Raw genomic sequence first — 72,089 nt, 5'->3', positions numbered from 1 at the left:
ACAAATAAAAATCCCCTATTTTCCCCTCACCCAGAGAGTCGTACAGTCCTGTGTTCCAAAAACACATCCTCCGCGTATGACTCCCTCCCTTAGGCCACCGGATTGCCCAAACGTATAATATTGATCATCTAGCGTTTATTTGAAAACGATTCATAAATAGGCCGACAAATATCAACGTTGTGGAATATTCCAGTAAAAGACGATTATCATAGAATGGCCCAGAATGGGCTGTTTTTTACCTCGAAACGGGTGCTTTTCAAAATGCTCTCAAACGGAAATGAAGCGATAAAAAACCAATCTGCCTTGACAGCACTGACTGGAAAAGGATTCTTTGATAAGCGACGGGCAGATTAGACACATAGCCATAATTTAAAACATAGATTAGGCGATATTAACGATAACATTAAAGTGGATGGTGGCATTCAAGCGCTAACTCTGGCGCCACCTGGTGGCACTGAAAGTGTTATGGCCTGCCTCTTTTATAAGGGCTCGCGTCCACCTGCCTCATATTTATGACCGCACGCGTCTTTTTTCAATGTATCCCAATGGGGAAAGAGCGTATGCGGCCGCATGCGCCGCCTATAGGAAGTGCGCTGCAGTCGGCTTCTTTTTTCAGCTTTTTTGTGCGGCCGAAAGTTGAAACTTTCTGAACTTTCAGAGCGATGCGCTGAGCTCATTTTCAGACAACCAATCACAGCCATTCATATCTACCACTCTGTTTGTAACCCGACACCGGAGCTGCCTGCCTGTCTTGGCTGTCTCCCACAGTAGACGGGCCATTGAGATTCGCTACAAAACACAAATACACTAATAATAATAACTACACGAATACACTACTAAAAAGCTAATAAAAAGCAAAGGGCGAACTGTGGTGTCAGGCAATAACTATATATATAATTAATATACAATAAAGTTATTAAAATATGCTATAATATGTGCAAAACCGCGGCATGAAAAAACAATAAAAGGATGGCTGTAGATTTCTTTCTGTCATCTACAAGATGCGCTTCATGCCAGCGCTGCCGGCGCACTATCAGTGTTTTTGTGAGATTGGTGGACGCGGGCCCTTAGGCTCTCTCTAATAAAGGCCTGGTGCTCTTTGCAGCTGAGGTAAATAGAAGACCCGTCCTATATTTGAGGATTTACGGTATTTTAAGAAAATAAATCAATAAAGAGGTATTATAGAAACACTGAAATAAGCCCTAATAGAGTTCATACAAATAATCTAAATAACAATAAACCTCCACTAAGGGAGTTTATGTGTGGTAGTGGACTAATGGCAGTTCAAAAGGAAACAAAAGAAACGCACTACAATAAAAGGCTCATACGAGAAAATAAAGTGCTAAATAAGCCAGTAGCCTAAACCCAGAGAAAGGCTAAATGCTGAATATGGCACTACCCTTTAATATAACAAAGCCTGACTGGAAGGATAGTGAACACAAAGGGAAATGAGAAAGCAGCTAACCCTGCGAGATTCAAACTTAAATAGACTCAGATACCATTAGACGCAGCTGCACTGAATCAGGTGCAATCAAGCCCACACACCTGCCCTCCTATTGCCATGAGGCAATTAACCACAGAGGCCAGTGATCTCTCTCTCTCTCTCTCTCTCTCTCTCTCTCTCTCTCTCTCTCTCTCTCTCTCTCTCTCTCTCTCTCTCTCTCTCTCTCTCTATCTCTCACACACACACAGAAATGATTGAGTCACTGAAAGAGCAAACAAATCTGTACAGTGTACAAAAATATGCACAATACATAAATGTTAACACCACTGTTAAGGAGCTGGACATATTGATCGGTATCTACCTGCGCATGGGTCTTTAAGATAAGATAAGATATACCTTTATTGATCCCCTTGGGGAAATTCAGGCATCATAGCAGCATGGGGGAGGGGGGGGGAGGTACAGGTAGTAAAAGCAGTCTAACAATATAACAAATCAATATACTTAACATAACATAATTAACTCTGGACATGTGCATAATGGTCAACAAGGTGCGAGATGAGGGTATGTATGCCCTCTCAGTTATGTTTGTTATGTTTGCCCTACAACATGCCGGGAAATCGTGCTTACTGGGAAAATGACAACATGTCACGCAACCGTTTTCAGGCTCTGCTGACCCCGCTGACATCTCTACACTTCACTGATAATAATAATAATATACAATTAATTAGCTGTCTATTTTTGCTTTATTTCACCTCTCTGTGAGGGACAGCTGTCAATCACTGGTCTCTGTGGTTAATTGCCTCATGGGTCGGCAGGTGTGTGGGCTTGATTGCACCTGATGCAGTGCAGCTGTGCCTATGGCCATGTGGAGTCTATTTAAGTTTGGAGATTGCAGTGTCAACTGCTTTTTCATTTTCCTTGTGCTGGCTATGCTTTTGGTCAGGCTTCTTATATTTAAGTGTAGTGCTGCCTTATTCAGCATTTAGCCTTCTTTTGTAGCTATACTCGTTTTCGTCTACTGGCTTAGTTTACACTTTATTTTATAAAGGCTGACTCCTTTATGGTAGTGTTTTCTTTTGTTCTTTTGGAACTGCCCTTTGCACATAAACTCCCTTGGTGGAGGTTTATTGTTTTATGTTTGCAATATAAACTCTGTTATTAGGAGTTGCCTTTGTGGCTTATTTATTTTCTCTACAATACCTCTTTAACACTTTGAGCGCCACGCCGGGTTTTCCTTTTTACCGGCTGAATGCCACCATCGGCGCCAATGTTAACGTTAATATCGCCTAATCTATGTTTTAAATTATGGCTATGTGTCTAATCTGCCCATCGCATTATCAAAGACTATTTTCCAGTCAGTGCTGTCAAGGCAGATTGTTTTTTTATCGCGGCATTTCCGTTTCAGAGCATTTAGAAAAGCACCCGTTTTCAGATAAAAAACAGCCCATTCTGGAGCATTCTATGAAAATCGCCTTTTACTGGAATATTCCACAACGTTGATATTCGTCGGCCTTTTTATGAATCGTTTTCAAATAAACGCTAGATGATCAATATTATACGTGCACGCAAACACATTCGAGCCGCGCACGGATAATCGCCCCGTTGATTTCCTCATGGACTTTTACAGTGAAACCGAAAGAAGACATTTCACAAAACAGCTTATAACTAGGGATGCACGATAATTATCGGGCCGATATCAGCAATTATGACGTCATCCCGATAAACTCGATAACGTTATTGATAGCTCCGATAACATATAATACATTTTTTGGTTAAAAGAAATCCGGTGTGGGTGGATTTGGATGAAGGGCGCTTGTTTTTATTATAGCCTCCTCCCGTTTTGCCAGTACTGTGGTAAAACTGATAGCGTGTGGTTTAGGAACAGGGAGTTTTTCACAAATCGAGCGCTCCCTTTCTTGGCTGTGACGTAGTCACGTTACATTCGGAGACAGACAGTCGATCTGCCAATTACGTCCCACGGCTTGCACCCACCTCTTCTTCTTACCACCAATCAGAAGCTCTCGTTCGTTTATTTACCTCCGGATTGTCAGCCATTACTCTACTCGGAGCTAACGTTATCTCCCCGCCAGCCACATTGACAAGTACCAGCGCTTATACATTACTGGCAAATGTCTTGTTGCACTTGGCAACGAGCGTTGTCAGCATCGACTTTAGTAAAATAGACCCAGACTTTTGAACATTTCGTTCTCTCCGCCATTATGAGAGCAGAGCTGTCTGTACTGAGTCGGCAGCGCAGCACCCGTGTGAGTGATTGTGTGTGTGTGTGTGTGTGTGGGAGGGAGCCCGCTCGCAGGCAGAGACAGAGGCAGGAGAGATAATAGACAACGGCCAACAAGATTAGTTTGCGACGTTTAAATTCCTAAAAAAAAATCTCCATAATTTCTCGAGTACCGATAGCAGCACCGATGACGTCGGAGCTTATAAATACTAAAAAAAAAATATATATATATACAGTTAAAAAAAATACAATAAATATTGGTTATCGGTATCGGCTTGAGGAGCATAAAGTTATCGGTATCGGTGTCAAAAAATCAATATCGTGCATCCCTACTTATAACTTCATCAAACTTACTCTGATTATCCTAACACTGATAACATAGAGTCCTTACCTGACATCAGATGGTATCCAACTGGTATATTCCAATTCCTGATCACCATTCGAAAAAATCTATATGTGTATGGATCCAACGCGATACAGTAGAACTCCATGATCAGCAGGGATCTGAGGTTCCAGAATGAACTGTGGTAACCCCGGCTGGATCAGTGGACTGGAAAATGTGGAGTACCGGATTTTTTCCCCCATTCATTTTCATTGAGTCCATTCCAAAATCCCTTATGTCATCTGGGAGACGACAGCGGGGCGCTTTTTTCCACAATGATCGCCGGCGCCGCTCGGCTATACTCGGGTAGGCTCGGGTGATGCAATATGATTTCAGATCGCTAAAAAAAAAAATCTGAGAAATCTCGTGAGTGGCTTTCAACCACCTATAAAAAAACACGAGAAATCTCGTGAGTGGCACGGAAAGAGTTAATGAGTGTCGTCCTGTTTTTTTGGACATTACTTATTTTCTTGAATACTCACTTTGAGGCTTCCACCTGTAAAGGTTGTTTTGTGTTGTTTATTTTTCCCCTTCTCCTAAAATGTCTTACGTATAACTTTAACACTTTGATCGCCATGGGTTAAATTTATAATTTACCATCCCTCGCCAGCTCTATTTGTCTATGGAGAAGTTCCCCTTCTTTGCAGGGCTATAACTTTTTAAATTATATTGCTACATTGCCATTATTATGGCCCATTCAATGTCCTATATGTATTGTTCAGGGTGTAGCAACGTTCAACTTTTTCATTCACATATTCATACTAAAATATGGTCTAAAGTATAAGTATGTTATCGTTTTCTGCAGCTTTCTTCAGAATGTGATTTATAGCCCTAAATGCATTATATTGATGATGAAATACAGTTTGGTAGCGATCGGCACGAGATGAAAAATTTCAACTGGACGTACTTCTGGAATGATCTACGTATGATCTGATGATGACCGGATGGGCGGGGGATCGTTTATAATTCCGTGGGCAACGTTAGATGATTCATCCAGAGTGGGTCATATGTTCATCATAGCAGTTTATATTGAACACGTTAGAATATAACGCTGAATCTTACCGTATGTTCCTCGCGCCATTGGACGATCAGCGTGGAGTAGACCGTTTTCGATTATGCCCGATCCATTTCCAGGTTGTATAATAGTATATACGTCCAAATAACGTTGTTTATTGAGTTAGGGCGAGCGATCTATTATCCAGTGTTTTAAGATGGAGTCGCGGGAGCTATAGAGAGTGGCCGGACCACATTTGCATGAGTACTACTGGTTCAAAGGTTAATATCCGGTTGGCGATCTGCCGATCGGCCACCAGATGGCGCTCTTGAACCGCTAGAGAGTTGAGCGGAGATCACACTTGTGTCTCAGGGCCCCGGAAAGGAAATATGATTTCGATGACAGATTTTTGAAATATTGACATCAAAGACGAGTTAAGGCATCCTCGGCGGAATGAGCATGGCGGGGAATGACGAGTTCCGGCGTTTTCGGCGGTTAAAGTGTTAAGAATCCCTATTATCTTCTCATGACCCACACACACACCCACAGCCCTCACAATTAATAATATACAATTAATATAATAACTGATTTGTCAAGCAGGCAAGAAGGGGATGAAAGATCCGTCCATGACTTGAGATGTTTTTCCAACAATGCCTTGATCACCCCAGAAGAGTACAACTCTATTGATTTCAAGATTTCAAGAGGTTTATTTGTCACATACACACCAGGGCATACAGTGAAATGTGGGTGGCCATGCCCGCTTTGATTGTGCAATAATACTAAATAATAAAATAGACATAATAAATGTCTAATAAATATTGATATTGATGAGCAAATTATGTCTTTCAGAGGGACTCACAGCCCAATAAGGCGGTGTGTCTGCTCCCGGCTGCCCTTGGGGGGGGGGGGGGGGAGGATGACGGGGTCAAACGCAGGGAGGAACATCTCATCGGCGACCCAAAAAGAAAAAATTGCATGTGTGTGTATCTGTGTGTGCCACTGTGTGTGTCACTGCATGACAACAAGCGCTACCGGAGTCTCATGGCCGGTACAGAGAGACTCAGAAGGAGCTTCTATCCCCAGGCCATCAGGATGCTCAATGACTCTATGTAACAACCCATCATCTATCTACATTCTACAGTCATTGCACACACATCCACACACTCACTTTTTAAACAAACACAACCTTACCTCGTCGTCCCCCGGACCAAACTAAAAACCAAGGGTGACCGGGCTTTTTCAGTCGTAGCACCCAAGCTATGGAATCAGCTACCTTGTGAAATCAGGTCTGCTGTTAGTGTGGAGTCTTTTAAACAAGGTCTAAAAACCTTTTTATACAGTCAGGCTTTTAATTGATCATGTATGTGGTATAACATGTGTGTATGTGTGATTATATTTTAATTAATTTATTTTGAAGTATTCTACAATCTTGTATGTGATGTAACATGTGTGGTTATTCTATTCTGATTAACCTTTTACTGCCTGTAAAGCACTTTGTGATTTTAATCTGGAAAAGCGCTATACAAATAAAATGTACCTTACCTTACCTTAACTCTTTGACTGCCACCGACTTTCCCCAACTCTACCGCCTGAAGCCAGCATTATTGACCATTTTAGCGATGTTCTGTATTCTGTATTATAGCTGTATTATAGCTATGGAGACAATAGTATGGCTCATTTGACAGGCATTGTTCATAGTCCATTACTGACTAATTAGTTCATTTCTACACACTGTAGTTTGTTAAACGCTACACGCTAAACATCGGCCCTTTTCCAAAATAATCTAGTCTTTTTCCATAGATCACGAGATATGACGCGTTATATGCAATCAGCCCAAATCGTCCTGGTTGATCGCCTGAAACCCCAAAGACTCCGAAATCAAAGGTAAATACCATGTACTGTACACATGTGCCTTCACAAAATCATCAAGGGGGGGGGGGGGGGGGGTTGTGAAAATGCGATCGTTACAAAAAGCTTGGTTTAGGTTTGGTAAAATACGACACTGTGATTGTTACAGAAACATGTTTCAGGTTCGGTAAAATAGACATTGAATATACCTTACCTTAGCCAGAAGGTACTCCAAAAAGAATAATTCCAATGATCCCATCGGCTATCGCGGTTACTCGTTTATATGTAATTACACGTGTTTACGGGAAACTATAGGTTTTGAGGCAAGCATATCTCCTAGCGATTGCTCTGCAAGAGCTCCTCCCCCTCAGAGCGAGTCAGGACAGAAAGGGATCAGGACAGAAACTGTCTGAACTAGACTATCAGAGTTCAAAAGGTAGGCAATACTGCCACTTGGTGAGATTCGATCGTCATTGCAATTCCAATGTAGGAAGATGAATCAGAGACACCTAGAGCGCTCCGGCTGACCGTATAGAACGGGGATCAAAGGAAAAGATCAAAGGATATACTCTGGTTTCTGGCGATCAAAGGTTGGCGAGATAACCAGACTATACTCGGGCATGGCGCAGAAAGAGTTAACACTCACTTTAGACTCTTTAACACTACATTATATTTATCTATTATTAAAGAGATTCGCACTACATTCATACCTCATTTGCAATTGCACCTTACCTCAAAGTTTTGTACCTCATTTTCTGCATTATACCTCACTGTTTACTCAGTTTTACTCACTGTACTTAGACTGTACCTAGGTTGTACTTTAGATTGTATATTGTACTGTATATTGTATATATGTATATTGTATATTCCTCTTTACTTACTTTTTTTTACTGTATGAAGCACACTCTCAGGGGCTAATAATACAGAACCAAGAATGTCACCGTAAAGTATGTGTATTTTATTGTGATATTTAATAAACAAACTTGAAACTTGAACTTGTCAATGTGTGCAATGAATAAAGACTTCTTCATATTCCAGTTTAATGTCAAGGGCAAGCCCCACCCCTGGGGAGTGAAGATTTGGGCCCGTTGCACTTCCTCTGGAATCCTGAAGGTGGCACTGGGGAGGTGCTGGTGAAACTCTCCCATCAAACCACAACTACAAAGTGTTTGCAGACGACTTGTTCTTCTGTTTGTTTGTTTGTTTGTTTGTTTGTTTGTTTGTTTGTTTGTTTATTAACACAGTTAAACAGAAGTAAAAACAATACATAATAAGTTATAACGATTGTGAAGGAGAAGTTAGAAGCCTAGAGGCTTATCAAGAACGTCCCCTGTTTTATAAAATCAAACATACAAAAATACAAAAATATGCATATTATAAAATACCAGAATACATTAAAAGATTTGTGTTAATACAAACATACATACACACAGTACATACATGCATATACTGTGTACATAATAATATATAACAACCCACCCACCTGCCTACAAACCTACCCACCCACATAACCAAATACATACCTACATGTATGACCTGTTATCTATCTATCTACTTTTGGATGAGAATTTTTTTGTAGTTTGCTTTAAAAATAAGCAGAGATGGAGATTTCCTCAGCATAGGATCAGCTGCATTCCAAAGATTGGACCCTCTATACCTCACTGAGAACTGCCTAAGTGAAGTACCACAATAAGGTATATGCAGGTCCCTGGACTGACGTGTAGCATATGAATGAACATCTGAATTAACTATTAAAACCATTTGGTAGATTGTGATCATGAATGCATTTGTACACAAATATACATATCTGTAAAGAATTAACCTCAGACACAGTCAGAATGTTTAGTTTCTTGAAAAGAGGAGCAGATGGTTCAAATCGATCTGAGAGGGTTGCCAGTCTAACAAATCTTTTTTGAAGTAAAATAATTTTTTGAAGATGAAATGAATGAGTGCTAGCCCATATTATGTTACAATAAGATATGTAAGGAAAGATAAGACTATAATACAGGATTAAAAAACAACTTCTATTTATCAATGAACACACCTTCCTAATTATACCTACTGACTTCATTGCTTTTTTACAAACATGATCAATGTGTTTTTTCCAATTGAGTTTATCATCAACTAGGATCCCTAAAAACGTTGTTGAAGTTACTTGTTTGATTTCGGTGTTACTGATTAATAGCTTTGCCTCCTTTTTCAAATAACTTTTATTACAAAATACAATAAAATTCGATTTTTCTACATTTAACGATAGCTTATTAGTCTGGAACCAATTTGAGACACAAGATAAACCATCATTTGCTTCCCTAATTAATACTGCAAATTTCTCATGTGACATTATAATGTTGGTGTCATCAGCAAACAAGATCGAGAATACTCTAGGAGATACCCAAGCAAAATCATTTATATAAATCAAAAATAAAAGGGGATTGATTGATTGATTGAAAAGTTTATTAACAGATTGCAGGGGGCCATGTATAGAGCCCTGAGGAACCCCACAGACTAGCTTTGCCCTGTCAGAGTCATCGCCATTTATGGAAACAAACTGTTCCCTATTATAAAGATAGTCACTGAGCCATTTAATCACGTCGCCAGCCAAACCATTACCTCTGAAGCTTTGATATAAGTAATTTATGGTCCACAGTATCAAATGCTTTGGATAGATCCAGAAATATACCAATTGAAAATTGCTTATTGTCTAGTGCATCTGTGATTCTATCTATAAACTGTAAGAGAGCCATGTACGTAGAGTGTTTTTGTCTGAAACCGTATTGATGTTCATATAATATATTATTGTCATTAAGATGTTTCAAAATTCTGGTATAAACCAGCTTCTCCAATATTTTAGATATGGACGGTAATAACGAAATCGGACGGTAATTGGAAAATAAGGATGAGTCACCAGATTTAAACAGAGGTATAACTTTTGCCACTTTCAAGTCTCCTGGAACAACACCTGTTTCCAGGGAGAGTGAAAAAACGTGGTTCAATGGCTCAATTATTGAAGGTAATACCTCTTTAAGCAGACTACTTTTAATATTATCATAACCTGCTGCTGAGTTTTTTAAATTTAAAATAATATTTTGCTTTTCTTCCGAGGTAGGTGGTTCAAATGTAGACATAGATGGGTACTGACCTTGAATCTTGTCAAATGGACAGTTATTTGTGCTCTTAATATTTCTAGCCAAGGAAATTCCAATGTTTACAAAATAATTATTGAACCCATTTGCAATCTCTGATGACAAAATTAGATGGAAATGAAACAGCATGCCTTTTTTTATTAAGTAATTGATTTATGACGTTCCATGTGGATTTTATGTTGCTGGCAGCTTCTTTAAATGTATCGGAATAATATGTCTTTTTTGCTGCACGAAGCAAGTATGTAAACTTATTTTTGAATTTTTTGTAAACATCTGAATTTAAAGGGGTCGGGCTAGTCACAAACTTTTTGTATAATTTGTTTTTCTTCTTTGCAGATTTCAGCAAGCCAGAAGTAAACCATGGTTTGCATTCCTTTTTGACTGATGTCCCTTTATTATATGTAATGTAAGGAAAGCATTTTTCAAATGAGGAATTCAATATTTGTGAAAATGTTTGATATGCCAATTCTGCATCATTTTGATTATACACAGCATCCCATGGAACATCATTAATACAACTCCCAAAATGAGCAATGTTACCTCTACTGAAACTACGGTGACTTCCTCTCACTTCAGACCCCACTCGTTCACTTCTATTAGAAATGGTCAATTGGAAAATTGGAAAGTGATCAGAAATATCAGTTAACAGCAGTCCTGATTTGCTTGTATATTCAAAATTATTAGTAAAAATATTGTCAATAAGAGTGGCAGATTGCTTAGTTACTCTTGTTGGTTTATGAATGAGAGGCAGAAAATAAGTAGAATACAAGATGTTTAGGAAGTCAGCTGTCAAAGAATGACTATTGTTTTCTAACAAGTTGATATTGAAGTCCCCTAACAGAGTACACATTTTACCTTCCAAGTTAATTCCATCTAAAGTAGAAGCAAAAGCATCATTACAAACTTTGATGTCAGTATTTGGCGGCCTATATATGCATCCAACAATAATATTTTTTCCTCCAAACATGGTACATGAAAGTATTTCTATAAACACTGACTCTGCATCAAGTGTCACCAAGATCTTTTCTTTCAATAAATTGAAAGTTTTGATGTATATAAATTGACACTCCCCCTCCTTATTTATTCTGTCTGCAGGAATGAATTGAGTTATATTGTGACATATCATAGGATGCAGCGATATCCTCACAGAGCCAGGTTTCAGAGAGGGCAATTACAGAAAAATTATGCTCTAGTGATGATAAGTATTGGTTTAAAATATGATCGTAATTTTTCTGCAAACTACGTATGTTTAGATGGAAACTTGAGAATATGTTACTCTGTACCTTCTGTCCTAGAAGTGTATTGTACTTCTTAAACTCCTCTTCATCATAATAATCACTAGTACCAAGTTCATTCTTAGTGTTGTTAAAAAACATAGTCAGGATCAAACTCATTATCATATTCCATATGTTTGTTATTTTCATTAAGTTCAAATGGATTAAGAATCAAGTTATTGAAGTCAGACCAAGGAACTAACTCAGACTCAAAAACAATATTGCTAAAATCTGTGTCATTTAAACTGTGATAAGGAAATATAGTAGAACAGCCATCACAAATCCATGATGACCATTCAGCTGAATTCAATCTATCTAAAGGTGTACACCTTGTATGAAGTAGTCTATTACAACATGTACAAACAGTACCACATTTAACTTTAGCATTGCACTTTACACAAAGTGTGGTAACTGTCATTGAAAGAAAGTATGTGCATAAAGGCCTAAAACTTTAAAAACTGGAATATTATCCATTATGAATGATCACTGCTTGTGTTGGTGTTGGTGTTGGTACCAGGTCCGTGGACTATGAGTCAGTCAAACTTCAGGTAGGCTATGTTCCCTTTATCTCTCTCTTCTCTCATTTTTGGCAGCAATTCTTTTCGTTTTGCACGGACACTCTCAGTGTAGTCCTCATTGATAAAGATTGTTGTGCCTTTAAGTGATTTTGCACATCTCATAATCTCATCCTTGTCCCTAGAACGAAGAAGTTTAACAACAACAGGCCGATCCCGACCCGATGCGTCATACCTCCCCGTTCTTTTTTGTATTTTATTTTTTTATTCTTTTTTAAACAAACATATAAACAAACATGACAACACACGATAAGATATACAAGCATTAATTGTCAGGGCACATCCAATGGGATCACCTTTTGGTTAGTTGTTTTATATAAGATATACCCATAATACCTGTTATCTAAAAAAAAAACCTACATACATATGCTCAGCTCGAACCCCCCCCTCCCGGACCCCACCTTGAGAAGTACCTCCACTATCCCTCGCACCTAACCAGACACTACCATTATAAGCTAGCTTTTATTCTCTCCACCACTTCTAACCACATTGACATTTTGGATTCATTGAGACCCAGAATTCTTGCTGTAGATATTTCATGGTAAATTACATCGAGATATGTCAGAAACCAAACTTTACGGCAAATTTTTTCCGGTTGAAACCAGCGTGATGCGATCAGCTTTTTGGCTACTGTGATACCCGATAAAACCAATCTCTTTAGCTGTGGATTCACTGCAAACTCAAAAACATCATTCAACAGCAATACCGAGGGGTGTACAGGTATATTCCAAGATACGAGTTTTGATATTTGTTGGGTCACATCTTTCCAGAATGCCTTAACTGGTGAGCAGTCCCAATACATGTGCATAAATGTCCCTTCGTCCCCATTTGTACATTGGGTGCATTTGGAATCTTGTTTGAGCCCCATTCGGCACAGTCTTATAGGAGTCAAGTATGTCCTGTGAATATAGTTAAGATTGATTTGTTGATGATCCGGGTTCCTTGATGTAAGTCGGACATTTGCCCAGGCTCCTTGCCAATCAAAGTCATTTTCCAGGTCTGGTATATCCCTCCTCCAGACAGAGTCAAGTTGGAGGGTTTCATACGAGGACGTTAGTAATTGATGATAAAATTCTGAAACAAAACCTCTCGATGTCTCTCTTGAGTAGAAGAATTTGTGGTATCTGTGGTGTTCAATTGGTCTGTCTAATGGAACACCGTGAGACTTCAAACATAGCTCTAACTGTTTGTGAAAAAGCCATGTGGACTTGGTGAGATTAAATTTTTTGCGTATTTCTTTATCACTACAAAAACCCTGTTTGTTAAAAATATCCCCTAATGAGTGTATGCCTTGCTCTTCCCATATAGGGAATCTTATAGGTCGTTTTCCAATTAAGAGAGCATTGTTATTGAATAAGGGAGTATGATTGTGCCATTCTTGTGGGTTAGGATTTTTTTTTGTGATTCACGCCATATCCGGATCGCATGAGTAATTATGGGGCCAAATTTTCGTTCACAGTGCTTGATTGGTAGTTTAGTGTATGCTATGTCCTTCAGTCTATGTGGGGCTACTATGTTTTCTTCTATTTTTCTCCAAGATGCTAATGCTTGGGAGTCAAACCATGTTGTCAATGGACTTAATGAGTACGCCTTAAAATATAGGAAAAAATCTGGAAATGCCATGCCACCATCTGCTTTATTTCTCTGTGCGGTGGATCTTTTTATACGTGGTGGTTTGTTATTCCAAATAAATTTGTATGTGGAGGAGTGTAATCTTTTCCAGTAACCCTCTGGAGGGGGTAACGGTAGCATTGAACAGAAGAAGTTGATTTTAGGTAGTACATCCATCTTAACTATTGATATCCGTGCTTGTACTGTGTTCTTAAGTTTTGCCCATCTATCAAGGTCGTCTTTGATTTTGTTTTGGATTTTTGTGTAGTTGTGCTTCACCGTTTGTCTTATGGTAGGGAATATTTCCACTCCCAAGCATCTGAAATGTTTTACCATCGGTATCTGTCCTGGGAGGGTTGTATCTTTTTTTGCAGGGGTGTTAAGTGGAAGGAAAGCCGACTTCGGCCAATTTATCTTAAATCCCGATAAATCACCAAAGTCCTCAATCAACTTGAGCAGATGAGGCAATGTGGTGTTGGGGTTTTTCATGAACAATATTACATCGTCCGCATATAAACAAATTTTTTGTTGTGTGCCCTTGATTACGATAGGTTCTATGGATTGGGATTGTCTTATATATTGTGCTAACGGCTCTAATGATAGATTGAACAGACCGGGACTAAGAGGACAACCCTGTCTGGCAGAGCGTGATACCGGAAATATTTCAGAGATGATTGTGCCTGTTATAATCATGGCCGATGGGTCTTTGTATAATACTTTAATCATATCGATGAATCCTTTTCCTAACCCCATCCTTTCTAGCACTGCCCACAGATACGACCATTCCAGCCTGTCAAAGGCCTTCATAGCATCCAGGGACAGCATCGCCTTAGGTATGGTGTCCTCTTTGTCGGCATCAAGTACGTGCAGTATACGTCTTATGTTCTCAGTGATCAGGCGGCCTCCTATGAAGCCAGTTTGGTCCGGGTGAACTAAAGACGTCATATGCTTTTGTAATCTGATGGCTAATACCTTAGAGTACAGTTTGATATCTGTTCCGAGGAGGCTTACAGGTCTATAACTACCACACTCGTTGGGGTCTTTGTCTTTTTTAAGGAGGACTGTTATGAGTGCAATATTGTCGGTTTTATGGAAGTTCCCCTCCTTGACTGAGTATAAGATCATATTTAGTAATAAGGGGCCAATTATGTCCCAACAAGAAAGGTACATTTCTGATGGGAAACCGTCTCTTCCTGGAGCCTTACCACTTTTCATTGCGGTTATGGCCATCTTGAGTTCCTCTAGTGTGATCGGTATTTCTAACTGTTTAGCGTCATCCTCTGAAAGTTTAGGGAGAATAATTTGATTAAGAAATGTGTCCATTTTGTTTTGATCAAAGGTCATTTCTGATTTATATAAATCGGAGTAGAATACTTTGAATGTATCGTTTATTTTTACCGGATCTGTTACAAGTACTTGTTGTGCTCTAATGGTAGTTATATCTGCAAATGTTGCATTAATTCTTAATCGCATGGCTAATAGGTGGCTGGGTTTGGAACCATGGGAGTACTGCTGTTGTCTTGTGCTGCGTATTTGTATTTCCGATTGTTGTCTGTATATGTCATTGATCTCTATTTTTAGTACGTTAACTTGATTTTCTAGTCGAGTTGAGTTGTTGTATTTCAGAGAATTAAATAACGTTGAGTAAAGCGTTTCCAGCTCATCCAGTTTTGTGTTTTGATTCTTGCGCATTTTTGAGGAAAAGCTATCCGTGAAGTCTTTGATCATTCCCTTTACCGACATCCATAATATTCTGGGGTCCTGCACCGAGTTTGCATTCTCCCGTTGGAATACTATAAGAGCTTCTTTGAGTTGTGTAATGAATTCCTTGTTGTTAAGCAGCAACGAGTTAAATCGCCATCTTGGGGCTCGGGAGGATAGTATACCAAATGTACCTTTAAGGAGTAAATAACAGTGATCTGATAGTGCGTTGGGTATCATTTCCACTTCATAATTATCAAATAGTCTCTGTGATGCAAAGACATAATCTATTCTGGATAGTGTCTTATGTCTCGCAGATCGACAAGAGTACTTTCGGGTCGTGGGATTAAGTAACCGCCATAAGTCCTTTACACCTGTAATCTTTGACCAATCCTTTAATGCCTTCGATGAATTCTTTTGTTCGCTGGAAAAGGCGAGGTAAGATTTGTCTATCCTTGGGTTCCAGATGGCATTAAAATCCGCTCCTATTATAAATGAGTAATCGGGAATGTCTAACATTGCATTGGTTAGTGTAGTGAAGAAATCTTCTTCGTACAAATTTGGGGCGTATACCGCTATCAACGCTATTTTCCTGTTCTTATGTTCAATCTTAGCTATAGTTATCCGACCTTCTACATCAGACCATACTCCCTTTAGTACAATATTCAACTTACGTTTAACGACTATTGCTACACCCCGAGTTCTCGTACCAATAGAGGAGTGACTGATATTATGGTATATGTTGTCCGCTAATTTACCTATGTCTTTCCCTAGAATGTGTGTTTCGCTTAGCAGAGCAATGTCCACATGTTCTTTTTTCATCAGTGTGAGCACGCTTTTGCGTTTAAGTTGGTTATTTATTCCCCCGGTGTTCCATATCATTATATTCAAACTAGCCATAGTCTATACATGTTGCATTGTAATTTTTGGTAATGCTTCTAGAGTGCGAGGCAATACTAGATATACATCCCACTAGTGAGGTCCCGTTGAGAGCCGAGCTTAAAAACATACATATATACAAATAAAAATCCCCTACCCTTCCCTCCCACCGAGAGTCGTACAGGATTGTGTTCCATGAACACAACCTTTGCGTATGACTCTCTCCCTTGCACCACCGGATATCCCAGAATGATCCAATTATCCTTAACATTCGTATGTATACCATAGGATCTAACACTCTAAATTCTACCATAAGTAGAATGTCGACTGTGGCTTGGCCACTTACCCGTAAAAAATAAATAAATAAAAATTTAAATGAGATAAACTAAAAATAAAGACCAAAAATAAGCTTCAATTGTCATGCCTTAATCACTTACATTTTATATGAACTTGTAATTTATAGTAATTTATAGTAACCCATGAATAATATGAAGGTATTGAACTGAAGAGAGAGCCTCAATAAATCAGAGAGAGCGGATGAAAAAAAAAAAATAAAATAAAAACAAGTAAAAGGAAGAGAACATTAACTTAGATCTTAAAAGAGCATTGCTATGCTTAAACATCTAAAGTATTAATTGGAGAAGTAGTGAAATTATTTCCCATTAATAAAAAAACAATTTTTAAATACGTATATGCAGCATTTCCCCCGACCGGGGTGGGCGATGATCGTTGTGTAGAGTGATCTTTCAGCCGGCCGGCTATGATGGCTCTGTGGTTTTGCATCTAGATAGCTGTTGATTATTCCCCCGAGGGGCTTCTGGTAGAATGAATGACCACGTATTGCTGATATTCCAGAATGCTCCATATATCAAAGAATGCTTCGATGTTCTAGATTATTCCAATATGTCATTTTTACATTGTCTGAATGTTCCAGTATGTTCTGGAGTGTTCCAATCTTAAATCCAATATGTCCGCAATAATATACACGTCGGGGAAAGCATTCAAAAACTCTGAGCACGTAGGTCTCTCTGTCCCAAATCCTCGATTATTAAAGGTTGTAATATATGGTGACCTTGCATAACTGAAATTTAAAAGGCCATTTATACACTATTCTGCTCCTGTTCAGACAGGAATTTGGCTGCCTCTTCAGGCGATTTGAGGAGAACTTTTGCTCCTTGTTTGTCGACGACGCGAAGTATTGCAGGGTATATTAGTAGGGGTCTGTATTTCCCCAGGTATAGTTGAGACATCACCGTCTTGAACTTGGCACGCAGTTCCACTACCTCACGACAATAATCTTCAAAGCAGTGTATTGGTACCTCCATGTGTTTCAGATTGCCTTTCATCCTGCGAATTTCACGCATAATCATTTCTTTTATTCTGACTTGGCGCAGTACAACTAATATCACTCTGGGCTTAGCGTTGTTGTCACTGGAGCGGGGTCCCAATCTGAAGCACTCATCCACCTCCGGTATTTTAGGAAGGATTCCTGTTCCCAAGATTTTCTGTAATTCTGTGGCAAACTCTTCAGGGTTTTCACATCTCACTGATTCGTCCAGACCGACAATGCGAATATTCAGCCTGCGTTTTTGATATTCCATCTCGAATATTTTGGCTTTCTGTTCTTTATTGATTCGCGTGAGCTCCTCCGTTATTTCGCTGAGCTCCGTCTTGATTTCATTGTAGTTCCCCTTCATCTCAGCAGTTAGGTTAACTGTGTTAGCCTCTACTTCCTTGTAGATGTGAGTGAATTTGATTTCGTGGGCTTCCACTACTTTCTCCAGAGCCTCGGTGCGTTTATTCTGTGCGTCGGCGTCCGCTCTCAGCGCATCAATTTTGCCTTCAATAGATTCTTTAATAGCATCTACTTTTTGAGTTATTATCTTCTGTGATTCTTTGATCATTTCCTCCATTTTCCGGATGATATATTCGGTATCTGCGGAGGTCTTTGATGGGGTTGAACTTGAAGCGGCCTCTGTCAAGTCAATACTTTCTGCTGTCCGCTGTACGTATCCTGGGTCCCGCGGCGGGACCTCTTCGACTGGTTTTTGGTCTTTCTTTGGGTCTTTCCTTGATGGCATCTCGATTCTTTTGGTCAATATAGTTAGTTGATAGTCTCAGTTGATATATGCGTCAAGTTTTAAACGCATTAATGGTATATAAATATGATTTTAAAACGAAAAAAAAATAACGGGTGAGCAGCTGTGTCACATGCGACCTACTCCATTCTAAAGCTAAACCGGAGCCATACCTCCCCGTTCTATGGGCACGTTCAAATTCAACCTGAGTAGCATTTATCTTGAGATGGTCAGTAAGTACTTTCCTGACCTTTTTTTCTGAGTCATTCCAAGTTTCAGATTTCTCATCTGGTAAGCCATCAAAAACAAGATTGTTGCGTCTAGACTGATTGTCAAGGTAGTCTGTTTTTGAGGAAAGACTGACCATTTCAGATTGCATTGTGGCGATGTTTTTTGATATCTGTTGCAATTTATTCAAATCATCCTGTTTAGCAGACTTCAAATCATCCACATCTGCCTGGGAGAACTGCAGACTAGATTTTAGGTCTTGAACATCTTTGGAAACATTGAGTAGATCTTTCATCAAGTTGTCAACTCGTACGTTTGTGGAGTCAACAATCAATTGTAGGAATGATTTGTAATTATTTTCTTGCAGCTGAATAAGATCTTTGTAAAACAGTTTTTGTTGTTCAAGCAGTTCATGAACCATTGAAATAGTAACAGCGTCTTCATCACTTCTATTTCCTCTACGTGACATATTTACAGTGACTACAGTGATTCAGTGAAGCAGAAAGCAAGAGGTCTCACCAACAAAACACAATGATGCTTAAGCATATGGATCCCAGTCTAGAGACGATAGTGTTGCCTGGCTGGTGGAGCCAGGGTGGCTGCTGCTAGCCTGGTGGTGCCCGGTTGCTGATGGTGGTAGCTGGGCTGTTGAAGCCTGGCCTGGTAGTCTGGCTGATGGTGGGGCCTGTGTTCAGCCTGGCAGCCTGGTTGATGGTGGGGCCTGTGTTCAGCCTGGTTGATGGTGGGGCCTGTGTTCAGCCTGGTTGATGGTGGGGCCTGTGTTCAGCCTGGTTGATGGTGGGTCCTGTGTTCAGCCTGGTTGATGGTGGGTCCTGTGTTCAGCCTGGTTGATGGTGGGGCCTGTGTTCAGCCTGGTTGATGGTGGGGCCTGTGTTCAGCCTGGTTGATGGTGGGGTCTGTGTTCAGCCTGGTTGATGGTGGGGCCTGTGTTCAGCCTGGTTGATGGTGGGGCCTGTGTTCAGCCTGGTTGATGGTGGGGCCTGTGTTCAGCCTGGTTGATGGTGGGGCCTGTGTTCAGCCTGGTTGATGGTGGGGCCTGTGTTCAGCCTGGTTGATGGTGGGGCCTGTGTTCAGCCTGGTTGATGGTGGGGCCTGTGTTCAGCCTGGTTGATGGTGGGGCCTGTGTTCAGTCTGGTTGACGGTGGGGCCTGTGTTCAGCCTGGTTGACGGTGGGGCCTGTGTTCAGCCTGGTTGATGGTGGGGCCTGTGTTCAGCCTGGTTGATGGTGGGGCCTGTGTTCAGCCTGGTTGATGGTGGGGTCTGTGTTCAGCCTGGCAGCCTGGTTGATGGTGGGGCCTGTGTTCAGCCTGGTTGATGGTGGGGTCTGTGTTCAGCCTGGTTGATGGTGGGGTCTGTGTTCAGCCTGGTTGATGGTGGGGCCTGTGTTCAGCCTGGTTGATGGTGGGGCCTGTGTTCAGCCTGGTTGATGGTGGGGCCTGTGTTCAGCCTGGTTGATGGTGGGCAGGGCCGGATCAACGACCGGGCCGCTCGGGCCGCGGCCCGTGGGCCTCTAGTGATGAGGGGCCTCCAAAAAAAATCATCACTACAGGCCCCAATTTTTTTTTTTTTTTTTTTTACTTTAATTTTTTTTGAAGGCCCCTCATCACTAGAGGGCCCAAATATATTTTTTATTTTTTTTTACTTTTATTTAAAAAAAAATTGGAGGCCCCTCGTCACTACATTTTATTTATTTATGTTTTCTTATTTTGGAGATCGATGTCATACTGTGACACTGAAATGAAAACATATTTCATCAACTAAAATATTTAGTCAACTAAAATATTTCATCAACTAAATACTTTTACCAACGGATTTCCAGGTCCGCGTTTGCGTTCTGCGCTCTGATTGGCCACTGACGTTTCTGGTAGCGTCAATCGTGTGACGCCTCTTTCTTTCACCGGTTAAGCTTAGGCACTCTTTCGAAGTTAGGAGTCTAACCTAAAGAGCTCCTCCTCCTGAGAATTTCCCCTTTTTTTTTGTTACATAATATAAAATTACAGATTCATACCTTCAAAATAAGCCATCAATTGTCAAATTTGAGACGATAGTTTTCAATCAATGTCCTATCAAACATTCTGGTAAAATCCTAACACCTTTTCAGTATAGGACTTGAAGTAGATCCAAGTTCATTCAGCTATCTGATGAGAGAACTACACTCCCAGAATTCAATGTGATCATTGTCACTAGAACCATTTCACACCTGGAGCAAAGGCCCAGTCATTCCTTTGTTATTCCAGTGAATGGACCCAGCAGGAGGCCTAGCCTGTGTGTGTGTGTGTTTCTGTGTGTGTCTGTGTCTGTATTTACAGTACTGTACCATATCAAAAAAAAATAAGCAAACTAGACTAGACTAGACGGACAACACGCTCATCACAGACAAGCTGGATGTAGCCAATTACTTAAACATCTTCTTCACAAACCTAGCCACAACACTGGTAAACAAACTACCCTCCCACTCAGGGCATTATGGGGTAGAACACATAGTAGCATACTACAAAAACCTAGGGGTCCACAAAGACGACTTCAAACTTGAAATGGTAACAACCGATGAGGTACTCAAAAAATTGAGCGCCCTCCAACCTAACAAGGCCACTGGCCATGACAACATCCCCTCCAAATTCCTCAGAGACGCAGCAGCCGCCATCACCCCAGTCATCACACACATAATAAACCTCTCTATAAAACAGGGGCACGTCCCCAAGGACTTCAAAATTGCGAGAGTGACCCCTCTACACAAAAAGGGCAGCAAATTAGACCCAGGCAACTACCGCCCTGTTTCTATTCTTACCTCCATCTCGAAAGTCATGGAGAAAATAGTCTACGAACAGGTCGAAAAGTACCTGGCGGAAAAAAACCTAATCTACGAATTCCAATCTGGCTTCAGAACGTCCCACTCCACTGACACATGCCTCCTCTATTTGAACGACCACATCAAACAAGAGGTGGACGCTGGCAAATACTGCGGCATGGTCATGCTGGACCTACAAAAGGCCTTCGACACTGTCAATCACTCCATTCTAATGGACAAGCTAAAAGCAATTGGTTTTGATAGCCTATCAGTGAGCTGGATGCAATCCTACCTGGAGGGGAGAGAACAGATGGTAGAGGTAAACGGTACTCTATCCCCCCCCCTCACAGTGAGCTGTGGTGTTCCACAAGGAAGCATACTAGGACCGCTACTCTTCCTAATTTATGCAAATGACATGTCGTCAGCCTGTGACTGCAACTTGTTCCTGTTTGCGGACGACTCAGCCCTGCTGGTCTCTGACAAGAACAAATTGCAGGTTGAAAAAACCCTCAGCACGGAACTAGGCAAAATCTGCATATGGCTCGCTGATAACAAACTATCATTACACATGGGCAAAACAGAGTCCATTCTCTTCGGTTCAAATAACAAACTCAGCAAGACCGACGGCTTCTCAGTTACAGTGGGTGACAATATTGTCACAAGGAAAGACGAAATTACCTACCTGGGTTCCATCCTAGAGGCAAATCTTTCCTGTGACAAAATGGCATCCAATGTAATAAAAAAAGTCAACCAACGAACTAGATTCTTGTACCGGATCTCCTCTCTGGTAAACAAGAATACCCTGAGGACTCTGGCAGGAGCACTCATTCAGGGGTACTATGACTATGCGTGCACCTCATGGTACCAAAGCACCTCAAAGGCGCTTAAAACAAAATTACAAACATCACAAAACAAACTGGTCAGACTACTACTTGACCTGAACCCCAGAACCCACCTCACCCCTGCCCACTTTGCCAACCTAGGATGGCTTAGAGTAGACGACAGAGTACAGCAACTTGCAATGGGCCTGGTCTACAAGATACACTATACGACCGGGGTGCCCATGTACATGTCAAAATACTTCCCAAAGGTCAGTGAATACCACAACCACTACACCAGAGGAAGCTCAACAAATCATGTTAAACCCAGATTCGGCTCAAACAAGGGACTAAACACGTTTCGCAATTATGCCACAACAATGTGGAACGCCCTACCCAAAGCTGTAAAGGAATGTGAATCCCTGCCCACATTCAAAACCGCCCTTAAAGAGCACCTACGGGAGGCTGCAATTCGAAACTGGCCACTGTAAATGCCCAAAACCTCCACCACCTCCTAATAGACAGTCTCCTCCCCACCGCATGTATATATTCCCTCCCCGCCGTATGTATATTCCCCTCCCACCCACCCACCCCCTCCTAATGTACAGTCCCCTCCCCATCATATGTATATACTCTGTCAGGATCTAGGGGTAACAGTACTGTATATTTGAATACCGCCTATGTCACAAATGTATCAGTACTAAATACCTATATGTCCCTATGCCATAAATGTCATGTATGTTATGTATGTCATAAATGTCTATATGAATTGAAAATGGGGGACCCTGATGGAAACAAGACAAACGTCTTTCTCAGGTCTGCATCCCCTTAACAATTGTATGTATTGAGCCGTACTGTATTGTACCCATTCTGCAATCTGTTAAATAAAGTTTTCATTCATTCATTCATTCATGTAAATGTAATGTGTAAATGTGTAAATGTAAATGTGTGTGTGTCTGTCTGTCTGTGTATGTGTGTGTGTGTATGTGTGTGTGTGTGTCTGTGAAACATGTCTTGTACTCATTTACCTCACTAAATACAGCAATGTGTAACTGTAGATTTCAAGAGAGAGAGAGAGAGAGAGAGACATTTATAATAATTATATTATTAATTCGTTTTTTTACACACACACACACACACACACTAATAACATGATCATAACCAGAGAAAACAAGACCAAAGACAACTGGAATAGAATATCACACAATTTTATTAAAAACACAGAGAATAATAATCAACAAGAAACATCAACTGTATCAATTGTATTGTACAATGAACAACCCTATATATCACTTTTGGATTACAATAGTAATACAAGGTGCCTCATATGATATTTGGCAGAGAGCGCGACCACAATGAATTTAGGCAAAATCTCAAATTTTTTTTAATTATGCACATGTATAAAAAAAAAAATAGGTGTCTCCTCATGGTTGTATCTGCCTGTTCTGTATCACACTAAGTGATATGTGAAAAAGCAGTTCCTGTCTGGAATGAGACAGAGGGCCACACCACATTCACCGCACTTCCAGGGGGTCTTCATCTTACAATGTACGCAAAACAGGCGGCCAGCCGTGGCCTTCTGGGATTTATCTGCCTGTTGCGTGATCGCAACAGGTGAATGGTTCCTTGGTAGGCGGTCCACTGGTGCTGTGGGTAGATTGTCCACTGGCACCTGTACAACTGTGATGCCACACAGCTCAGCTACCAGCTCCTGCTGGAAGACCAGGTGGGTCATCGGCTGCACCTGCTGCTCTCTGCAGAGCTCCATGTGAAGAAGGTAGGAGTTAGTGGCGGCAATGTCCAGATAATGATAGAGCAAAGTCCTGTACCATCGCATGGTCTTGTGGTGTGCAGAGTAGTACTGGATGAGTTGGTCAGACAAATCAACGCCTCCCATGTACTTGTTGTACTCCAGGACAGGTGTTGGGCATGCAATGTTCTCAATGGACCAGGTCTCACTGCGCTTGTTTTTTATTCTCCTCAGCACAGTTTTTCCAGCGAATGACTCGTGGATTGTGGAGCAAACAGAGACTTCACGTGTGTCCATCCACTTCACAAAGACCAGTGGGCCATCACGTAGCCACCTGATGGTGCCCCTAGCATCCTTCTTTTTGAGAGCATTCACCTCTGTGCGGGGGCATTCTTTTCTGTTGTCTCTGTACGTTCCACATGCTCCGACACCCAGGCTATGCAGATCCCTGAAAAGCTTTGGACTTGTATAAAAGTTATCGACATACAAATGATATCCCTTGCCCATGGGTACTTGCTTGAGGTGTGCTGGCTTTATCAGGGACATGACAGAGTCATACGCCAGTCCAATGCCTGATTTGAACTTTGACTTCCCGGCGTAAACAGAAATTCCTTCTGTAATGTACTGATTTCTTTTGATTTCTCTGTTTGAGAGAGAGAGAGTGTGTGTGTGTGTGTGTGCAGGGGAGTAGCTGGGGGGGGGGGGGGGGGGGGGTTAGGATGATTCCAAGGGCCCAGCAAATGCCCCAAATTTTTTTATAGATTGGGGGCCCCACATTTTTTAATAGATTGGGGGGCCCACAAATTGTTTCTTTCATGGGGCCCAGAATCTCCAGCTACGCCCCTGTGAGCGCACCGTTCTACTCTAGAGAGCTGTCATGACCGTGATGCGCGCTTGAATGAACTGCGAGATAACTCATAACTCGTACACACACGCACTCTGTCTGCCATACAGTAGTTTATGTTGTTTTAGCGCGACGTGGGTATATACACGGGCGAGGATGAAAAGCATAAGACTACTTTTAATACATAAATTAACGTTCCGTCGGGTCCTGTGTATTCTCGAGAGAGAATGATAATAATAATAATAATGCAGGACCAGATTATATTATCAACGACAGACAGTGAGAAACACAACCCCCCCCTCTCGCGCTGAAGAATATGCATATTAGATCACTCAGTGATTAACACCTATGCGCTGTTGGTGTGTGCGCGTGTCCATGGATGTGCGTTTGGTGACGCGCGATGTAGTTCTTATCGCAAATGGAGATTATTACAAGCATACCATCTAGCAAGAATTAAACGTATTTACAAGTCGTATTAGGTTTAGCAAGTTGGGGGACCTATACCTTACATGTTAAAGCACTAGAAATTGCCATTTTTCTATTTTTATCGATTTCTGAAAAGATGTCATTTTTGAGCATTTATAGGGATTCTAATTTCTTTTGTTGTCCGCCGACGGGTTCAAAGCTCCAGCGTGACTCCTAAGGGTTATTAAGGTTAGAGTTTGTCTTAGAGCAGGGCTATAGAACACCAGCCCTGATTCCATACTCTAACCTTAACCAACTTTGAAAGAGTCGCCTAAGAAACGTCAGTCAATATTTCGATTGTATTTTTTTTCTTTTATACATACATACATACATACATACATACATACATACATACATACATACAGCCCCACCCCCACCTAATAGACAGTCCCCTCCCCACCGTATGTAATGTATATATTCTCTCCCCACCGTATGTATATTTCTCTCCCACCCACCCACCCCCTCCTAATGTACAGTCCACTCCCCATCATATGTATATACTCTCTGTCAGGATCTATGGGTAACAGTACTGTATATTTGCATATCATATATGTCACAAATGTAACAGTACTATATACCTGTATGTCATGTATGTCCCTATGCCATAAATGTCATGATGTTATGTATGTTGTGCATGTCATACATGTCACTATGAATTGAAAATGGGGGACCCTGATGTAAACAAGACAAACGTCTTTCTCTGGTCTGCATCCCCTTAACACTTTGATTGCCTAAGGCTAAATTCATGATATACCATCCGTTGCCAGCTCTATTTAACATGGAGAAGTTCCCCTTCTTTGCAGGGCTATAACTTTTTAAATTCTATTGCTAGATTGCCATTATTAGGGCCCATTCAAGGTCCTATATGTATCGTTCATGGTGTAGCAACGTTAAACTTTTTCATTCACATATTCATACTAAAATATGGTCTAAAGTATAAGTATGTTTTCATCTCTTTCTGCAGCTTTCTCCAGAACGTGATTTATAGCCCCAAATGCATTATATTGATGATGAAATACAGTTTGATAGCAATCGCCGCAATATAAAAAATTCCAACTGGACGTACTTCTGGAAGTTACTACACGTCATCTGATGTTGACCGGATGGGCGAGGGGGCGTTTATAATTCTGTGGGCAGCGTTATACCATTCATCTAATGTGGGTCATATGTTCATCAGATCAGTTAGTATCGAACACGCTAATATTACACGCTAAAACTCACCCCAGTCTCCTCGGGCCGTTGGGCGATCAGCGTGGGGTAGACAGTTTTCCATTATGGGATGTCGAAATACCCGGTCCCTTTCCAGGTTGTATAATAGTATATACGTCCAAATCATGTTGTTTATCGAGTTATTGGCAACGGATCGCTATGTATTGTGTCGAGCTCGAGTCCCGGGACCTATAGCGAGTGCCCGGAAGTAATATGGGTGATCACCACTTCATCCACATGACTTCCTGTTTGGCGCTTCTGCCGATCGGCCACCAGATGGCGCTCTTGAACCGCTAGAGGATTGAGAGGAGCTCAGAACTGTGTGTGAAGGCTGCAGAGGGGAAATATGATTCCGATCACAGATTTTTGAAATATTGATATCAAAGACGAGTTACGGCGTCCTAGGCAACTTGAGCATGGCTAGGAAAGTTGGCTAGGAAAGTTTTCGGCACTTAAAGTGTTAACAACTGTGTGTATTGAGCCGTAACTGTATTATTTGTACCCATTCTGCAATCTGTTAAATACAATTTCATTCATTCATTCATTCATTCACAGACAGTAACACAGGACAAAAACACATTTCACCCCCCCCCTTCCCTAATTATAATTTAAATTGACATTCACGTAAAAGTAAGCTTACTATTCTAATATTATATTCTTGTCTCCAACATGATGTGTTTCTTTTCTCTTCTTGATTGATTGATTGAAAACTTTATTAACAGATTGTAGAATGGGTACAGTACAGTACAGTACAGCTCAATAATTGTTAAGGGGATGCAGACCAGAGAAAGACTTTCGTCTTGTTTACATCAGGGTCCCCCATTTTCAATTCATCATAACATATATGACATACATGACATACAGATAGACAGTACTGCTACATCTATACATTTATGACATACCAGATTTGCAAATACAGTACTGTTTGTGATACGAAAAGAGTCCAGAAAAGAGAGTATATACATTTGACGTAGAAACTACATTGGAGGAGGTTGGGTAGGTGGGGTGGGGTGGGGGGGACTGTACATTGGAGGTGGTTCGGTGGGTGGGAGGGGTGGGTGGGTGGGGTTGACACTGTACAACTGTACAAGCAAAACTGTACATTGGAATATTGACAAAACCATACTTGGTCATTTACTGTACATTGGAGGGGGTTGTGTTAGGACATTTACAGGGGCTAGTTTCGAATTGCAGTCTCCCGTAGGTGTTCTTTAAGAGTGTTTTTGAAAGTGGGTAGTGATTCACATTCCTTTACAGCTTTGGGTAGGGCGTTCCACATTGATGTGGCATAATTGCAAAACGTGTTTAGTCCCTTGTTTGAGCCGAATCTGGGTTTAACATGATTTGTGGAGCTCCCTCTGATGTTGTGATCGTGGTATTCACTGACCTTTTGGAAGTATTTTGACATGTACATGGGTACCTTGGTCGTGTAGTGTATCTTGTAGACCAGGCCCATTGCAAGTTGCTGTACTCTGTCGTCTACTCTAAGCCATCCTAGGTTTCAAAGTGGGCAGGGGTGATCAAAGTCCTTTTAGCTTGGCCCTAAGAGCCCACCACTTCTAAATATTCGATATATTTTTTAAAGTGACATATAAAAACACCACTGTGCGTGCGTGCACGTGTATGTGTGTGTGGGGGGGGCCTCCACAAGAATCTGGCCCAGGGGCCTCTGAAGTCTTAATCTGGCCTTGATGGTGGGGCCTGTGTTCAGCCTGGCAGCCTGGTTGATGGTGGGGCCTGTGTTCAGCCTGGTTGATGGTGGGGCCTGTGTTCAGCCTGGTTGATGGTGGGGCCTGTGTTCAGCCTGGTTGATGGTGGGGCCTGTGTTCAGCCTGGTTGATGGTGGGGCCTGTGTTCAGCCTGGCAGCCTGGGTGATTTGTGGGGCCTGTGTTCAGCCTGGTTGATGGTGAGGCCTGTGTTCAGCCTGGTTGATGGTGGGGCCTGTGTTCAGCCTGGTTGATGGTGGGGCCTGTGTTCAGCCTGGGTGATGGTGGGGCCTGTGTTCAGCCTGGTTGATGGTGGGGCCTGTGTTCAGCCTGGTTGATGGTGGGGCCTGGGCTTGATGGCAGCAGGCTTGGTGGTAGCTAGCCAGCTCAGACCCGGCACCATGGGCGGGCATTAGGGGGCCGGGCCCGCCCACTGAGTCAGCTGTGCCCACCCTGGTAAAAAAAGAAGAAAAAAAAATTCAATCAAAGTCAATTATCCAAATCCTTAGTCGGGGACAGCCCTAGTGGGCACTGATGTCAACAACAACACTACTGAAGCTAGCACGGCACTCTGTGAGAATTCGTTTTCTACCCTCAAGAACGTCTTTACAGAACATCACCTTAGTATGCTTCAGCGACGCAAGGCCAATTTTATTCAGTTGGCATTTGAGAAGGACTTATCAAAAAAGTTCAGGAATGAGTGGAGGGGCAGTGTTTTAAGAAGATTTCACTCTGTCCCCAAACTCCGCTTGCCGCTCTACTAATGATGGTGAGTAGCCTGTGGAGGAATTTTGTTTGCTGTTTTATGCAAATTATTTTTGTCAGTTCAGTTCAATTTGTCAGTGAATTCAGAAGTGTTGAATAAATGGAGACTTTTCAAAGATATAGAATAGAATAGAATATAAATGTATTATCCTGAGGGAAATTTGACATTGCAAATCACTCAACATTAAACATTTAGACAGAACAAGTCACGAATAAGAATAACAAAACAAATGGCCTAAGAATAGAATAAAATGAAATAGAATAAAAATAGAATAAAAGATACAGTAAATAAATACAGTAAAAATATACTGAAGTCTACAGTAGGTGTAATATTGCACAGTGCTGTTTAAAAAGTAAGAGTCCAGGAAGATGGTAACTGTCACTGTGCTCAGTGATGCAGTGAGGCACAGTGATGCATTGTATAGTCTGATGGCTGTCGGAATGAAGGACTTCCTGTGCCGTTCAGTGCTGCATTTAGGTAGTGTGAGCCTATAACATGCTCCTCCTGTCAGCCAAGTCTGTGTATAGTGGGTGGGAGGGGTTTTCCCTGATGGCCTGGAGCTTAGCAAGGTTCCTCCTCTCCGCCACCCTCGCTAGAGTCCAGCTCCACCCCAACCACGCTACTGGCCTTCCTGACCATCTTATCCAGCCTGTTTGTGTCCCCTGCTCTCAGTCCGCTGCCCCAGCAGGTCTGTTATATATATCCGTTCAGTCTGTTTTTGTATAAGTGAATGTTCTTAAGATAGAGAGAAATTAGATTTTTCAATTGCCTCTCTGCTGTTTAGTTCAGCACCGTGGGCAGCGCCAAGCAAGCCACAGCGCTGTGTTCCCAGCTGAAACATATAAAAGGGAACCTGTGTTGAAAAACCATTGTGCCCCCCTGAGAACATTTTATGCCCCCCCACTCATTTGTTTCTGCAGCCTGGTCTGAGCCAGCTACTGAAACAGCTCAAACCAATAGTCAATATTGCTTCTGGTCACACATTTTGACAAAGATGACGTAAAGGGACCTCCAAAGTCCACTGACAATTTTGTGGTTGAAAAAATATAGAGGATTACTTAGATTTTTAGCGGATTATTTTCACCAGAGACACCAACACAGCAGCATTGCATCCATCTTGGAAAAGGGGAGGAGCTCTCGCAATGCTCTCGCAAATCCAGCAGAAAGTCGTTGGGAGGTGGAGTTAGTCATCACGCAAACCCACGATAATGTTGCCGTCTCTCTCTGCCAAATTTCTCAGTTCTTCGCTTGATATAATTAATACAAATGTCCAATATAACGGAATTCGTACTGTATTTTATATATAAATAAAATAAAAAAACATAACTGGGAGTGGGGGGCTTAGAGGGGTCTAAGCCATTTTCAGAGGGGGCTTAAGCCCCTGCTAGCCCCTCCCCCCCGCCGCCACTGCACGTGTTTACGGGAAACTATAGGTTTTGAGGCAAGCATATCTCCTAGCGATTGCTCTGCAAGAGCTCCTCCCCCTCAGAGTGAGTCAGGACAGAAAGGGATCAGGACAGAAACTGTCTGAACTAGACTATCAGAGTTCAAAAGGTAGGCGATACTGCCACTTGGTGAGATTCGATCGTCATTGCAATGCCAACGTAGGAAGATGAATCAGAGACACCTAGAGCGCTCCGGCTGACCGTATAGAACGGGGATCAAAGGAAAAGATCAAAGGATCAAAACCAGAGTATACTTTGGTTTCTGGCGATCAAAGGTTGGCGAGATAACCCGACTATACTCGGGCATGGCGCAGAAAGAGTTAACACTCACTTTAGACACTTTAACACTACATTATATTTATCTATTATTAAAGAGATTTGCACTACATTCATACCTCATTTGCAATTGCACCTTACCTCAAAGTTTTGTACCTCATTTTCTGCATTATACCTCACTGTTTACTCAGTTTTACTCACTGTACTTAGACTGTACCTAGGTTGTACTTTAGATTGTATATTGTACCGTATATTGTATATATGTATATTGTATATTCCTCTTTACTTACTTTTTTTTACTGTATGAAGCACACTCTCAGGGGCTAATAATGCAGAACCAAGAATGTCACCGTAAAGTATGTGTATTTTATTGTGATATTTAATAAACAAACTTGAAACTTGAACTTGTCCAATGTGTGCAATGAATAAAGAATTCTTCATATTCCAGTTTAATGTCAAGGGCAAGCCCCACCCCTGGGGAGTGAAGATTTGGGCCCGTTGCACTCCCTCTGGAATCCCGAAGGTGGCACTGTTGGGGAGGTGCTGGTGTGGTCACGTTGTGTGAAACTCTCCCATCAAACCACAACTACAAAGTGTTTGCAGACGACTTGTTCTTCTTCTGTGACATCATATCTACTTCACAGGAACACTCTGCAGCCATCGCTTGGCTGGTTGTCAGTTTTGAAGATGACAAAAGAGGATCTCTGGAGGCCAGGGTGGAAAAAGAGGGAACCGTGGCCATTGTCAAGTGGTATGACAACAGATCTGTTACCCTGCTCTCTTCCCACTGTGCAGGTGAACCTCAAGACAAAGCTTGACGCTGGAGCAAGTCAGACAAAGTGGAAGTCAACAGGCCACCCATTGTCAAGGAGGACAACACCTTCATGGGGGGGGGGGTAGACCTCCTAGATGCATGTTTAATGATTAACGCCCAATGTGACATATATGTCACATTTAAGTTGAACCACTAATGCCCAATGTGACATATAATGTAACATTCCAGATATTTGCCATTAGGGGGTGGCATTTTGAAAACAATGTCAGAAATGTGTTATTTGTAGTCTATTTAGTCTGTCTTATGTCCCTCATAATTTCCCTTGGAGGAGAAATGGGTATGGGATTCTTATGGGTTAAGAGGAATTGAGATTGAGTCAATGGATAGGAATAACAGATTTTAACAGAGTTCATTATATGCCTATATATGAATTGAAAATGGGGGACCCTGATGGAAACAAGACAAAAGTCTTTCTCTGGTCTGCATCCCCTTAACAATTGTATGTATTGAGCCGTACTGTATTGTACCCATTCTGCAATCTGTTAAATAAAGTTTTCATTCATTCATTCATTCATTCATTCATTCATTCATTCATTCATTCATTCTGTGCACAGAGTCTCAGTTGTCCCTGCTGAAAACGCAATTCATTGTAAACTACAAGTAGTTTCGGACGCACACAGAAGCAAACTATGACATTGCTTTTGTTGTTAATTTAATTTGAGGGAAATGTTTAAGCTGGTTTTATCATGTCGGATGACACGTAGTGCTGTTCAATGCAGACTAGCGGTTGTAGAGAAGGGAGAGGCTTCTCATCATTCCAAAGCAAAAATGTCATTGTTTCAGTCTTTAATTTAGGTAATTGATGATTGTATTATTTCTATGTGTGAACTGTCCATGTTTCTTGAAAGTGTACATGATATTATTAGGACTATTCTATGATCAATGAGACAATGACGTCCTGTTTTCTGATCAACAAGACCACAAGTTGTTCCTGCGATGCACCGCTGTTGAGACCGGCGCCCCCAGGGAGCAGAAACGCACCCTCATCATTATCGTGTTTCCTATGATTTGTTGCACGGTTTACCAATACTAGCATCACAATACCCTGCTGTTAGAAAAAACATACAATGCCCTGCTTTATTAGATTAGATTAAAATGTATTGTCATCATACAGCACAGGTACAGTACAACAAAAAGACGTTTGGCCTCCAACCAGAGTGCAAATGTGACTGTAAAGTGCAGCAGTAATTAGTAAGAGTAGGATATGTACAGGTATAGATATATCTACAGATATGTACATGGTTCCCATTGGTCCACGGTGCACAGGTGTCGCCCACACTTTCACAATTTCTAGTGATATACAATTATTATTTAACAGACCTTTAACCGTTAAAGACACCACTAGGAGGATTTTGACAATATATCACTGTAAATTCAATGCCCATACCATGGCAGGATTACTACTGAAACATGTTGAGAACGATGAGAATGAAAGACAATTGATCATTAGACCAATGAGTCCATTGATATCCTCCATTTTGTATTGACGCTGTGTGCGACCGGGTCTGATACAGAACCGGAGTTCTGTCGAAGGCATTACGCCTCAAAGGAAGCCTTTCCACACAAAACGTGCTTCATCAACAAATATAACTCCACATTCACATTTAACAATGGGCTGTTCATCATTCAAACAAACCCTATGCCAGGGGGGGGGGGGGGGGGAACACTGTACAAACAAGCAAAACTGTACATTGGAGGGGGTTGGGTTAGGACATTTACAGGGGCCAGTTTCGAATTGCAGTCTCCCGTAGGTGTTCTTTGAGAGTGGTTTTGAAAGTGGGTAGTGATTCACATTCCTTTACAGCTTTGGGTAGGGCGTTCCACATTGATGTGGCATAATTGCGAAACGTGTTTAGTCCCTTGTTTGAGCCGAATCTGGGTTTAACATGATTTGTGGAGCTCCCTCTGGTGTTGTGGTCGTGGTATTCACTGACCTTTGGGAAGTATTTTGACATGTACATGGGTACCTTGGTCGTGTAGTGTATCTTGTAGACCAGGCCCATTGGAAAACCGCTCTACCTCCTGAGCCACTGTCGCCCCTATATGTGTAATTCATGGCATAAGTCAAACACGATAAAGAAATGATGTCTCTAAATGATGACTACAGTTCATATTTCTTCCTTAATAGGGTTAGCATAGACCACCGCACGTCCGTGTTACATTGAGCTCATGGGAGAGAGAGCGGGGGGAGAAAATGAATGAATGTGGATGAGAACCGCCGTGACATTAATTGGCTGTAGCTACGGCTGTGGGGGCGCTGGAGACATGATCCAACCGAGTCTCCTGAACACGGAGAGACCAGTCCCAAGTTAATCGGCACTTTCTCAGCCGAGCTATGGTCACTTTTCCACACCTCCTCTCGAACTCTGATCCCAGAGAGGCCAAGGATACTTTCAGCCTTATAGTAAAAGAAATCAAAGTTTTGCAATCAGAAAAAAAAAGTCCGGCAATCCTCCTAACCTAAGATACCGGCGTGAGTTGGTGGTTAGAGTGGGTCCAGACAAAACACGCTCTCTGTCTGTACACCAGAGAGTTCACTCGTAGCGAGCTGGTTTATAACATCAAGTAAAGGAATAGTACAAGAAATATAGCTTGAAGGGTACAAAGAATTCAGTGAACATGTGATTTTCCCATAACCTCACACACACACTCTCTCTCTCCCTCACACACACACACATGCACACACTCTCTCTCTCCCTCTCTCTCACACCCCCCTCTCTCTCTCTCTCTCTCTCTCTCTCTCTCTCTCTCTGTCTGTCTGTCTCTCTCTCTCTCTCTCTCTCTCTCTCTCTCTCTCTCTCTCTCTCTCTCTCTCTCTCTCTCTCTCTCTCTCTCTCTCTCTCTGTCTCTCTAACTAAGCTCAGAGAGAGAGAGAGAGAGAGAGAGAGAGGGAGAGAGAGAGTGTGTGCGTGTGTGTGTGTGTGTGTGTGTGTGTGAGGGAGAGAGAGAGAGAGTGTGTGTGTGTGAGGTTATGGGAAAATCACATGTTGACTGAATTCTGTGTATTGTGTGTTCTGTGTGAGTGTGTTTGGTTGCTGTGTGCCCAGACAGATAACTCTCCCCCTGGACTGTTATCAGAAACAGTATATCTCCTGTAATATGAGTTCAGATTTGCATCATTAATATTGAATGCTCACAGCATGCAGATGTTATAGGAAAATGTCATGTTTCTCTGTTAAATACATATTCTCTGTACAGCCTTGACTGATTAATAGTCAACTAGTTTCTCAGACACTAGGGCGACAGCCCATTTTGACAACCTATGATGGCTTAGAGTAGACGACAGAGTACAGCAACCCAGATTCGGCTCAAACAAGGGACTAAACACGTTTCGCAATTATGCCACAACAATGTGGAACGCCCTGCCCACAGCCGTAAAGGAATGTGAATCCCTCTTCAAAACCACTCTTAAAGAACACCTACGAGTGGCTGCAATTAGAAACTGGCCCAGGTAAATGTCCAAACCCCCCCCCCCACCCAACGCCCTCCAATGTACAGTTTTTTCCCCTTTGAATGTATATATATTTTTTTATGATATCTTTCTCTTAAACATAAATGTCTTGATGAAACAGTACTGTATATCTGTATGTCATGTCTTGATGAATTGAAAATGGGGGACCCCGATGTAAACAAGACAAAAGTATTTGTCTGGTCTGCATCCCCTTAGCAGTTGTTTGTATTGAGCCGTACTCTATTGTACCCATTCTGCAGTCTGTTAATAAAGTTTTCAATCAATCAATCAAGTCCAAGGCCCAGGACAGCTTGACTTAGATATGACATGTCCAAGAAAATCCCATCTTGTTCTTTTCTTGTTGTCTTCATATCAATCATGTGTCAGATATGACAACACCCCTGATCTCATCTATGTTTTCCATTTTTGTCACATCTGTTATTAATTTGTCATCTTTTGTCATCATGTCAAACTGTGTATTTATTGTAAGTCTGACCAGAGCTCTTTCTCACTTTTCTGGTCAGACGCTTGTGTTACACTTGTCTCTGACTGTAAACTGAGGATACTTTCTGTGGCCACAGCAAATAAACTACTATCTGCATTTCTACAGTTCACTGTCTTGGCTCCTTTAATTAAAATATTAACACAGATTCCTCAGATGTCAATTAAAAAACCATCCCTGGATTGAAATTATGAGGGAAATGTCATTATAGATCTGTGTTGAAATACATATTCTATCTCTGATAGCCTTGACTAGTTTAATATAGGTCAACTAGCTACAGCCCAGACACTAGGCTACAGTCTGACTGTCTCTTTAACAACGAGCCAAGGTTGAGGAGATGACATTTGGTCTATGTCTCCAGTCCTATAGTGTGAATGAATGAATGAATGAATGAATGAATGAATGAATGAATGAATGAATGAAAACTTTATTTAACAGATTGCAGAATGGGTACAATACAGTCCGGCTCAATACACACAATTGTTAAGGGGATGCAGACCTGAGAAAGACGTTTGTCTTGTTTCCATCAGGGTCCCCCATTTTCAATTCATATAGTGTGAGCCATAACAAGGCCATAGCTAATCTTTGTTATGATTCTCTAACTGGGGCATAATTCTTGTTTACCTGTCTTGTCATATCTGGTGTCTATTGTACGTCATTTCAGTTATGTATTAATGTACGTTCTGACAAGAGCTCTTGGTCGCTTTCTGGTCAGACGCTTTGTGTGTACACATGTTTGTCTCTGATTATAAACTGATCTCTGTAGAAGCAGATATTAAACTAAATGTTCTATATTTTTATACAAACTGACTATCAGAAATTCCTACAACTTACTGTCATCATGGCTCATTTTAAATATTCCACAACTAAATGTACTGCAGGGGCCACTGCCCTTCCAATGTGTCCCCCCTGGGGTCTGTGATCACTGTTGGGGGGGGGGGGGGGGTGAACAAAATGTAAATGTGGATAATGTAGATTAGATTCAAATGTGTTCTCAACACAAGTACAATACCATCCCTATACAAGTTTATGCTTTTCCCCCCCATAGTACACAACGTATATTCTATCTATAAAAACTATAAACTAATACTATAAACTAATACTATAAACTAATACTATAAACTAAAACTATAAACTAAAACTATAAGCTAAAACTATAAACTAATACTATAAACTAAAACTATAAGCTAAAACTATAAACTAACACTATAAACTAATACTATAAACTAAAACTATGAACTAATACTATAAACTAAAACTATAAGCTAAAACTATAAATTAGACTATAGACTAAACATAATACACAATGTATATTCTATCTCTACAAACTATACAATACAAGGTGTTCAAGGTCCACAGGAAGTGAGTCCATGAAGGTGCAGCTAAGTGTTGGAGGAGGACGTGAGTTAAGGCCGCCTGACGTCCTCACAGCCAGGCGGCTCATGGACTTTTACTTTACTTGTTCCTCTCTCTTTCCCTCTCTCACGTTTTTAAATGAATCGTAATTCTTCACACTTAACTAAAGTGACGTGGCATTCTTATGCTCAATTGGGTCCATTTTCCTAACTGATTGGAATGTGACGGAACCACTTAGAATAAACCGAGTTTTATCAAATGCCTATATGCTAAAATAGTTTGGTGACTTCTTGGAACCAAACTGTGGCTCTATTGCGATGGTAATGTCCAGCAGGCAGGCAGGGCCTCCCGTGAAGTGGTGAGCGGCCAGGAGAGATTGGAATGTCTTGATGTGCGCCATTGATATGCAACACAGACTGGGGACCATCAAGTGGGTCGGTGTTCTGCCAAATTCTGCTGCACACCAGAATTCTGATTGATTGATTGATTGAAAAGTTTATTAACAGATTGCAGAATGGGTACAGTACAGTACATCTCAATACATACAATTGTTAAGGGGATGCAGACCAGAGAAAGACTTTCGTCTTGTTTACATCAGGGTCCCCCATTTTCAATTCATCATAACATATATGACATACATGACATACAGATAGACAGTACTGCTACATCTATACATTTATGACATATCAGATTTGCAAATACAGTACTGTTTGTGATACAAAAGTGTCCAGAAAAGGAGTGTATATACATTTGGCGTAGAAACTGTACATTGGAGGAGGTTGGTGGGGTGGGGTTGGGTGGGTTGGGTGAGGGCTGTACATTGGAGGTGGGGGGGGGGGGGGGGGGGGTTGGGTAGGGGACATACACACATTTTACACTGTACATTGGAATGTTGACAAAGCCTTACTTGGTCATTTACTGTACAACTAGGTTAGGACATTTGTAGGGGCCAGTTTCGAATTGCAGTCTCACGTAGGTGTTTTTTGAGAGTGTTTTTGAAGGTGGGTAGTGATTCACATTCCTTTACAGCTTTAGGCAGGGCGTTCCACATTGATGTGGCATAATTGCGAAACGTGTTTAGTCCCTTGTTTGAGCCGAATCTGGGTTTTACATGATTTGTGGAGCTCCCTCTGGTGTTGTGATCGTGGTATTCACTGACCTTTGGGAAGTATTTTGACATGTACATGGGTACCTTGGTCGCGTAGTGTATCTTGTAGACCAGGCCCATTGCAAGTTGCTGTACTCTGTCGTCTACTCTAAGCCATCCTAGGTTGTCAAAGTGGGCAGGGGTGAGGTGGGTTCTGGGAGTCAGGTCAAGTAGTAGTCTGACTAGCTTGTTTTGAGATGTTTGTAATTTGTTTTTTAGTGCCTTTGAGGTGCTTTGGTACCATGAGGTGCAAGCATAGTCGTAGTACCCTTGAATGAGTGCTCCTGCTAGAGTCTTCAGGGTATTCTTGTTTACCAGAGAGGAGATCCGGTACAAGAAACGCGTTCGTTGGTTGACTTTTTTTATTACATTGGATGCCATTTTGTCACAGGAAAGATTAGCCTCTAGGATGGAACCCAGGTAGGTAATTTCATCTTTCCTTGTGATAATATTGTCACCCACTGTAACTGAGAAGCCGTCGGTCTTGCTGAGTTTGTTATTTGAACCGAAGAGAATGGACTCTGTTTTGCCCATGTGTAATGATAGTTTGTTGTCGGCGAGCCATATGCAGATTTTGCCTAGTTCCGAGCTGAGGGCTTTTTCAACCTGTAACTTGTTCTTGTCAGAGACCAGCAGGGCTGAGTCGTCCGCAAACAGGAACAAGTTGCAGTCACAAGCTGACGACATGTCATTTTTCTGCTGCCAGCGCATGACCCACAATCGTAAATATTTGCTAAACATATGTTTTTCATTGCACCTTTTGAACTGTATATAAGCATGTAAATATTTGCATGTACTCATGGCATCACTGTAAATGTAAATTAACGTATTAGTTATTGCCATTATGTTATTGTCACGTGGCAATTAGTACATTTTAGAGTGCTTTCCTATAGTCTCTCTCTTTCTTTCTGCGCTACGGCAGCAGTTTTCGAGGAAGCAGTAGAATTCGGCAGAACAGGTCCGCTTCCCCTCCAGGAGAATCCCCTTCCAAGTGTCATGTCGAGGCCATAATAATAATAATAATAATAATAATAATAATAATAATAACAGATTGGATTTCTATAGCGCCTTTAAAAAAAATGACAGTGGTCAAGTTCACAACGATACATTCTCAAACCTCAAACCTCATGTGAGCAGGTTGGAGCAAGTGGTTCAATCTGTTCAGATCAGCCCCAAATATCAAATCAAAGACACCTGAACCAAAGTCACCTGCAAAACACGATTAAAACGTAAGATAATTAGACGTGATTTGATTTTATGTCAAGTAAACATATAATGATGTACTGCGGCGTGAGGTGTAAGTGTGACTTGTAAAGATGTTAAATGTAAAACAGTCCTGTCCTATATAATTATATTCGATTGTATTTTTTTTTATTATAATTTAGTTTATATATTCAATTCTATTTGATTCTACTTTCATTTAAAACTATTTTATTTACTCCTACTTGCTTTGGAAGTGTTGATATTGTCGATGACCAAATGACAGAGACAAATTCCTTACATACTTGACAATAAAGACGTTTCTGATTCTGATGTTAATGAAACAGACTCTGTGAATGTGCTTGTTTCATGTTTCAAGGGGCGTCTCAGGTCAGTTTGTAGCGGCGCCCCCTGCCTCCTCACACACAAACAGTCAACCTCGCACTGATCCAGGATCCAGCCTCAGCCAGCGCCGGAGACAGGAAATAAACGTGGGTCCATTTAATAAGATGAGATAAGATATTGCTTTATTGATCCCCTTGGGGAGATTCAGGAAAAGTATGTAACAATTTAGTATGTTTATGTTGTCAAGTTGAAACTGTCTATAATAATAAACTTTATTTGTATGGCACCTTTCATACAAGAACTGGAGCTCAAAGGGCTTCACAGCAGTAAAAAAATAAATAAAAAGAGAGGCGTAAAATGAGCACAAAATTGGCAGATAAAGAGCAATGCATAAAGTGCAGACATAACATAACAGCATCAGATGAGCATAAAATAGAGAGCAGGAAAATAGACAAAGTCAAGGTAAAGCATAGATCATTAAATCACATGGTTTTTCATATTAGGATCTAACATCTTAATAGGCCCCTTTTGTTTACGGTTTGATTATCACTGATACACATAAAAATAGACATAAAATCATGAAATTGGCAGATACGCGTGAAAAAAGGTGCTTTCAACATTTAGATGTTTAGTTCTGTCAGAGCTGTCGGTCTTCCTAATGTACTCAGCTTTCCCCCCATTCTAAGGTACATTATAGAACAATATACAAGCTACTTTACTAAACAATAGCAATAAGTATGTCTACTTAAAAGTTTTTATTCATTTTTAGGCACAATAAATAATAAGAAAGGCCAGAGCAGATGTTACGGCTGATGACCGTATTGCACATTACACACGTACTTTTTTCTTTGGAACTGTACATAGCCATATTTGTTATTTCAAATGTATATAGTATAATATCTACATCCTGATCTGCACTGCACACTTTTAGAACTGTATATATAGTCATCTTTATTTTAGTCATCTTATTTTATTCTATGCTAAATGTATTGTATTTTTTTTATCTTATTTTATTATTAAGATATAAGCTGCTATGGTCGAGGGACCACACTAAATATAATGTCACTGGTCTCGCTGTAAAGCACTGAGATAAGTGCCAATAGAGGAATCTGAATCTGAATCGGAGTACTTTGCGTTTCATTACAAAGTCTAGCAGGGCGTGTCCCCCTGGCCTGGAGGAAGGTCAAGTGGCTCCAGGAATGTTGTTCAGATGTAAATAGAGTGTCGCTGGTCCAGCATGAAGGCAGAACAACGCCCCCCTCATGTGTCTCACACCACGTCTGTGTGCTTCTGATGCAATGCAGGCCAGACAAATATATCAGATTAGAATTAAAATGCAATCAATACACACATAATTGTATCTGTCTCAGGTTGATGCTCTGGGCACTTTTCCCCAGCATAAGTATGTTGCGTCTGCTTACATTATATTTATTGTAACGTATAATATAACTGACGGGGCACACAGACCCTCATCGGCACCTTTGATCACACTGCCCACTAATTCAGAGTTAATTATATTGTTTACACTGCCTATTTTTTTTTTTACATCTCTACTGTAATATTGCCTGTACTATTACCCTGCCCATACCTCTACCTCCCCTCCCCTAGGAAGTCCTTCATTCCGACAGCCATCAGACTTTATAACGCATCACTGTGACGCCTCACTGCATCACTGAGCACAGAGGGACAGTACCATCTTGGACTTTTAAACCCACATAGTACAATTTTACACTTACTGTATATTTTAACCCTTTCACTGCCACACGACAGCCGGGTTAACCCTTTCACTGGGACAATACAGAAGGTTAGCCCTTTACTATCGCCGTCGGTTATGTGATAGTAAAGGGCTAACCTTCTGTCTTGTGGCAGTGAAAGGGCTAACCTTCTGTCGTGTGGCAGTGAAAGGGCTAACCTTCTGTCGTGTGGCAGTGAAAGGGCTGACCTTCTGTCGTGTGGCAGTGAAAGGGCTAACCTTCTGTCGTGTGGCAGTGGAAAGGGCTAACCTTGTGTCATGTGGCAGTGGAAAGGGCTAACCTTCTGTCGTGTGGCAGTGAAAGGGCTAACCTTCTGTCGTGTGGCAGTGAAAGGGCTAACCTTCTGTCGTGTGGCAGTGAAAGGGCTAACCTTCTGTCGTGTGGCAGTGAAAGGGCTAACCTTCTGTCGTGTGGCAGTGTGAAAGGGTTCATAGGAAATGTGTATCCCGGGCGGTATTTTATTCTTAGGCTTATTTTTATTATTATTTGTGACTTTTGTTTTTGTCTACCTAAATGTTCACTGTTTACTGTGAGCCATTTGTAGTGCCAAATTTCCCTCTGGATGAATAAAGTATTTCTATAGACCAGTGGTTCTCAAACTTTTTACACCAAGTACCACCTGAGAACGTAGCTGGCTCTCCAAGTACCACCATATGACCGGCATTAAAATAGTCTATTCAGCTATGCACAGTTCACGCAGAAGGCAAATGTATTCCTGATACCATTATTTATTGTTAACTTTTGTCAGACACAGCCACAATGTACAAAGGGATAGCACTAGAACTACGCTTCCACACAACTCATCCAATGCAAGGGGCATTGAGAACATAATAACTAACATTCTCACATAGCAAGTGAGAAAATTAAGAACAACTGTATTTCAGCAAATGTACTTAATTCTCTCTATCTCTCTCTCTCTCACTCTCTCTCTCTCTCTCTCTCTCTCTCTCACACAGCAAGCAATTGTCCGTCATTCTCTCTCTCTCTCTCTCACACACACACACACACACACACACACACACACACACACACGCACACACACACACTTATTTTGTTACAAAAACTTAATTTCCTGCATTCTGGTGCAGGCATTTTTACCCTTTAAATGCCAGTGTTTGTGATGGGCATCACAAATTATTGTAAAAAAGAAGAAACACATATTCAATACATTTCTGAATGTTTACCCTTTAAATGCCAGTTTGTGTGATGGCATCACAAATTATTGTTAAAAAAAACACAAAAAGTAAAATATTTTCAATATATCAAATGCAAAGTAAATTTTTCTGGGGGAGATTATTACAGGCTAGGCATGTGTCAATGATTAGCAGCAACACATATTGATGGATTTTTTGTAATGTCAGATTTAACACCAACTCTTTTCAGAAAAGTGGGAGTATTTCATTTTTTATCTGATATTACAAGAAATCTAAAAATAAATGGTTATGATCAGGGCTGAAGTTGAATTAAAGATTTATGACTGTTTAGACTGCATTACTCTCTGCCACAGTGATCTCCTGGTTGTTCCCCACTTAGATTATCTAACTATCGCGCCGCCGCAACCAGAAACACTGGCCTGGCCTGCTTCTAAGTTCAGTGGCCTGACTGCAATTTTTTAGCTTTTTTTTTTAGCTTTTTTTTAAAAATGTTTTCAAGTACCACCAGCAGTACCACCAAGTACCACTAGTGGTACGCGTACCACAGTTTGAGAACCACTGCTATAGACTATTCTATTCTATTCTATTCTATTCTATTCTATTCTATTCTATTCTATATCCTATGCTGCAGCTATATGATGCCTGAATTTCCCCCAAGGGGATCAATAAAGGAATATCTTATCTTATGACGTCACACAAGGTTTGATGTGACATGTCTGTACAATTCACGTCCCCCACTGTGTGACACTTTCCTAACTGTGAGGCAATTAATGTCTTAATGAATCAGCCTGGGTTCCTGTCTGAAGCAGAGGTGGTGGACTAGACTAGAGCTGGAATCAAGCCACGTCACACACCCAAATACTGCTTTCTTCTTATTAGAGAATAATGAAACACATAGTTTAGATTAGTTTAGTTTGGGTTAGTGTAGTTTAGGTTAGTGTAGTGTCGTTTAGGTTAGTGTCGTTTAGTGTAGTGTAGTGTATAGTTTAGTGTAGTGTGGTTTAGATTGGTTTAGATTAGTTTAGTTTAGGTTAGTGTAGTTTAGGTTAGTGTAGTGTAGTTTAGTTTAGTGTAGTGTAGTGTAGTGTGGTTTAGATTAGTTTAGATTAGTTTAGTTTGGTGTGGTTTAGTTTAGTGTAGTGTGGTTTAGATGAGTTTATTTAAGATTAGATTAGTTTAGTTTAGTGTGGTTTGGTTTAGTTTAGTGTAGTGTAGTGTGGTTTAGATTTGTTTAGATTAGTTTAGTTTAGTGTGGTTTGGTTTAGTTTAGTGTAGTGTAGTGTGGTTTAAATTAGTTTAGGTTAGTTCATGACACATTCACTCCGCCCCTAGTGGCAGCTCCCAGGCATTGCACTTCACACACTCGGGTCAGTGATCATGCACACGTTTGGTTCAAAGTTCAAATGAGTTTAACCCTTTATTTAACTTGTGAAATAACCTCCGCTCAACCGGTGTTGGAGCAGCTGAGAGGATCTGGACCGATGGGAGACTGACTGAGCCGTGTGCAGGTGGGACGCCTCAAGCCACGTCTGCGTTCGGGATGTCAAATCAAGTGTCTGATTGTCTTTCAACGATATAACATTAGATATAAATGGTAAACGGCTGCATTTATATTGCAGCTTTTATCCAAAGCGCTTTACATTTTGTGCCTCACATTTTTACCCGTTCACTCACACATTCACACACCGACGGCAGAGGCGACCGTGCGAGGTGCCGACCTGCTCATCGGGAGCAGTTAGGGGTTAATATAAGTGTCTCGCTCAAGGACGCTTCGACAAGCTGCCCGGGAGGAACGGGAATCGAACGGGGAACCTCTGGATTACCAGACAACTGCTCTACCTCCCGAGCCATGTTACTAGAATGATAGGAAACAGACTAGAGGCAGACAGGGAGAAGGTTAGGACGTCAGAGGGCCCAGTTAACACGGGACATCTCCACGGAGAGAAGACGGAGGCCTGTATCACTATGTCAACATGGTACACTGATGGAGAGTAAAACAGCTACTGAAGCACACTGGTATACTTCACCTTTATCACCTTTATATTTGTGTACCTTTATTTAACCAGATAAAAACGAATTGAGATTAAAATGTATTTGACAAGAGTGCCTCTTTCTTACATAGTATATTTGTATGTCTCTAAATGTCTTGATGAATTGAAAATGGAGGACCCTGATGTGTTTACATTCAGTCATTCAGCTGCTGACGCTTTTATCCAAAGCGACTTACAAGTTCTGTACGACAACAAGTCATCAGGAAGGGAGGGCACCACTCTGATGTAAACAAGACGAAAGTATTTTTCTGCTCTTCAACCTCTTAGCAGCTGGTTGTATTGAGCTGTACTGTATTGTACCCATTGTGCAATCTGTTAATAAAGTTTTCAATTAATCAATCAAAACCTGGCCAAGAAGGATAGCAAAAACGCATTAGTTTCAGACAAACAAACATTAAAACGTTCAGACAAGTGAGCTCTATATGAATTGAAACTGGGGGACCCTGATGGAAACAAGACGAAAGTCTTTCTCTGGTCTGCATCCCCTTAACAATTGTGTGTATTGAGCCGTACTGTATTGTACCCATTCTGTTAAATAAAGTTTTCATTCATTCATTCATGGTTTTAGACACACAGTTCCAAAGGAAAAAAAATACGCTCTGTCAATTAAAACACGTACAGTTTGCTATGGTCTCAGCTTCCACGGCCTTCATCATATGTTTGAATTCATTTAGAGTTCGTGTGTCCTGTAGTTTAATTTAGTCTGGCAGGCTGTTCCATGCAGATGGAGCAGACACCTCAAAAGCCTTCTTTCGAAGATCAGAATAAAAACGTGGGGCCGTCGTTAACAAATGGTCTTGTGATCGCAGCCCATAAGAACTTTGATTTGGAATCAGAAGGCAGGACAAGTAGCCAGGAAGTTAAACCTAAAATGGCTTTGTGGATAAAAACATACCAACGGCTAAGCCGACGTGTCGACCAAGAAGGCCAGTTCACTTTTATGTCTATTTTGAACTCTTGCACTGTTTGTATTTCATGTTTTTTGTATAGACTACAGAGGGAAATGAGCTTCTGCTAAATCTGGTGCAAACAAAAAAAGTGTTTAAAGTGAATGTTTAAAGAGAGTGTTTAAAGTGAGTGTTTAAAGTGAATGTTTAAAGTGAGTGTTTAAAGTGAATGTTTAAAGTGAATGTTTAAAGTGAGTGTTTAAAGTGAATGTTTAAAGTGAGTGTTTAAAGTGAGTGTTTAAAGTGAGTGTTTAAAGTGAATGTTTAAAGTGAGTGTTTAAAGTGAATGTTTAAAGTGAGTGTTTAAAGTGAGTGTTTAAAGTGAATGTTTAAAGTGAATGTTTAAAGTGAGTGTTTAAAGTGAATGTTTAAAGTGAGTGTTTAAAGTGGGTGTTTAAAGTGAATGTTTAAAGTGAATGTTTAAAGTGAATGTTTAAAGTGAGTGTTTAAAGTGAGTGTTTAAAGTGGGTGTTTAAAGTGAATGTTTAAAGTGATGTTTAAAGTGAGTGTTTAAAGTGAGTGTTTAAAGTGATGTTTAAAGTGAGTGTTTAAAGTGAGTGTTTAAAGTGATGTTTAAAGTGAATGTTTAAAGTGAGTGTTTAAAGTGAGTGTTTAAAGTGAGTGTTTAAAGTGAGTGTTTAAAGTGAATGTTTAAAGTGAGTGTTTAAAGTGAATGTTTAAAGTGAGTGTTTAAAGTGAGTGTTTAAAGTGAATGTTTAAAGTGAATGTTTAAAGTGAGTGTTTAAAGTGAATGTTTAAAGTGAGTGTTTAAAGTGAGTGTTTAAAGTGAATGTTTAAAGTGAATGTTTAAAGTGAGTGTTTAAAGTGAATGTTTAAAGAGAGTGTTTAAAGTGAGTGTTTAAAGTGAGTGTTTAAAGTGAGTGTTTAAAGTGAGTGTTTAAAGTGAGTGTTTAAAGTGATGTTTAAAGTGAATGTTTAAAGTGAGTGTTTAAAGTGAGTGTTTAAAGTGAATGTTTAAAGAGAGTGTTTAAAGTGAGTGTTTAAAGTGAGTGTTTAAAGTGAATGTTTAAAGAGAGTGTTTAAAGTGATGTTTAAAGTGAGTGTTTAAAGTGAGTGTTTAAAGTGAGTGTTTAAAGTGATGTTTAAAGTGAGTGTTTAAAGTGAGTGTTTAAAGTGATGTTTAAAGTGAATGTTTAAAGTGAGTGTTTAAAGTGATGTTTAAAGTGAATGTTTAAAGTGATGTTTAAAGTGAGTGTTTAAAGTGAGTGTTTAAAGTGATGTTTAAAGTGAGTGTTTAAAGTGAGTGTTTAAAGTGATGTTTAAAGTGAGTGTTTAAAGTGATGTTTAAAGTGAGTGTTTAAAGTGAGTGTTTAAAGTGATGTTTAAAGTGAGTGTTTAAAGTGAGTGTTTAAAGTGATGTTTAAAGTGAGTGTTTAAAGTGAGTGTTTAAAGTGATGTTTAAAGTGATGTTTAAAGTGATGTTTAAAGTGAGTGTTTAAAGTGAATGTTTAAAGTGAATGTTTAAAGTGAGTGTTTAAAGTGAGTGTTTAAAGTGAGTGTTTAAAGTGAATGTTTAAAGTGATGTTTAAAGTGAGTGTTTAAAGTGAGTGTTTAAAGTGAGTGTTTAAAATGAGTGTTTAAAGTGATGTTTAAAGTGATGTTTAAAGTGAGTGTTTAAAGTGAGTGTTTAAAGTGAATGTTTAAAGTGATGTTTAAAGTGGGTGTTTAAAGTGAATGTTTAAAGTGAGTGTTTAAAGTGAGTGTTTAAAGTGAATGTTTAAAGTGAGTGTTTAAAGTGATGTTTAAAGTGAGTGTTTAAAGTGAGTGTTTAAAGTGAATGTTTAAAGTGAGTGTTTAAAGTGAGTGTTTAAAGTGAATGTTTAAAGTGAGTGTTTAAAGTCAATGTTTAAAGTGAGTGTTTAAAGTGAATGTTTAAAGTGATGTTTAAAGTGAGTGTTTAAAGCGAGTGTTTTAAGTCAATGTTTAAAGTCAATGTTTAAAGTGATGTTTAAAGTGAATGTTTAAAGTGAATGTTTAAAGGGAGTGTTTAAAGTGAGTGTTTAAAGTGAGTTTTTAAAGTGAGTGTTTAAAGTGAGTGTTTAAAGTGAGTTTTTAAAGTGAGTGTTTAAAGTGAGTGTTTAAAGTGGGTGTTTAAAGTGAATGTTTAAAGTGAATGTTTAAAGTGAGTGTTTAAAGTGAGTGTTTAAAGTGAGTGTTTAAAGTGAGTGTTTAAAGTGAGTGTTTAAAGTGAGTGTTTAAAGTGAATGTTTAAAGAGAGTGTTTAAAGTGATGTTTAAAGTGAGTGTTTAAAGGGAGTGTTTAAAATGAGTGTTTAAAGTGAGTGTTTAAAATGAGTATTTAAAGTGAGTGTTTAAAGTGAGTGTTTAAAGGGAGTGTTTAAAGTGAGTGTTTAAAGTGTTTAAAGTGAATGTTTAAAATGAGTATTTAAAATGAATGTTTAATAAAGAGAGTGTTTAAAGTGAGTGTTTAAAGTGAGTGTTTAAAGGGAGTGTTTAAAGGGAGTGTTTAAAGTGAGTGTTTAAAATGAGTATTTAAAGTGAATGTTTAAAGTGAGTGTTTAAAGTGAGTGTTTAAAGTGAGTGTTTAAAATGAGTATTTAAAGTGAGTGTTTAAAGTGAGTGTTTAAAGGGAGTGTTTAAAGTGAGTGTTTAAAGTGTTTAAAGTGAATGTTTAAAATGAGTATTTAAAATGAATGTTTAATAAAGGGAGTGTTTAAAGTGAGTGTTTAAAGTGTTTAAAGTGAATGTTTAAATTGCGTGCGTATGAGAACTTTTAAAAACATTGATCACACAGGACACCCAGCTGCGGTTAAAGATAGGTATATTAAAGACCGATCCAATAAGGATTAGAATCTGATTTTTGCGACACAATCTATAATTAAAACAAAAGATTATACTATGTATCTTTTCTCTTACTATGTATCTCTCCCATCGTTCTTGGGTGTGTGTGTGTGTGTGTGTGTCTCCCCTCTGCGCTTCATGGAGTTTAAACCCTATAGTCTAGAGAGACACATGCTTTGACATATCTTCCATCTGCACAGTGGATCCTCCCGTCAGAGGTTGGCACTACCAGGGAGGGCATGGCCTCCTCTCTGTGCACCATGTGGATTAGACCTGCAGGCCGCCCTCTCCACCCTGAGGGGGACAGGATCCGTGCTAATCTCTCCTCCTGCATGAACTCAAGAGGACAGGCCCACAGACTTCCATCATTTGTTGGGGAAATGTGGCTCTTCTGCTCCCAGTGCTGCTGTGCCATTGTGATGCTCTCAGGATGACAGGGGACACACATTTCCATTCCACCATGCATTGTCCCGAGTCTTTGTTGTCAATAGAACACAGGCCTACAGGGGGGAGGGGGGGGGGGGGGGTGTAAACTGTGAAGCCACACGTCATATCTTTCACCTAAAATGATCTCAAAGGAGGAAAAATAAAGAAGATTTCTGCCACATTAACCCCACTGGAAGTCTCAGGGGGATTTGGTGATAATCTACTCTCGAAAATACACTTTGTGTGTCTCAACCCCCCCCCCCCCCCCCCCCTTCTCTCAGCCCCGCTGGTAATTAACGGTCAGCTACTAGGCTGCCTGGTAAGGGGGCGTGTGGAGGAGGTGGATGGGATGTAAAGGAATGTGAATCACTACCCACTTTCAAAAACACCTACGGGAGAGACTGCAATTCTAAACTGGCCCCTGTAAATGTCCTAACACAACCCCCCCCCCAATGTACAGTAAATGACCAAGTATGGTCTTGTCAATATTCCAATGTACAGTTTTGCTTGTTCAGTTGTACAGTGTCCCCCACCCACCCCTCCTACCCAACCTGTGTCAATGTCATAAATGTCACTATGAATTGAAAAATGGGGGACCCTGATGTAAACAAGATGAAAGTCTTTCTCTGGTCTGCATCCCCTTAACAAGTGTGTGTATTGAGCTGTACTGTACTGTACCCATTCTGCAATCTGTTAATAAAGTTTTCAATCAATCAATCAATCAATCAATGGGTGGAGGCCTGGTGAAGGGGGCGTGTGGAGGTGGATGGGTGGGGGCCTGGTGAATGGGGCGTGTGGAGGTGGGTGGGTGGGTGGAGGCCTGGTGAAGGGGGCGTGTGGAGGTGGATGGGTGGGGGCCTGGTGAAGGGGGCGTGTGGAGGTGGGTGGGTGGGTGGAGGCCTGGTGAAGGGGGCGTGTGGAGGTGGATGGGTGGGGGCCTGGTGAAGGGGGCGTGTGGAGGTGGATGGGGTGCGCGCAGCTCATGCATGTGAATGGAGCGCAGGGCTGGAGGTGTGAACAGGCAAACAGAGAGAGAGAGAGAGAGAGAGAGAGAGAGGTGCAGAAGAGACTGAAGAGAGAGACATTCTGGTCGGGAAGCCACAACGCTGGACGCCACACTCGTGAAACGACCTCTTAGCTGGAGCTGCTGGACAACCGGAGACTAGTTCAGAACCAGGAGGCTGCGGACCGTCACCTGTTGTAGCCTGACGCGCATCTCGGCTTCGGACGGTTCGATTGGAGAAAAGGGGAAAAAAAAGAAAAGTTCAGCATTTTCCACTACCATCTGCTTTTATAGTTTGGCGATTTATTATTTATCATCCCATTTTTACGGCGCATTGAACTCCCTTTTGTTGACTCAAAATGAACTGGGTGCAGCTACTGAGGTGAGTTTGGAGCGAGTGGATGATCCACATCACATGACTATTTGCGGTGACAAACCTTCAACCGCGACTATTGAGCTGTGTTTTAAGTCTACTGTGTGGTTTGTTTGTTCCAGGGTTCTGCTCTCTGGGATCATCTCACTGCAAGCCGTCGCCTCTGCGTCGTCAGGTAAGTCGGGTTCACCTGTGCGCCTTTTGGGTTCATCTCCATCTCCACACATTACGCGCTGCTGACTGTTCCACCGAGGAGTGGACGAATGAATGAAAACTTTATTAACAGATTGCAGAATGGGTACAACACAGTACGGCTCAATACACACACTTGTTAAGGGGATGCAGACCTGAGAAAGACTTTTGTCTTGTTTACATCAGGGTCCCTCATTTTCAATTCATCATATTTATGACATCATGGTATCTGGTGCACATCAATGATAGCCCAGTGGCCTAATGGCGGACCGTGGTCATTAATAATAATGGTTTATCATGTCCCACTACATCCCCCTTTTGAGGGTAGAGGTTAGATTACAATCAAATGTATTGTCATTATTCAGTAGTACAGTACAACGAAAGTATGTTTGGCATCCAACCAGAGTGCAAACAGTCAAGTGACTTGGATATAAAATATACAAATTAGTACTACTGACTGAGTGATTAGTGCTAATCAGATGTGTGCACAGAGTTGTAGACAGTATTATAATATGTACAGTGATACGGGACACTATGTATATGGTAGCTATAGGAAGTCATACCGGCTAGGTTTCATAGCAACATAACTAACCTAGTTTATGACTTGTGGTGGTAAAATAGATGTTCTTATTTGGTGGTTTACACGTCCGAGAGGTTGTATGATGGACGCAACATGTTTTGTCATCATCTGCGGCTGTCGGCTTGTGATTTTGTCTGTGTTGACGCACAACAACAACAACAACAACAACAACACTACCTGCAGACATGCATTTCAAACAGTAGTTCTCCAGCTTCCACTCTCTCTGTGTGTTCACCCTGACTGTCTCTCTCTCGCTCTCACCCTGACTGTCTCTCTCTCGCTCTCTCTCTCTCTCTCTCTCTGTGTGTTCACCCTGACTGTCTCTCTCTCGCTCTCTCTCTCTCTCTCTCTCTGTGTGTTCACCCTGACTGTCTCTCTCTCGCTCTCTCTCTGTCTCTCTGTGTGTTCACCCTGACTGTCTCTCTCTCTCTCTCTGTGTGTTCACCCTGACTGTCTCTCTCTCGCTCTCTCTCTGTCTCTCTGTGTGTTCACCCTGACTGTCTCTCTCTCTCTCTCTGTGTGTTCACCCTGACTGTCTCTCTCTCGCTCTCTCTCTGTCTCTCTGTGTGTTCACCCTGACTGTCTCTCTCTCTCTCTCTGTGTTCACCCTGACTGTCTCGCTCTCGCTCTCTCTCTCTCTCTCTCTCTCTGTCTCTCTGTGTGTTCACCCTGACTGTCTCTCTCTCGCTCTCTCTCTGTCTCTCTGTGTGTTCACCCTGACTGTCTCTCTCTCTCTCTCTCTCTCTGTGTGTTCACCCCGACTGTCTCTCTCTCGCTCTCTCTCTGTCTCTCTGTGTGTTCACCCTGACTGTCTCTCTCTCTCTGTGTGTTCACCCTGACTGTCTCTCTCTCGCTCTCTCTCTGTCTCTCTGTGTGTTCACCCTGACTGTCTCTCTCTCTCTGTGTGTTCACCCCGACTGTCTCTCTCTCTCTGTGTTCACCCTGACTGTCTCTCTCTCGCTCTCTCTCTGTCTCTCTCTCTCTCTCTGTGTGTTCACCCTGACTGTCTCTCTCTCGCTCTCTCTCTGTCTCTCTGTGTGTTCACCCTGACTGTCTCTCTCTCTCTCTCTGTGTGTTCACCCCGACTGTCTCTCTCTCTCTGTGTTCACTCTCTCTCTCTCTCTCTCTCTCTCTCTCTCTGTGTTCACCCTGACTGTCTCTGTCTCTGTCTCTCTCTCTCTCTCTCTCTCTCTCTGTGTGTTCACCCCGACTGTCTCTCTCTCTCTGTGTTCACCCTCTCTCTCTCTCTCTCTCTCGCTCTCTCTCTGTGTGTTCACCCCGACTGTCCCCCTGTCTCTCTCTCTCTCTCTCTCTCTCTCTGTGTTCACCCTGACTGTCTCTCTCTCTCTGTCTCTCTCTCTCTCTCGCTCTCTCTCTGTGTGTTCACCCCGACTGTCCCCCTGTCTCTCTCTCTCTGTCTCTCTCTCTCTGTGTTCACCCTGACTGTCTCTCTGTCTCTGTCTCTCTCTCTCTCTCTCTCTCTGTGTGTTCACCCCGACTGTCTCTCTCTCTCTGTGTTCACCCTCTCTCTCTCTCTCTCTCGCTCTCTCTCTGTGTGTTCACCCCGACTGTCCCCCTGTCTCTCTCTCTCTGTCTCTCTCTCTCTGTGTTCACCCTGACTGTCTCTCTGTCTCTGTCTCTCTCTCTCTCTCTCTCTCTCTCTCTGTGTGTTCCCCCCCGACTGTCTCTCTCTCTCTGTGTTCACCCTCTCTCTCTCGCTCTCTCTCTGTGTGTTCACCCCGACTGTCCCCCTGTCTCTCTCTCTCTCTCTCTGTGTTCACCCTGACTGTCTCTCTCTCTCTCTCTGTGTGTTCACCCCGACTGTCCCCCTGTCTCTCTCTCTCTGTCTCTCTCTCTCTGTGTTCACCCTGACTGTCTCTCTCTCTCTCTCTCTCTCTCTCTCTGTCTCTCTCTCTCTGTGTTCACCCTGACTGTCTCTCTGTCTCTCTCTGTGTTCACCCTGACTGTCTCTCTCTCTCTCTCTCTCTCTCTCTCTCTCTCTCTCTCTCTCTCTCTCTGTGTGTTCACCCCGTCTCTCTCTCTCTGTCTCTCCCAGGCTGTGAAGGAGACGGCTGCACAGAGAACCAGGCCTCCTCCTCTCAGGGGAAGCCCCCCGCGCTGCACCCCCAGGCGTTCCTGAGTCAGCTGGCGGAGGTGGACTCCTCTCCCAACGGCGGCGGCGGCGAGAGGAAGCACAGAGGCCCCGGGGAGGTCCGGCCCTTTATCGGCCTCACCGGAAGTACGGCCCACGTCTCTCTCTCTCTCTCTCTCTCTCTCTGTGTTCACCCTGACTGTCTCTCTCTCTCCGGCCCTTTATCGGCCTCACCGGAAGTACGGCCCACGTCTCTCTCTCTCTCTCTCTCTGTGTTCACCCTGACTGTCTCTCTCTCTCCGCCCCTTTATCGGCCTCACCGGAAGTACGGCCCACGTCTCTCTCTCTCTGTGTTCACCCTGACTGTCTCTCTCTCTCCGGCCCTTTATCGGCCTCACCGGAAGTACGGCCCACGTCTCTCTCTCTCTCTCTCTCTCTCTCTGTGTTCACCCTGACTGTCTCTCTCTCTCCGGCCCTTTATCGGCCTCACCGGAAGTACGGCCCACGTCTCTCTCTCTCTCTCTCTCTCTCTCTGTGTTCACCCTGACTGTCTCTCTCTCTCCGGCCCTTTATCGGCCTCACCGGAAGTACGGCCCACGTCTCTTCCTTCCTCGTTTTTTTTAGACGTAGATTTTTGCCAGCTGTTCTATACAAATTAGAAAATATGTGTGGTGTGTAAAATAATAATAATAATAATAACTAGGGATGCTCGATATTGGCTTTTTTACCGATATACCGATATTGTCCAACTCTTAATTACCGATATCAACCGATACCGATATATGCAGGGTTTCCCCCCCCAATTTTTTTTTATAATTTCAGGTAATTAACATTACATATATCTTGTTGTGGAATTAACACAACATTGTGCATACTTTTGACAATAAATAAAATCAGAATTTGTTCTTACTTGCTTGCCTGGGTAAATAAAGGTTATAGAAATGTAAAAAAAAATATAATAATTTGGATACCGATATTTTCCGATATCACATTTTAATGCCGATATCGGCCGATAATATCGGACATCCCTAATAATAACCCTAACTAACCTTACTGTCATGCACTTGTCATAATAAACTAACCTACACTGTAGCACTCAACACTTTGATGAACATTGTTACTCAGCTGATAGAGTTGTGCCCTTCCTGATGTCTTGTCGTACAGAACTTGTAAGTCGCTTTGGATAAAAGCGTCCGCTAAATGTAAATGTGTGAAAAGCCACACTAGGGGCATTTTTTTAGGCATATTGTGTTGGATAAAGTGCTGATAAATAATAAAAAGCAACTGAAAGATATATTTACATGTATAAAACTAAATCACCACTGCTCGGGGAGAGGGTGGTTTATGTTCACGACACCACGCTGACCTGACGGCCCCCAGACCGGTTTGTTTCTACGACCCTGGATTCACGAGTCCCCTTGGCGTGTTTGTTCATCGGCGCGTGTTAGTTTTGGACGTTTAACCTCATTTTCTGGGGACAAACGGTGAGGAGTGTGTATCTGTTTGATGTTAGCCAGAGCCCCGCAGGAATGTGGCCCTGTGACCGGTGTCTGCTGGGTGACAGAGATGCATGACGGGGGGGGGGGGGGGGGGGGTACATGGGGGCCCTTCTTGGCTGATATTTTAATTCTAGCTTTAGAAGAAGGGTGCTGGGCCTCACAGGGGTTCCCATGTGTTTTGTTTTGTTTTGGTTTTTAGTTAACTGTTATTTGATTCAAGTTCGAGAATGTAAAATATAATAGGTTTCACTTTGAGGTTCCTCCTTTTGATCTAAGCAGTTTTCTCCAACTGCCAGAATCTTCATACATTGCCAGCAACCGAATGCCTTATATGTATGTAGGCGTTATTGTTATACTTTGAACTAATACCGACTTCTTGCCTTTGTGGTGTTTTCATTGTTTTGGATCGTTGAATACCCCTTTAATGTCTCTCCCCCCCCCCCCCCCCCCCCCTCTGAAGGTGCCATGCAGAGTCGTAGCTGCTGTAAGAACGGAGGCACGTGCATTCTGGGTAGTTTCTGCGCCTGCCCGAGACACTTCACCGGACGCAGCTGCGAACACGACGAGAGGATCAGGTAAAACACCGTTAGCGTTCTTTGAGTCGAACATCACGTTTATTCTATTGAATATACCGGGGTTCGCACGAGGTCCTTGAAGTGCTTGATTTATATATTAAAAAAAATTAAAGTCAAGGCCTGGAATTCATTAACATTAATGTTCTGAATCAAGAAATTGAATTTTTTAATTTGAAAGTGTAACTAATTGTCGGAAATAGGTTTTAACCCATAAATATTGGATCAGATTGATTCGTCTATAAAAAAAAACAGCATTTAAAAGTGAATTGTATCCTTTTTAAATAAAAAAAATAGTGCTTAGGAAAAGTACTTGAATTTAATTTTGCAATGTCTGTGGGAACCCTGCAATAATTATTGTACCGTAATCAGTGCAGATTATCCAGTTGCTCTCAATACACATCCGACCCGGAGAAGTCGTATAGTGAGCTCTGTTGAATAACCCCCCCCCCCCCTCTCTCTCTCTCTCTCTCTCTCTCTCTCTCTCTCTCTCAGGAGCTGTGGAGTGATTCCTCACGGGGAGTGGGTCCAGAAGGGCTGTTCTTACTGTCGCTGTGGCTACGGAGTGCTGCACTGTTTCCCGCAGGTCTTCAACGACTGTGGTAAGAGAAGTCTCACTACTGCTGCCCACCAACTAACACTGAAGTCTCACTGCTGCCCACCAACTAACACTGAAGTCTCACTGCTGCCCACCAACTAACACTGAAGTCTCACTACTGCTGCCCACCAACTAACACTGAAGTCTCACTGCTGCCCACCAACTAACACTGAAGTCTCACTGCTGCTGCCCACCAACTAACACTGGAATCTCACTGCTGCCCACCAACTAACACTGGAGTCTCACTACTGCTGCCCACCAACTAACACTGGAGTCTCACTACTGCTGCCCACCAACTAACACTGGAGTCTCACTGCTGCTGCCCACCAACTAACACTGGAGTCTCACTACTGCTGCCCACCAACTAACACTGAAGTCTCACTGCTGCCCACCAACTAACACTGAAGTCTCACTACTGCTGCCCACCAACTAACACTGAAGTCTCACTGCTGCTGCCCACCAACTAACACTGAAGTCTCACTGCTGCCCACCAACTAACACTGAAGTCTCACTACTGCTGCCCACCAACTAACACTGAAGTCTCACTACTGCTGCCCACCAACTAACACTGAAGTCTCACTGCTGCCCACCAACTAACACTGAAGTCTCACTGCTGCCCACCAACTAACACTGAAGTCTCACTACTGCTGCCCACCAACTAACACTGAAGTCTCACTACTGCCCACCAACTAACACTGAAGTCTCACTACTGCCCACCAACTAACACTGAAGTCTCACTGCTGCTGCCCACCAACTAACACTGAAGTCTCACTACTGCCCACCAACTAACACTGAAGTCTCACTGCTGCTGCCCACCAACTAACACTGAAGTCTCACTGCTGCTGCCCACCAACTAACACTGAAGTCTCACTACTGCCCACCAACTAACACTGAAGTCTCACTACTGCCCACCAACTAACACTGAAGTCTCACTGCTGCTGCCCACCAACTAACACTGAAGTCTCACTACTGCCCACCAACTAACACTGAAGTCTCACTGCTGCTGCCCACCAACTAACACTGAAGTCTCACTACTGCCCACCAACTAACACTGAAGTCTCACTGCTGCCCACCAACTAACACTGAAGTCTCACTGCTGCTGCCCACCAACTAACACTGAAGTCTCACTACTGCCCACCAACTAACACTGAAGTCTCACTGCTGCCCACCAACTAACACTGAAGTCTCACTGCTGCCCACCAACTAACACTGAAGTCTCACTGCTGCCCACCAACTAACACTGAAGTCTCACTGCTGCCCACCAACTAACACTGAAGTCTCACTGCTACCCACCAACTAACACTGAAGTCTCACTGCTGCCCACCAACTAACACTGAAGTCTCACTACTGCTGCCCACCAACTAACACTGAAGTCTCACTGCTGCTGCCCACCAACTAACACTGAAGTCTCACTGCTGCCCACCAACTAACACTGAAGTCTCACTACTGCCCACCAACTAACACTGAAGTCTCACTGCTTACTGCCCACCAACTAACACTGAAGTCTCACTGCTTACTGCCCACCAACTAACACTGAAGTCTCACTGCTGCCCACCAACTAACACTGAACGGCACAGGAAGTCCTTCATTCCGACGGCCATTAGACTCTATAATCGCTGTGCCTCACTGCATCATTGAGCACAGGGTGACAGCACAGCCTGGCCAAATCTTCCTGGATGCTTAATTAAAACATTTTACACTTCTCACAATCTTCCTGGACACTTTAAAAAACATTTTACACTTCTCACAATCTTCCTGGACACTTTATATTTTCTCACGTATTAGTCGAGAAATACAAAAAGTTATAAATACAAAAAAAAGGAAACAATATAGGGACAGGAAGTCAATCGATTAAACCTTTAAAATAATTAATAACAAACGGCAGACTGTGGTGAAGTGGTTTGCTATTAACGATTTAAACCGACCAATAGATACTTGATGAATTGAGTTACTTTTCTTTAAGTGCATTGCATCATGTTCCATGTGTCTGGGGCACAAGCTAAAAGCAGATTTTCCTAATTCAGTGCAAACTTCTAGGAACCACAAGTGTGTGTGTGTGTGTATATATATATATATATATGGCCAATCACCACGATAAGACCTATATACACCTAATTAATACACTTATAATCGGTTAACCGTCTGTAGTGTGATAGTAAAGGGTTAACCTTCCAGACGGTTTAGCAGAGATTAGATTTCCCTCCAATCCACGCCGACCAAACAGGATCTTCACGGTTATGCATTTTGAGTGTGTGGTTGGTGGAAGAGCAGGCCCCTTCCTTCCTTCCTGTCTGTCTGTCTGTCCCGTGAAAGACGGAGGCGTCAAGCCGAGAGCTGGAAGTAGTTTGGTTGTGAAATGCATGGATATGTAATGTAATGGGGCTATCTGAAAGTTGTGTATTCTTGTTGGGGGGGAGGGGGGGGGGGGCAGTGGTTGTTAGCCTATGAATGGGTGTGGCGCTGAGCTATTGACGCCCACAGCTGTTTTAATTCAACCATTTACATCTCAAAGGAGTGCTTGAAGGCTCACTACACGGGTCGTTCACATTTGCAGCAGAGCGATTTGTTCTCGACATGAGCCCAGACGACACTTATTTGAACGTTAAACAGGCCCGTTGTGTGTAAACTAAAAGATGGGGCCTGCCTGTGTAAATAACAATGAAACGAGCCATTTTTCAGGTAGCTTTACAGTTTCTAACTGTTAATAAAACACTGTCCTCAAAGGAGATTCGGGTGCCTGGAACAGATATGAGAATAGATATTATTTGTTTGTTTTTGCATTTCTCTCACTTTCACCGTCACATTGTGGACCTTTTTGAAAATATGTTTCTCTCTCTCTCTCTCTCTCTCTCTCTCTCTACCTACCAGTTTTAAACAAATGTATTTCCACCCAAAGCCCGTGACGGCGTTTGCGCTTTCTTTACGTCTAATTCTTTCTCTCTTGTTTTTCAGACGACACGCAGGAGGAGGTGGTTTGGTTCCGTTCGTCCGGCGCCAGAATGACGCAGAGAGGCCTTCTTTATTCCCCGCTGCTGCTCCTCCTCGCCGTGTTCTTCTTCTGGCTGTGAGGGTTCTCCGAGACGCGGGACCCTCCGTGCAACACGGTGGACGACACAGAGTCGTGGATTTCACCGTACAAACGCACAAGACTCATTGGACACGGTTTACGATTTCTAAAATGGCTGACATTGGTGTACGAGACCGGTGATGTTGAAAGCGCCGTGCTCTGACGAGGAACTCTGTGAGATGGGACTCGTGCATATAGTGTGAGACGGCTTCGTCGAGCAACGTGTGCGCAGGGCCTGGGACGTGACGTCACAACGCCGCCATGAGTTTGGATCACTCCTGTCGGTCGGTTGCTTGTGTGTGTTTTCGGGCAGGTATTTGGGTCGGAGGTGGGTTTGGAAGTCTCGTTCTTTGAAGAGTTGTCTCAGAGAACCTCACGACCGCCATGCGTTTGGACGTTTGAGTGATTTCTCTCGACGTAAACCGTTGCAAGTGATCCACCCCCAAGATGGCGACCGGCGTCCATAGCAAGAACACGTAACAACCATCTAACTTCTAACAACACCCTCTTCCGCAATCCAAATCGTGTGTACGTCCACCCTAAATGGGACACCCGCAGCTGGGAATAAATTAAGCTGTTTTTGTGTTTGGTTGTTTAAAAGCATAAGATGATTATGAGATGATGTGTAGTTTTGTATCCCCCCCCCCCACCCCCTTTCAGCTAAAGCTGAGACAAATGTATCAGTGGGCTTCCACGCTTTGTGAAAGATTATGCTGCTAATTGAATTAATTTAACGCAAGGCTGTGGCCATAAAAAAATCCATGCCGCACAGTCCGCTGAAAAATTCTTTTGTGAATCTGTGTGCGTCCATCCTAAATGGATGACTAAATCGTGGAAAACGTATACTACCTATTCTATTTCATAAAAAAAAGTATCCTTTTTTTAATTTTTTTTTTTTTTCTAGCAGAGTCATAGTTGTGCCATTTCAGTGGCAGCCATGTTGGTTCCACAATCCCGCTCTATGGCCATCGGGCAGGTGGTGGGGATGGTTATTCAATGCTGGCTGATCATGTTATGGAGCCTCATTTTACAACCAACTACTGTCGATCTGTAGCGAGGCGGCCATAGTACAACATTGTCAAACCCTTAATTGTGCCCGAATGAATGTTTACCTGAAGTTTAAAACTTATTCTCCTTCCAGTGGAAGGCTGTATGCTTGTTTTTCTGTGTTCAAGAGCATCTGTTTGAGAACATGTGAAAGTTGTACATGAGATTTGAATGGGAAAATATGGCTTGATGTGGATCCTGTTGTACTTGACGGGTTCACGTTTTAGTGGGCTTTTGTCAAGCATCTCCTTTTTTTGTTTCCCCTCTTTCTTTCTCTTTTTTACAGAAAGTGATGAACTTGTGTATTTTGTGTCTGATTTTAATGTAACGGGAATGCCTTATAAGGCATTTGCCCCGCCTTTTTTTTTGCCAAATGGTAACTCATTTTGTGTCCAGTATGTTCTGTTAATTTTTTTTAATAAAACAGAAAAAAGTTCTCATTCGTTTAAATGTCCTCTGCCGCTGAATATTATGTCAGATCTGTGCCATGAAGGTTACAGTCTGGTCTCTGGTGACTGTCTGCGGCATGGTTTGGGTCGCTGACCCAGTCCAGCAGTGGGACATGTACAGGAACCAACTATTTGTGCCGGCTTGCAGCTGGATACCTTTCTACTGAACGCACAGAGGGAATGGGTTCCCATAATGTTGGTGTGTTCCTTTTTAAAAAGAGGAGAACGAGGTTCACTGAAGGTATTGAGATCAGATTAGAATAGAAATACTCACGGTAAACGGTCACAAATAAGAATAAAATAAGCCTAAGTATAAAATACGGTCCAAGATATACATTTCCTATGTTATGTATATATACACATGCTAATTTACTGTATATTTTATATTGGAATGTATATACATAACGGGACATGTAAATCCTGCACCGTATTTTATACGTCAGCTTATTCTACTCTTTATTCTTAGGCTTATTTTTATTCTTAGTCGTGACTTTGTTTTCTCTACCTAAATGTTTACTGTGAGTTATTTGTAGTGCCAAAATTCCCTCTGGATGAATAAAGTATTTCTATTCTAATCTGATCTCAATACCTTCAGTGAACCTCGTTCCTCTCGTTAAAGGAACACACCAACATTATGGGAACCCGTTTCCTCTGTGCGTTCAGTAGAAAGATATCCAGCTGCAGGCCGGATACGGACCACCAACCTTAATCTTAATACGTCGGGAGATGTGTTTTTGGTCAATGGCTATAGGCTAGTGGTCCGTATCCGCTTCCATTCATTTGTGCTAAGCTAGGCTAGCCTGCAACCAGATCTCTTTCTACTGGACAGTGTTCCTCTTGTTTTTGCTTTCTTTCCATCCATTGTCGTCCTCCTCTCTGGTTCCTCCTGTTATCTGTTGGTATGTCGCCGTGTTGTTAAACTCTTGTTTGCTGTGCTGCTCGTCTCCACTGGGGAGTTTAACCACGAGGCCTGTGATTGTTGCCCTTATTGTTTCCTTATCTCAGATAAAAGGTTTAAGCTCCTGCTGGGTACAGACACTCTCTCCTGCTCGGTACAGACACACTCTCCTGCTCAGTACAGACACTCTCTCCTGCTCAGTACAGACACTCTCTCCTGCTCTACAGACACACTCTCCTGCTCAGTACAGACACACTCTCCTGCTCAGTACAGACACACTCTCCTGCTCAGTACAGACACTCTCTCCTGCTCAGTACAGACACACTCTCCTGCTCAGTACAGACACTCTCTCCTGCTCAGTACAGACACTCTCTCCTGCTCTACAGACACTCTCTCCTGCTCTACAGACACTCTCTCCTGCTCAGTACAGACACTCTCTCCTGCTCAGTACAGACACTCTCTCCTGCTCAGTACAGACACTCTCTCCTGCTCAGTACAGACACTCTCTCCTGCTCAGTACAGACACACTCTCCTGCTCAGTACAGACACTCTCTCCTGCTCAGTACAGACACTCTCTCCTGCTCAGTACAGACACTCTCTCCTGCTCAGTACAGACACTCTCTCCTGCTCAGTACAGACACTCTCTCCTGCTCTACAGACACTCTCTCCTGCTCTACAGACACTCTCTCCTGCTCAGTACAGACACTCTCTCCTGCTCAGTACAGACACTCTCTCCTGCTCAGTACAGACACTCTCTCCTGCTCAGTACAGACACTCTCTCCTGCTCAGTACAGACACTCTCTCCTGCTCTACAGACACTCTCTCCTGCTCTACAGACACTCTCTCCTGCTCAGTACAGACACTCTCTCCTGCTCAGTACAGACACTCTCTCCTGCTCAGTACAGACACTCTCTCCTGCTCTACAGACACTCTCTCCTGCTCAGTACAGACACTCTCTCCTGCTCAGTACAGACACTCTCTCCTGCTCAGTACAGACACTCTCTCCTGCTCAGTACAGACACATTCTCCTGCTCAGTACAGACACTCTCTCCTGCTCAGTACAGACACACTCTCCTGCTCAGTACAGACACTCTCTCCTGCTCAGTACAGACACTCTCTCCTGCTCAGTACAGACACTCTCTCCTGCTCAGTACAGACACACTCTCCTGCTCAGTACAGACACTCTCTCCTGCTCAGTACAGACACTCTCTCCTGCTCAGTACAGACACTCTCTCCTGCTCAGTACAGACACTCTCTCCTGCTCAGTACAGACACTCTCTCCTGCTCAGTACAGACACTCTCTCCTGCTCAGTACAGACACTCTCTCCTGCTCAGTACAGACACTCTCTCCTGCTCTACAGACACACTCTCCTGCTCAGTACAGACACTCTCTCCTGCTCAGTACAGACACTCTCTCCTGCTCAGTACAGACACTCTCTCCTGCTCTACAGACACTCTCTCCTGCTCTACAGACACTCTCTCCTGCTCAGTACAGACACTCTCTCCTGCTCAGTACAGACACACTCTCCTGCTCAGTACAGACACTCTCTCCTGCTCAGTACAGACACTCTCTCCTGCTCAGTACAGACACTCTCTCCTGCTCAGTACAGACACTCTCTCCTGCTCAGTACAGACACTCTCTCCTGCTCAGTACAGACACACTCTCCTGCTCTACAGACACTCTCTCCTGCTCTACAGACACTCTCTCCTGCTCAGTACAGACACACTCTCCTGCTCTACAGACACTCTCTCCTGCTCAGTACAGACACTCTCTCCTGCTCAGTACAGACACTCTCTCCTGCTCAGTACAGACACACTCTCCTGCTCTACAGACACACTCTCCTGCTCAGTACAGACACTCTCTCCTGCTCTACAGACACTCTCTCCTGCTCAGTACAGACACTCTCTCCTGCTCAGTACAGACACTCTCTCCTGCTCTACAGACACTCTCTCCTGCTCAGTACAGACACACTCTCCTGCTCTACAGACACTCTCTCCTGCTCAGTACAGACACTCTCTCCTGCTCTACAGACACTCTCTCCTGCTCAGTACAGACACTCTCTCCTGCTCAGTACAGACACTCTCTCCTGCTCAGTACAGACACTCTCTCCTGCTCTACAGACACTCTCTCCTGCTCAGTACAGACACTCTCTCCTGCTCTACAGACACTCTCTCCTGCTCAGTACAGACACTCTCTCCTGCTCAGTACAGACACTCTCTCCTGCTCAGTACAGACACTCTCTCCTGCTCAGTACAGACACTCTCTCCTGCTCAGTACAGACACTCTCTCCTGCTCAGTACAGACACTCTCTCCTGCTCAGTACAGACACTCTCTCCTGCTCAGTACAGACACTCTCTCCTGCTCTACAGACACTCTCTCCTGCTCTACAGACACTCTCTCCTGCTCTACAGACACACTCTCCTGCTCTACAGACACACTCTCCTGCTCAGTACAGACACTCTCTCCTGCTCAGTACAGACACACTCTCCTGCTCAGTACAGACACTCTCTCCTGCTCAGTACAGACACTCTCTCCTGCTCAGTACAGACACACTCTCCTGCTCTACAGACACTCTCCTGCTCTACAGACACTCTCTCCTGCTCAGTACAGACACTCTCTCCTGCTCAGTACAGACACTCTCTCCTGCTCAGTACAGACACTCTCTCCTGCTCAGTACAGACACTCTCTCCTGCTCAGTACAGACACTCTCTCCTGCTCAGTACAGACACTCTCTCCTGCTCAGTACAGACACTCTCTCCTGCTCAGTACAGACACTCTCTCCTGCTCAGTACAGACACTCTCTCCTGCTCAGTACAGACACTCTCTCCTGCTCAGTACAGACACACTCTCCTGCTCAGTACAGACACTCTCTCCTGCTCAGTACAGACACTCTCTCCTGCTCAGTACAGACACTCTCTCCTGCTCAGTACAGACACACTCTCCTGCTCAGTACAGACACTCTCTCCTGCTCAGTACAGACACTCTCTCCTGCTCAGTACAGACACTCTCTCCTGCTCTACAGACACACTCTCCTGCTCTACAGACACACTCTCCTGCTCAGTACAGACACACTCTCCTGCTCAGTACAGACACTCTCTCCTGCTCAGTACAGACACTCTCTCCTGCTCAGTACAGACACTCTCTCCTGCTCAGTACAGACACACTCTCCTGCTCAGTACAGACACTCTCTCCTGCTCAGTACAGACACTCTCTCCTGCTCAGTACAGACACTCTCTCCTGCTCTACAGACACTCTCTCCTGCTCTACAGACACTCTCTCCTGCTCAGTACAGACACTCTCTCCTGCTCAGTACAGACACTCTCTCCTGCTCAGTACAGACACTCTCTCCTGCTCAGTACAGACACACTCTCCTGCTCTACAGACACTCTCTCCTGCTCAGTACAGACACTCTCTCCTGCTCAGTACAGACACTCTCTCCTGCTCAGTACAGACACTCTCTCCTGCTCTACAGACACTCTCTCCTGCTCAGTACAGACACTCTCTCCTGCTCTACAGACACACTCTCCTGCTCAGTACAGACACTCTCTCCTGCTCTACAGACACTCTCTCCTGCTCTACAGACACTCTCTCCTGCTCAGTACAGACACTCTCTCCTGCTCAGTACAGACACACTCTCCTGCTCAGTACAGACACTCTCTCCTGCTCAGTACAGACACTCTCTCCTGCTCTACAGACACTCTCTCCTGCTCAGTACAGACACTCTCTCCTGCTCTACAGACACTCTCTCCTGCTCTACAGACACTCTCTCCTGCTCAGTACAGACACTCTCTCCTGCTCAGTACAGACACACTCTCCTGCTCAGTACAGACACTCTCTCCTGCTCAGTACAGACACACTCTCCTGCTCAGTACAGACACACTCTCCTGCTCTACAGACACACTCTCCTGCTCAGTACAGACACTCTCTCCTGCTCAGTACAGACACACTCTCCTGCTCAGTACAGACACACTCTCCTGCTCAGTACAGCCACTCTCTCCTGCTCAGTACAGACACTCTCTCCTGCTCAGTACAGACACTCTCTCCTGCTCAGTACAGACACACTCTCCTGCTCAGTACAGACACACTCTCCTGCTCAGTACAGACACTCTCTCCTGCTCAGTACAGACACTCTCTCCTGCTCAGTACAGACACTCTCTCCTGCTCTACAGACACTCTCTCCTGCTCTACAGACACTCTCTCCTGCTCAGTACAGACACTCTCTCCTGCTCAGTACAGACACTCTCTCCTGCTCAGTACAGACACTCTCTCCTGCTCAGTACAGACACTCTCTCCTGCTCAGTACAGACACTCTCTCCTGCTCAGTACAGACACTCTCTCCTGCTCAGTACAGACACTCTCTCCTGCTCAGTACAGACACTCTCTCCTGCTCAGTACAGACACTCTCTCCTGCTCAGTACAGACACTCTCTCCTGCTCAGTACAGACACTCTCTCCTGCTCAGTACAGACACACTCTCCTGCTCAGTACAGACACACTCTCCTGCTCTACAGACACACTCTCCTGCTCAGTACAGACACTCTCTCCTGCTCTACAGACACACTCTCCTGCTCAGTACAGACACTCTCTCCTGCTCAGTACAGACACTCTCTCCTGCTCAGTACAGACACTCTCTCCTGCTCAGTACAGACACTCTCTCCTGCTCAGTACAGACACACTCTCCTGCTCTACAGACACTCTCTCCTGCTCAGTACAGACACTCTCTCCTGCTCAGTACAGACACACTCTCCTGCTCAGTACAGACACTCTCTCCTGCTCAGTACAGACACTCTCTCCTGCTCAGTACAGACACTCTCTCCTGCTCTACAGACACACTCTCCTGCTCAGTACAGACACTCTCTCCTGCTCTACAGACACTCTCTCCTGCTCAGTACAGACACTCTCTCCTGCTCTACAGACACTCTCTCCTGCTCAGTACAGACACTCTCTCCTGCTCAGTACAGACACTCTCTCCTGCTCTACAGACACACTCTCCTGCTCAGTACAGACACTCTCTCCTGCTCAGTACAGACACACTCTCCTGCTCAGTACAGACACTCTCTCCTGCTCAGTACAGACACTCTCTCCTGCTCAGTACAGACACTCTCTCCTGCTCAGTACAGACACACTCTCCTGCTCTACAGACACTCTCTCCTGCTCAGTACAGACACTCTCTCCTGCTCTACAGACACTCTCTCCTGCTCAGTACAGACACTCTCTCCTGCTCAGTACAGACACTCTCTCCTGCTCAGTACAGACACTCTCTCCTGCTCTACAGACACTCTGTCCTGCTCAGTACAGACACTCTCTCCTGCTCAGTACAGACACTCTCTCCTGCTCAGTACAGACACTCTCTCCTGCTCAGTACAGACACTCTCTCCTGCTCGGTACAGACACTCTCTCCTGCTCTACAGACACTCTCTCCTGCTCAGTACAGACACACTCTCCTGCTCGGTACAGACACACTCTCCTGCTCAGTACAGACACACTCTCCTGCTCAGTACAGACACTCTCTCCTGCTCAGTACAGACACACTCTCCTGCTCAGTACAGACACACTCTCCTGCTCAGTACAGACACTCTCTCCTGCTCAGTACAGACACTCTCTCCTGCTCTACAGACACACTCTCCTGCTCAGTACAGACACTCTCTCCTGCTCAGTACAGACACTCTCTCCTGCTCAGTACAGACACACTCTCCTGCTCAGTACAGACACTCTCTCCTGCTCAGTACAGACACACTCTCCTGCTCAGTACAGACACTCTCTCCTGCTCAGTACAGACACTCTCTCCTGCTCAGTACAGACACTCTCTCCTGCTCAGTACAGACACTCTCTCCTGCTCTACAGACACTCTCTCCTGCTCAGTACAGACACTCTCTCCTGCTCTACAGACACTCTCTCCTGCTCAGTACAGACACTCTCTCCTGCTCAGTACAGACACTCTCTCCTGCTCAGTACAGACACTCTCTCCTGCTCAGTACAGACACTCTCTCCTGCTCAGTACAGACACTCTCTCCTGCTCAGTACAGACACTCTCTCCTGCTCAGTACAGACACTCTCTCCTGCTCAGTACAGACACTCTCTCCTGCTCTACAGACACTCTCTCCTGCTCTACAGACACTCTCTCCTGCTCTACAGACACACTCTCCTGCTCTACAGACACACTCTCCTGCTCAGTACAGACACTCTCTCCTGCTCAGTACAGACACACTCTCCTGCTCAGTACAGACACTCTCTCCTGCTCAGTACAGACACTCTCTCCTGCTCAGTACAGACACACTCTCCTGCTCTACAGACACTCTCCTGCTCTACAGACACTCTCTCCTGCTCAGTACAGACACTCTCTCCTGCTCAGTACAGACACTCTCTCCTGCTCAGTACAGACACTCTCTCCTGCTCAGTACAGACACTCTCTCCTGCTCAGTACAGACACTCTCTCCTGCTCAGTACAGACACTCTCTCCTGCTCAGTACAGACACTCTCTCCTGCTCAGTACAGACACTCTCTCCTGCTCAGTACAGACACTCTCTCCTGCTCAGTACAGACACTCTCTCCTGCTCAGTACAGACACACTCTCCTGCTCAGTACAGACACTCTCTCCTGCTCAGTACAGACACTCTCTCCTGCTCAGTACAGACACTCTCTCCTGCTCAGTACAGACACACTCTCCTGCTCAGTACAGACACTCTCTCCTGCTCAGTACAGACACTCTCTCCTGCTCAGTACAGACACTCTCTCCTGCTCTACAGACACACTCTCCTGCTCTACAGACACACTCTCCTGCTCAGTACAGACACACTCTCCTGCTCAGTACAGACACTCTCTCCTGCTCAGTACAGACACTCTCTCCTGCTCAGTACAGACACTCTCTCCTGCTCAGTACAGACACACTCTCCTGCTCAGTACAGACACTCTCTCCTGCTCAGTACAGACACTCTCTCCTGCTCAGTACAGACACTCTCTCCTGCTCTACAGACACTCTCTCCTGCTCTACAGACACTCTCTCCTGCTCAGTACAGACACTCTCTCCTGCTCAGTACAGACACTCTCTCCTGCTCAGTACAGACACTCTCTCCTGCTCAGTACAGACACACTCTCCTGCTCTACAGACACTCTCTCCTGCTCAGTACAGACACTCTCTCCTGCTCAGTACAGACACTCTCTCCTGCTCAGTACAGACACTCTCTCCTGCTCTACAGACACTCTCTCCTGCTCAGTACAGACACTCTCTCCTGCTCTACAGACACACTCTCCTGCTCAGTACAGACACTCTCTCCTGCTCTACAGACACTCTCTCCTGCTCTACAGACACTCTCTCCTGCTCAGTACAGACACTCTCTCCTGCTCAGTACAGACACACTCTCCTGCTCAGTACAGACACTCTCTCCTGCTCAGTACAGACACTCTCTCCTGCTCTACAGACACTCTCTCCTGCTCAGTACAGACACTCTCTCCTGCTCTACAGACACTCTCTCCTGCTCTACAGACACTCTCTCCTGCTCAGTACAGACACTCTCTCCTGCTCAGTACAGACACACTCTCCTGCTCAGTACAGACACTCTCTCCTGCTCAGTACAGACACACTCTCCTGCTCAGTACAGACACACTCTCCTGCTCTACAGACACACTCTCCTGCTCAGTACAGACACTCTCTCCTGCTCAGTACAGACACACTCTCCTGCTCAGTACAGACACACTCTCCTGCTCAGTACAGACACTCTCTCCTGCTCAGTACAGACACTCTCTCCTGCTCAGTACAGACACTCTCTCCTGCTCAGTACAGACACACTCTCCTGCTCAGTACAGACACACTCTCCTGCTCAGTACAGACACTCTCTCCTGCTCAGTACAGACACTCTCTCCTGCTCAGTACAGACACTCTCTCCTGCTCTACAGACACTCTCTCCTGCTCTACAGACACTCTCTCCTGCTCAGTACAGACACTCTCTCCTGCTCAGTACAGACACTCTCTCCTGCTCAGTACAGACACTCTCTCCTGCTCAGTACAGACACTCTCTCCTGCTCAGTACAGACACTCTCTCCTGCTCAGTACAGACACTCTCTCCTGCTCAGTACAGACACTCTCTCCTGCTCAGTACAGACACTCTCTCCTGCTCAGTACAGACACTCTCTCCTGCTCAGTACAGACACTCTCTCCTGCTCAGTACAGACACTCTCTCCTGCTCAGTACAGACACACTCTCCTGCTCAGTACAGACACACTCTCCTGCTCTACAGACACACTCTCCTGCTCAGTACAGACACTCTCTCCTGCTCTACAGACACACTCTCCTGCTCAGTACAGACACTCTCTCCTGCTCAGTACAGACACTCTCTCCTGCTCAGTACAGACACTCTCTCCTGCTCAGTACAGACACTCTCTCCTGCTCAGTACAGACACACTCTCCTGCTCTACAGACACTCTCTCCTGCTCAGTACAGACACTCTCTCCTGCTCAGTACAGACACACTCTCCTGCTCAGTACAGACACTCTCTCCTGCTCAGTACAGACACTCTCTCCTGCTCAGTACAGACACTCTCTCCTGCTCTACAGACACACTCTCCTGCTCAGTACAGACACTCTCTCCTGCTCTACAGACACTCTCTCCTGCTCAGTACAGACACTCTCTCCTGCTCTACAGACACTCTCTCCTGCTCAGTACAGACACTCTCTCCTGCTCAGTACAGACACTCTCTCCTGCTCTACAGACACACTCTCCTGCTCAGTACAGACACTCTCTCCTGCTCAGTACAGACACACTCTCCTGCTCAGTACAGACACTCTCTCCTGCTCAGTACAGACACTCTCTCCTGCTCAGTACAGACACTCTCTCCTGCTCAGTACAGACACACTCTCCTGCTCTACAGACACTCTCTCCTGCTCAGTACAGACACTCTCTCCTGCTCGTACAGACACTCTCTCCTGCTCAGTACAGACACTCTCTCCTGCTCAGTACAGACACTCTCTCCTGCTCAGTACAGACACTCTCTCCTGCTCTACAGACACTCTGTCCTGCTCAGTACAGACACTCTCTCCTGCTCAGTACAGACACTCTCTCCTGCTCAGTACAGACACTCTCTCCTGCTCAGTACAGACACTCTCTCCTGCTCGTACAGACACTCTCTCCTGCTCTACAGACACTCTCTCCTGCTCAGTACAGACACACTCTCCTGCTCGGTACAGACACACTCTCCTGCTCAGTACAGACACACTCTCCTGCTCAGTACAGACACTCTCTCCTGCTCAGTACAGACACACTCTCCTGCTCAGTACAGACACACTCTCCTGCTCAGTACAGACACTCTCTCCTGCTCAGTACAGACACTCTCTCCTGCTCTACAGACACACTCTCCTGCTCAGTACAGACACTCTCTCCTGCTCAGTACAGACACTCTCTCCTGCTCAGTACAGACACACTCTCCTGCTCAGTACAGACGACACTCTCTCCTGCTCAGTACAGACACACTCTCCTGCTCAGTACAGACACTCTCTCCTGCTCAGTACAGACACTCTCTCCTGCTCGTACAGACACTCTCTCCTGCTCAGTACAGACACTCTCTCCTGCTCAGTACAGACACTCTCTCCTGCTCTACAGACACTCTCTCCTGCTCAGTACAGACACTCTCTCCTGCTCAGTACAGACACTCTCTCCTGCTCAGTACAGACACTCTCTCCTGCTCAGTACAGACACTCTCTCCTGCTCAGTACAGACACTCTCTCCTGCTCAGTACAGACACTCTCTCCTGCTCAGTACAGACACACTCTCCTGCTCAGTACAGACACACTCTCCTGCTCAGTACAGACACTCTCTCCTGCTCAGTACAGACACTCTCTCCTGCTCAGTACAGACACTCTCTCCTGCTCAGTACAGACACTCTCTCCTGCTCGTACAGACACACTCTCCTGCTCAGTACAGACACACTCTCCTGCTCAGTACAGACACTCTCTCCTGCTCAGTACAGACACTCTCTCCTGCTCAGTACAGACACACTCTCCTGCTCAGTACAGACACTCTCTCCTGCTCAGTACAGACACTCTCTCCTGCTCAGTACAGACACTCTCTCCTGCTCAGTACAGACACACTCTCCTGCTCAGTACAGACACTCTCTCCTGCTCAGTACAGACACTCTCTCCTGCTCAGTACAGACACTCTCTCCTGCTCAGTACAGACACTCTCTCCTGCTCGTACAGACACTCTCTCCTGCTCAGTACAGACACTCTCTCCTGCTCAGTACAGACACTCTCTCCTGCTCAGTACAGACACTCTCTCCTGCTCAGTACAGACACTCTCTCCTGCTCAGTACAGACACTCTCTCCTGCTCAGTACAGACACTCTCTCCTGCTCAGTACAGACACTCTCTCCTGCTCAGTACAGACACTCTCTCCTGCTCAGTACAGACACTCTCTCCTGCTCAGTACAGACACTCTCTCCTGCTCAGTACAGACACTCTCTCCTGCTCAGTACAGACACTCTCTCCTGCTCAGTACAGACACACTCTCCTGCTCAGTACAGACACTCTCTCCTGCTCGTACAGACACTCTCTCCTGCTCAGTACAGACACTCTCTCCTGCTCAGTACAGACACTCTCTCCTGCTCAGTACAGACACTCTCTCCTGCTCAGTACAGACACTCTCTCCTGCTCGTACAGACACTCTCTCCTGCTCAGTACAGACACTCTCTCCTGCTCAGTACAGACACTCTCTCCTGCTCTACAGACACTCTCTCCTGCTCTACAGACACTCTCTCCTGCTCAGTACAGACTCTCTCCTGCTCAGTACAGACACTCTCTCCTGCTCAGTACAGACACACTCTCCTGCTCAGTACAGACACTCTCTCCTGCTCAGTACAGACACTCTCTCCTGCTCAGTACAGACACTCTCTCCTGCTCAGTACAGACACTCTCTCCTGCTCAGTACAGACACTCTCTCCTGCTCAGTACAGACACACTCTCCTGCTCAGTACAGACACTCTCTCCTGCTCAGTACAGACACTCTCTCCTGCTCAGTACAGACACTCTCTCCTGCTCTACAGACACACTCTCCTGCTCAGTACAGACACTCTCTCCTGCTCAGTACAGACACTCTCTCCTGCTCAGTACAGACACTCTCTCCTGCTCGTACAGACACTCTCTCCTGCTCTACAGACACACTCTCCTGCTCAGTACAGACACTCTCTCCTGCTCAGTACAGACACTCTCTCCTGCTCAGTACAGACACTCTCTCCTGCTCAGTACAGACACTCTCTCC

At 43.5% G+C, this 72,089-nt stretch overlaps 1 protein-coding gene across 1 annotated transcript; it reads left to right on the top strand.

Moving 5' to 3' along the window:
- The first annotated feature begins 49,666 nt into the window (after positions 1-49,666).
- On the top strand, positions 49,667-58,841 carry tdgf1 (teratocarcinoma-derived growth factor 1). Its single transcript, XM_084320839.1, has 6 exons — positions 49,667-49,860; positions 49,974-50,026; positions 52,680-52,862; positions 54,675-54,789; positions 55,282-55,388; positions 58,337-58,841. Exons 1-6 carry the CDS (start codon positions 49,838-49,840, stop codon positions 58,450-58,452), a joined length of 597 nt encoding a protein of 198 aa, XP_084176965.1. The 5' UTR covers positions 49,667-49,837; the 3' UTR covers positions 58,453-58,841.
- Positions 58,842-72,089: the final 13,248 nt, after the last annotated feature.

The sequence above is a fragment of the Notolepis coatsorum genome (assembly GCF_963971535.1).
Source record: "Notolepis coatsorum genome assembly, chromosome: 8".
Lineage (NCBI taxonomy): Eukaryota > Metazoa > Chordata > Actinopteri > Aulopiformes > Paralepididae > Notolepis > Notolepis coatsorum.
Note: the sequence above shows the minus strand (reverse complement) of the source record. Positions and strands in the feature narration are given on the sequence as shown.

Excerpts from the sequence above, each read along its gene's own strand:
- tdgf1 (XM_084320839.1), top strand. The coding sequence starts at position 49,838 with ATGAACTGGGTGCAGCTACTGAG. Across the intron at positions 50,027-52,679 it reads CGTCGCCTCTGCGTCGTCAG|GCTGTGAAGGAGACGGCTGC; the intron begins GTAAGTCGGGTT and ends TGTCTCTCCCAG. Across the intron at positions 54,790-55,281 it reads GAACACGACGAGAGGATCAG|GAGCTGTGGAGTGATTCCTC; the intron begins GTAAAACACCGT and ends TCTCTCTCTCAG.